This window comes from Jaculus jaculus, chromosome 10, assembly GCF_020740685.1.
Source record: "Jaculus jaculus isolate mJacJac1 chromosome 10, mJacJac1.mat.Y.cur, whole genome shotgun sequence".
NCBI classification, from domain to species: domain Eukaryota; kingdom Metazoa; phylum Chordata; class Mammalia; order Rodentia; family Dipodidae; genus Jaculus; species Jaculus jaculus.
This window is the reverse complement of record NC_059111.1, coordinates 97,085,807-97,157,895: the sequence shown is the minus strand read 5'-3', so window position 1 is coordinate 97,157,895 and position 72,089 is coordinate 97,085,807. Positions and strand designations below refer to the sequence as shown.

At 42.6% G+C, this 72,089-nt stretch overlaps 1 protein-coding gene across 1 annotated transcript; it reads left to right on the top strand.

Moving 5' to 3' along the window:
- The first annotated feature begins 19,444 nt into the window (after window positions 1-19,444).
- Window positions 19,445-55,442, top strand: Mtpn (myotrophin). Its single transcript, XM_004661185.2, has 4 exons — window positions 19,445-19,594; window positions 34,816-34,929; window positions 35,707-35,790; window positions 52,384-55,442. The coding sequence occupies exons 1-4, from the start codon at window positions 19,523-19,525 to the stop codon at window positions 52,468-52,470; spliced, it is 357 nt and encodes a 118-aa protein (XP_004661242.1). The 5' UTR covers window positions 19,445-19,522; the 3' UTR covers window positions 52,471-55,442.
- The last annotated feature ends 16,647 nt before the right edge of the window (window positions 55,443-72,089 follow it).

The following is a 72,089-nucleotide window of genomic DNA, read 5'->3' as shown; positions in this document are numbered from 1 at the left end:
TCTATTTCATCATAACAACTTACACGTTTCTTACCTTGCGGTTTCTGCGGGTCAGGAATCCTGGGTATAGCTAAGTACAGAACTCACTCCCATGTGTCTCACGGATCTACAGGCATGGTATTGGCAGGGACTGGGGTACCCCTGAAAGCTGGCCTGACAAGTTCAGTCCTTCATGGGAGGGCCCCCACTGTTTGACCGGAGCTGGCCGGGAGCTGCTCTCAGCTCCTCAACTAAGATGACAGCTCATTTCGAGGCTGCTTGCTTTATCAATATACACCAGCCAGGAAGGAAACAGTTTCTTAGCAAGACAGAAGTGAGTCTCATGTCAACTAATCATAGAATGCATCTCTTTTCTTTTTTTCTGCATTGTATTTGTGAGAAAACAAGTCACTGGGCCAGCTCAGAACTTGAATGACATTGAGTACCCAAGGACATAAACAGCTGGAGGCTGCGATCTTGAGAGGCCATTTTCAGAATGTGCCTTAGCACGGCTGTTGTGAAGGACTTGGCTGAATGTATGAATGAATGAATAAAATTCCTGCTCTACCCCGCTGAGCAGGTCTGGTCGTGCAGCATCTTTGTTCCTCACTGTAGAAGGTAAAATATCTGGTGCTCAAAATTACCAAGGAAGAAATAGAGCATCTTTCCCAATGAAATCTAGAAACACTGGGGCTGGGAGGATCGCTCAGTGGCTGAAAATGCTTACTGTGCTAGCCTGAGGACCCAAGTCTGGATCCCCAGAATGCATGCACAAGACTGGGAGCAGGGGAACACATCTGTAATTCCTATTGCATACACAGTGGGAGGCGGAGTCAAGAGAAGCCTGACTCTCACAGGCCCCCAGTGGCAAACAACATGTGAGACCATGTTTCATACAAGGTGGAAGGCCAGGACTGACATCCCAAGGTTGTCCTTTGACCTCCACACACGCTGTGTGGCATGTACACACACACACACACATCAAAGAAAAATAAACAGGGCTGGTGAGATGGCTTAGCGGTTAAGCGCTTGCCTGTGAAGCCTAAGGACACCGGTTTGAGGCTCGGTTCCCCAGGTCCCACGTTAGCCAGATGCACAAGGGGACGCATGCGTCTGGAGTTCATTTGCAGTGGCTGGAGTCCCTGGTGCGCCCGTTCTCTCTCTGTCTATCTGCCTCTTTCTCTCTCTGTCAGTCGCTCTCAAATAAATAAATAAAAGTAACAGCAAAAATTATTTTTAAATATTAAAAAAAGAAAAATAAACAAATAAATCTAAAAAAAATCCTGAAAGAAATGAAGGCAGAGGATCCCAGTAAAGAAGGCAGATCTTCACTTAATATTTGTCTGGTGCCAAGGTCCCTCAAGTCGAATTGCCCAGATGCGAAGGCCAAGCATGGCTGTCTGGCCAGCTCTGTGCTCGGGTGAGTTAATAAAGGAGACGAGGAGAGCCATGGCTGGCACAGAGCCCTGGAGCAGCGCTGTTACCCTTATTGGACTCCTACTGTAGCTGAATTCCATGTTGGAAACGGATTTGCTGCTTCCATTGCTGTTAATGTAATTCCTCCAAACTGATAATTATATCACTCCGGGCGCTTCGAACACTAACTCCAATTGACTTAGGCAGGAAATGGGATGTATTTAAAAAAAAAAATGGTGGGTGGATCTTAGAATTCTCAGGAAGACTGAGAGCTGAGAGGGCTGTGCAGCTGGTAACAGAACCTAAGGGATGAAGAGAGAACCTCCTGTCAGCCACCATCCCACGGGAGCCTCAGCCACTAGGAGCTGCACCAGCGCCCTCTCCTTAGCTGCTGTATGGGGCCAGCTGTCCTAAGGGAGCTCCAGCTTCTGCCAGCTGCCAAAATGCATTCTCATAGACGCCCCCTCTGCCAGCTCCATGAGACTGGCGGGGTTTAATGTCAGAAATCAGCTGGAAGGGTAAGTAGTTAGCATTTTATTCTTCTATACTTACAGACAAGCTTGGTTCTTTTCAAGGCTCATTAAAGGGGGGATTTCATAAACATAAAATGGCAAATATCCACTACCGTGTTCGGTAATGATCTTTCCTTCGTGAGCATAGTTTGTTTTTTTGTTTTTTTGTCAAGGTAGGGTCTCACTCTAGCCCAGGCTGACCTGGAATTCAGTATGTAGTCTCACGGTAGCCTCAAACTCACAGCAATCCTCCCACCTCTGCCTTCCAAGTGCTGGGATTAAAGGCGTGTGCCACCACACCTGGCTAATAGTTTTTTTTTAATATTTTATTTTTATTTATATGAGAGAGATAGAGAGAGAGAGGAAATGGGTGCACCAGGGCCTCTAGCCACTGAAAACAAACTCTGGGCACATGAGACACCTTGTGCATCTGGCTTACATGGCCAATGGGGAGTCAAACCTGGGTCCTTAGTAAGTTACTGCAAAGAAGTTCTCTCAAAGATTTACATTCTTCGTGTCAGAACCACACGTTGGGTCATGACACACAGAGACATTTCCTTCTACCCGAAACTAAAGGCTAACCCCACAATGCACAACCCATATACCCCAACAAGGAGGGTCCTGGTGGAGGCGGAGGACAGAGAGAGAGTAGGCTAACAATGATACTAACTTGAATGTATTCACTGACTATAAAATTTTTTTTTAATTAAATATATATATTTAAAAAAAGATTTACATTTTTCACTATGTTCCATCCTAGGACCAAAGAGTAATCTTGGAGCTAAAATAAAAGAACAGTCAACTTGGAATGACTCAGAAGGCACCATGGTGCTGAGAAGAAGTGACAGAGGAGTGCTCAGCACTGAAATATCTCTATCACACCTTCCAAGGCTCAGGGTCCATTGTGGAAGAGGTGACAGAAAGAATGTAAGAGCCAAAAGAAGGGTAGGACTCCTTACAACGTGCTCCTCCAGACACAAAATGGCCTGGATATCCCTGACCTCACAGCGCCTGACACTTCCTACTCAAGAACATCATAATAGGAGGAAAAGATCATGACACCAAAATAAAAGAGAGACTGATTGAGAGAAGGGGAGGGGATATGAAGGAGAGTGGAGTTTCAAAGGAGAAAGTGGGGGGAAGGGAGAGAATTATCATGGGATATTGTTTACAATCTTGGACGTTGTCAATAAAAATAATAATAATGACAAAAGAAAAGAACAGCACAAATACTCATTGTTTGACTGATTTATTTGGTGTTCTTATTTTTCACTAACAGAATTTCCTTCATCAGAAAAATCATTAAATGATAATATATTTCTCCACAAGCCTTGTGCCTTTTCAGCATTGATTCACAAGCTTCTTGCCTTCTTTTAAGTTTCATACAACAATTGTGCACATTTGTGGGATACAGTATGAGGGCTTAATCATCACGTATGATGATATCATGAAGGCATACTTAGCACATTCATCACCGCAGACATTTATCTTTTTATTGTGGCTAAAAAGGAAACATTCAAAGCCATTTTTTCTAGTTATTTTGAAATATATAAGTTCATTCTATTTGAACTCTCCTTGGAAAAGGTGGAAAATCTTACTGTTGTATTTCATTTTTCTAGGACATACCCCTGAGAGTTTCTGTCATCAAGCACTTTAGAAAAAGTGGCTCTGGCCTGTATGACTGGCAGTAGTGAGCTTCATATAAAATAGTAGCATGTCACACACTACAGAAGTGACTCCTGAAATGAGTCAAAGGCAAATAGTCTTCTCAAAAGATAATGCCATTTTATATGCCTGCCAAGACCTCTGTTTGTTGTAACAACTGCAGACTCAACACATTTCTACTAATATTGCTAATATTTCAAGAATCCAGAATTTTTCTTCAAAGTATTTTTTTCTTGAGACCATAATTTCTCCTTTTTTATAATGCTAAGTATCTGTAAAAGGTTGTCCAATAACTGTTAGTTAATATATTTGGCAAGTTGATCAATCACATTGCCTAAAAAATATAGTCAGCCCTTCATACCTAAGGGTCCCACAACCACAGATTCAAACAACCTATGAAGAAAAACATTTTTTTTAATTGCACTGAACATGCATAGGGTATGGTGAATACTATGTCATTTTATGTAAGGCACTTGAATATGCATGAATCTGTAGGAGGTTTTGAAATTAATTGCTCACATATACTGAAGCGTAATTGTACTTTACAACAGTGAGAGGGGGAAAAATTGAGATGAAATCTAAATATCAATAGGTAAGGTTTTTAGGCATATGATCTCAGTTACTTAATTCAGTTTGATTCACTATAAATAATGGTTCTCAACCAGGAGTGACTCAGTTCCTTGGGGAACAGTGGTGATTTGAACCAGATGTCCCCCATAAGTTCATGTATTCTAAATGCTTGGGATCCCCAACTGATGGTGATTTGGAAGATGGAGACTTGCTGGAGGAGGCGGGTTTTTGGGGACAGGCTTAGAGGTGTAATAGCCAGCTCCACCTTCCCAGAGATCAGGTCATTCTCTTGCTTCTGTTTCCCACCTGCAGTGGCAGAGGTGACGTCCAGCCTCTGTTCACACCATGCTTTCCCCCACCATCATGGAGCTTCCCTTAGAGACTGTAAGCCAAAAATCAAAACTTTCCTCCCATCACCAACTCTTGGCTGGGTGTCTTGTCCAGCAACAAGAAGGCAACCACAACAGGTGCATGTAGCAATATACGAAGCCCCTTTTGATTGACACTGCCCATTTGGCTCTTGCTTGTGACGCAGGCTGTTTTTCTTTCTGCTGGGATCTGTGAAAGGGGGTCAGTTTCATCTACCATCAATGGAACTTCCCCTGGATGTATAAACTTCAAATCAATCCCTTCCTCCCGTAAACTGTATCGGGTTTGGAGGGTCGTCCCAGCAATGGGAAGCTGACCTCAACAGTACTGAAGCCAAGATGGACATTCACCTCCACCACTTACACCTATGTGGTCTTGTGCAGGTTCTCTCATTGCTTCATTTCCATACCTGAGAAATGACAGAGCCATAAGAGTGATTTCATAAGTCAGGTTTGCTGTTCAGATAAAATTATGTAAAGCTGTTTGAAAGTCCACGAAACAAGAGAATATTTCCACCATTATTCTTTTCCTCTCTCACTTTCCTTCACATTCTACTCCCTCATTGTTAGTGTATCTGTTTGTGGCAAGAATGTCACATCACATACCTGACAAATATTTGTTTACAACTCCATATCAGCATGTTATAATATGCATATTGATCACTCTTGGTCTACCCATATGGACAGAGCATCTGTAGTCAGGTCTGAAAGAGAGGAGAAGTGGTTACAATATGGTCAGGACTTCCTCACATTTTCACATTTACCAGGAATTACCACAGCTGGTTCACAGTGCTTGCAATATAGTGCCTAGGGATAGAAAACAAAATGAATCATCATAAAATATACTGTCTCATAAGGACAATCTTATGATTTGTGGTTGAACACACTTTGACATTAAATAGATCTAAGAAAAAACAAACAAACTTCTCTACTCCTTAAAAAACACAAATATTATGTTCTCAGTTATATACAGCCAATATAAATGTGCCATGTACATTGGTGCATATTTCTGCTAGTTTTATTTCTTGATATTTATGAGACTTTTTATTGATGATTTGGGTAGTTGAGTTTATAGTAACATCAGGAATGGAAGTTTGAGTTGTGATCTTATTTCCCCTTTAATCAATTTCTCTGAAGTTCACAGAAATACCCAAACTCTTACACTGAAACTCAAACTCATTCAGAGTTCAGTGCAGAACTGAAATACTTGAAGATTTCCCAAAGAGCTTTATTTCTGGTTGTCAGTTTGACAGGATTGAGAATTACCATGAAAATAAATCTCTCAGAATGTCTAGGATTCATTTCCTAAATCCCTTTAATTGAGAAGGACGGACTACCCTGTGGGCAGCACCATTCCATGGGTTAGGGTACCGGACTTAATAAAAACAAGAAAGTGAGCTGAGAAGAAGATTTCATGCCTTCTGCTTCCTGTTTGTGGGTGACATGTGACCAGGCGATGTCACATTCTTGAAGCCATGCTATCTCTAACACGATTGAATTTATCCCCTTGTATTAGTCAGGGTTCTCTAGAGGAACAAGACCGACAGAATGAATAAGTATTATAAGGGGAATTATTGGATTAGCTTGAAGAATATGGCTGAGCATTCCAACAATAGCTGCCTACAAGCCAGACAGACAGTCAAGAGGACCTGGTAGCTGCTCAATCCATGTGGCTGGACGCCTCAGCAGTCCCAATCTGGCCCAAAAGGCTTGGAGAATTCCTGGAAAGCTTCTTGTCTTCAGTCCCTGTGGGAGGACTGATAAATCTGGGTTCCAGTATTCACGAAGGATAACAGAATCAGAACAGCTGCACATACCAGCAAGTAGCACAGGCAGCCAGACCTGAGGTGCTGTGCTCTCTTAGAGCTTATTTACACATATACTTTACCACCTGAAGGGCTGCCACTGTTAGGGAAGTACTTCCTAATTCCATCAGTCCTTCCTGGAAATGCTCTCACAGACCCACCCAAGAGGCATGATTAACAACAGGAGATAGCCATCACAGCCCTTTAAACGGAAAGCCAGAATAAAGACTTTCCATCCATAAGCTGCTTCTTTTCAGGTCTTTGGTCACAGCCATCAGCGAGGTAACTGATACAGAAAGTTTGAGTATTGAGAAGGGAGGCCATTGCTATAATAAACCTGACCATGTGGCTTAGGGCATTGGAACTGATAGCAGGAGATGTGTGGAAGAGTTTGGAACTTTGGGTTAGAAAACTCTTGACTACTATAAGCAGAGTTCAGTGGGCCATTGTGATAGCAACTTGGAAAGACATGGACAGAGGAAGCCTAGCTTATGAGATTTCAGAAGGGAACAAGAGTTCTATCAGGAAGTGGGCTAAAGGCAGTTCATTTTACATGCTGTCAAAGAAACTGGCTACATTCTGCTTATATCTTGAGAACTTGAATGATAATTGAACTCAAATGTTATCAGCTAATTTATTTGGCGGATGAAATTTTAAGACAAATAGCATGCAGGTTGGTTCTGAGAAAGGAGATGTAATTGTTAGACTTGAAGAGAATCCATGTGTGTTACATGGAGCTGGCAGGAAGGATGCCTTGGGTGCAAAATCCCACCCTCTGGAGACTCCACCTTGTAAAAACCCAAATTCATTAGAAGGAAGAAAGCCTAAACTGAAGGGGGTTCCTTGCTGGACACAACCACCTAGAGAAGTGTTTTGCCAAGGTCAGCCTGGAAGGTACACAAAGATTGCCTCAGCTGTGGTCCAAGGTGGGGGCAGCCTACATTTCAAGCTGGCAGCAGAAATTAGCAAGATGATCCATGTGGTACCGGTTTTTAAGGTGTGAAAGATGTAAGATTGAGGGGGTCGTGGAGTGCTTTACCACAGTCTCAGAGAGCCACTGAGAAGAGGCAATGCATGACAGGATTGGAGTTCCTGCAAGGAGGTCCTGAGAGGCCACTCTGTGAAGTTGTAAAGGTGAACCCTAAATTGCAGTGGAGATTCCAGGATTCCAGAGATGCCAGAACCACAGTACATCTGCCAGGGAAAGCTGCAGATTTGGAGTTAATATGCCCTGAAAGACAGTCTGTGAGTACTTCAAGCAGCAGAGCTGGAGAGGTGGACGTACCCAAGCCCTCTGGAGCCCAGATGATCCCATCATGAGTCCCAGATGCCAGGCATGGCACTGCAAGATTTGGCATTTGCTCTCCTGGCTTTCTGTCTTGCTTTGAGCTGATCATTCCTTGTTATGCCCCTATTCTTCCTCTTTCGGATTAGGAATATTTACTCTGTGCCAGTACATGTTGGAAATATGTCACTCATTATTATTATATTATTATTTTTTAAATTTTTATTTATTTATTTGACAGAAAAAAGGTGGAAAGAGAAAGAGAGAGAGAAAATGGGCTCACCGGGGCTTCTAACCATTGCAAACGAACTCCAGATGCTTGTGCTCCCTTGTGCATCTGGCTAACATGGGTCCTGGGGAATTTAACCTGGGTCCTTCAGCTTTGCAGGCAAATGCCTTAACCGCTAAGCCATCCCTCCAGCCCTATTTTTGGTTTTTCAAGGTAGGGTCTCGCTCTAGCTCAGGCTGACCTGGAATTCACTATGTAGTCTCAGGGTGGCCTCGAACTCATGGCGATCCTCCCACCACTGCCTCCCGAGTGCTGGGATTAAAGGCGTGCGCCACCACGCCTGGCCTGTCACTTATTTTTTGATGTTATAGGAGCTCACAGTTAAGAGCTTGCCTGACTCGAGGAAGAGACTCTGCGCTTAAGCTTTTGAACAGAGTAGCAGCTACGAAAGACCAGGGAGACTTCTTAAGTTAGAAGGAATGCACTGTGACAGGCATGAGCATGTGGGGAGTAGAGGTGGACGCATGGCTTCAATGTATTGGACAAGAGCTATGCTTATGATGGTTAATCTCTGGTGGCAACTTGACAGGATTGAGAATCACCACAGAAATAAATTTCCAGCGGGGCATGGTGGTGCACTTTAATCCCAGCACTTGGGAGGCAGAGGTAGGAGGATTGCCATGAGTTCAAGGCCACCCTGAGACTCCATAGTGAATTCCAGGTCAGCCTGGGCTAGAGTGAGACCCTACCTCAAAAAACAAAAAAAAAAAAAAAAAAAAGAAAGAAAGAAAGAAATTTCCAAGAATGGCTCTGAATGATTTCTGAGATTACATTAACCGAGGCAGGAGGAGGAGGAGCCACCCTGTGGGCAGCATTATTCCATGGGCTGGGGTCTCCGACTGAATAAAAATGAAGAAACTGATTTTTGGCCATGGATGCAATGTGATGAGCTGGCCTCCTGTTCCTGCTGCCATGCCTTCCTCACCATGGAGCGTGTTCCCCAAAAACTACAGGCCAAGCTCCTTTCCTTCCTTGTGCTACTTCTTCTCAGGTATCCAGTCATAACAAAAAAGTAAAGAACCTAATACAATTGTCTTTGTCCCCCAGCACTGAATGGGAAAATGAACCACGAAAGAAAGGCTGCACTCGAAGGAGCGGAATAAGGAATAACAGCAATCCTTTGCTTTGTGCATGGGAAGGCACTAATGAGCTGACCACTGGTTCAGAAGAGCTTTCATAAGGAACAGATCATGGGCATCCACCCTTCTCCCCATCTCATGTGGCTCCCCTGGGCCACTTCGCAAAGCAAGTAGCATGAAACATTGCTTCAGAGACTGTAGAATGAATTAGTCTATTTGGAGCAAAATGAATTGCAGTATTAATTACCCTGCTATAGACATTAGTGTCTATTTGTCTACATGCCTAGTAACTCACGTCGATTTTATAGAAGATGGTTTCCCTGCCACATCTGTAGTCTTTAGTAAGTAGATTAAAAAATAAAAAGCAATGGGCTGGAGAGATGGCTTAGCGGTTAAGCGCTTGCCTGTGAAGCCTAAGGACCCCGGTTCGAGGCTCAGTTCCCCAGGTCCCATGTTAGCCAGATGCACAAGGGGGCGCACGCGTCTGGAGTTCGTCTGCAGTGGCTGGAGGCCCTGGCGTGCCCATTCTCTCTCTCTCCCTCTATCTGTCTTTCTCTCTGTGTCTGTCGTTCTCAAATAAATTAATTAGTTAATTAATTAATTAATTAATTAATTAAAAAAATAAAAAGCAAGATGTTGCAGAATTATTGTGATCAAGAAAGTTATAGATACAAGCACTTTGGTGTCTATAACTTGATGGGAAAGTCTAATTCCTTCCAACTGCAGGCATGTTTTCAGGAGTCATGCCTCGTGCATCAAATGAGACTTTATACTGCCTCCATATTGCCTCTATGAGCAGCGCTGGCAAGTTGCTCACTTGGACTCCTAAAGGCAAGTTGTTGTTTAATAAAAGACCAGTGAGATTTCAGCTCTTCTCTTAAGAGATCTTAAGTTGTGCCATAGACTCTAGTCAGTGGGATCCCAGACTGCCCACTACTGTATTTGTATTTATGTAGGTTCTAAACTTGGGCCCTCACACTGACTTGGCAAGTGCTTCATTCACTGAGCTATCTCCCCAGTCCTGTCAAAAGTACATATGGGGCTAGAGTGATGGCTTAGCAGTTAAGGCACTTGCCTATGAAACCGAAGGACCCAGGTTTGATTCCCCAGTACCCATGTAAGCCAGATGCACAGGATGGTGCATGCATCTGGAGTTCACTTGCAGTGGCTAGAGGCCCTGGCGTGTTCATCCACCCATCTCTTTATCTCTCACTCTAATAAATAATAAATAAATAAATAAAAATTTTTAAAGATATATTTAAAAAAGCACATATGACAATTGGCCAATTCTGCTGAACACTGTCAATGGTTACCTGTGGGAAGGTAAGTGAGGTTGTATACATAAGGAAGAGGTCAGGAATTCCATTTATTTTTACTTTTTAGTCTGTATACAGTGATGTTCACTTACACTTTAAAACAGCAAGCATGCATTTATATATTAATTTTGTAATATGGACAAAAAGAACAGAGCTCAGTTAATGGTTATGACCAACATGTCACAATCATCTTTATGATCATTCTTGTTGTGTTTCAAAACAGATCTCAAAATTCTTTTTGTTTTAAATATTTTATTTTTATTTATTTATTTAAGAGAGGTACAGAAATAGGCAGAGAGAGAGAGAGAGAGAGAGAGAGAATGGCTGCACCAGGGCCTCCAGCCACTGCAAACGAATGCCAGATGCCTGTGTCCCCTTGTGCAGCTGGCTTACATGGGTCCTGGGGAATTGAACCTGAGTCCTTTGGCTTTGCAGGCAAGTGCCTTAACCGCTAAGCATCTCTCCAGCCCTCAAAATTCTTTCTTGTAACCGGGCGTGGTGGTACTTGGGAGGCAGAGGTAGGAGGATCACCATGGGTTCAAGGCCGCTCTGAGACTACATAGTGAGTTCCAGGTCAGCCTGGGCTAGACGGAGATCCTACCTCGAAAATCAAAAACAAAAACATCTTTCTTGTTAAAGAGAATTTAATCCTATTTCCAACTGTTGTCTTGACCCATTGTCATGCAAAGGTAAGATGACTGTCCATCTAGGCATAAATCTTATTTTTTTTAAATGTCCTTAATTATGCTAAGAAAATCTACCCATTTAGTTACTCAATAAATATTAATTGAGTGTCTACAGCAAGCCAAGTGTAATGATAAATATCTAGTATATAACTTCAAGCAACGTAGACAAAATTCTTATCGTCATTAAGCCTGCGTTATAGATAGCATATCTATATCCCTCAAAATTAAGTTGAAACCACAATCTCCAGTATGACGGCCCTCTGAGATGGGGCCTTTCAAAGGTATGGAGGCCAGAAGGGTGAGTCCTCATGATCGGATTAATCAAAACAGGATCAACTCTCTCTCTCTCTTTTTCTCTCTTTATATGAGGAAATCATGAAATGGACCTTCACCAGAACTAAACCATACTAACATCTGATCTTGGTCTTCTTAACGTTCAAAACTATTATTGATACAGTGAAATTTGTAGAAAAATGGACAGACTTGGAACAGATCATACTCTGTGAACTCACACAATTACAGAAAGACAAACACTGCATGGTCTCACTTACCTTGTGGTTTTCCACCTGGACTAGCTCCAATTGCTGACTTACCTGATAGGTAACTCAAGGCCCAGACAATAGGGATGCAATGGTTTGTGGGAAGAGGAAGGGGAGGGTGGGGGAAAAACAAACACAAAACAAAATCCAAAATGAACTGGTACTATAGAAACCTTTATCCTTGGAGATAGACTAAAACTATGCTGACTTCACTCTCCGTTGGAGAATCTGTTCTTCTTTTTCAGAAGGGAGTGAGATCCAAGGAGATCAACTACCCCTCACACTTCAGCCTAGCCACAGCTGAATCCACAGAGGAATTGGGGAGACAAACAAAAGTGCTGATAATCCGCACCAGGGTGAAGCAGACAGACCCTGAGGATACTCAACACCTACCAAAGCAGAGATCTAGATGCTCAGGGAATTTTGCAGAAGAGTGGGGCAGAAAGATTGTAAGAGCCACAGGTTGAGACATCATGCCCAGAGACATTCCCTGCCCCTCACCAAAAATATCACTGACTACTGCTCCCACAGTGCATAACCCATAACCCCTTAGGAAATACCTACAACCTCACTGAGAACAGTCCCCAGCAGAATAGGGGCAGGGATGAGGAAAAAGAGGGTACCAATACATAATGTATCCATACAAAATATGTTAATAATAATAAGAAAAGGACAAAAAAAAGTTTGTTGTTTAAACCACTAGCCTGTAGTATTTGTATAAATACCACACAGCCTGCCAAGAATACTATGTCATTCTGTTTTAATTCAAGAGGCAGGCAATAAAATAGTTATATGAAATGGGCTAGGTTATTCCACCATAGCACACAATGCCCAAAATTTTAGTATAGGTCACATAAGTCATTTATTTTTAAAAATATTTATTTAATTATTTATTTGAGAGAGAGAGAGAGAAAAAAAAGAGACAGAGGGGAAAGAGAAACAGAGAGAATGGGCATGCCATGGTCTCTAGCTGCAGAAAACAAGCTCCAGACACATGTGCCAACTTGTGCATCTGGCTTACGAGGGTCTTGGGGAATGGAACTCGGGTCCTCTGTCCTTGCAGACAAGCACCTTAACCACTAAGCCATCTCTCCAGTACCACATAAACCATTTCTTACTGGTGTTACATGTATACCATGAGTGGCAGGCACATAGTTCTTCCAGAATCCAGGCTGAGGGTTGCCATTGTATTGGGAAAAAAATACTGAAGAGGGGGCTGGAGAGATGGCTTAGCAGTTAAGATGCTCACCTGAAAAGCCAAAGGACTCAAGTTCGATTCCCCAGGACCTGCATAAGCCAGATACACAAGGGGGGCCATGCATTGGGAATTCATTTGCAGTGGTTAGAGGCCCTGGCATGCCCATTCTTTCCCCTTCTCTCTCTTCTGCCCATTTCTCTATCTCTAGGTTTCAAATAAATAAATAAAAATAAATATTTAAGATAGAATACTGTGGGAACTCACAATAACAATCTTTTTAAAAATTTTATTTATTTTCAAGCAGAAAATGAGAAAGAGAGATAGGAGACAGACAGACAGAGAGAGAATTGGTGCACTAGGGTCTCTAGCCCCTGCAAATGAACTCCAGACGCATGTGTCCCTTGTGTATCTGGCTTACGTGGGTCCTGGGGAATCAAACCTGGGTCCTTTGGCTTCACAGGTAAATGCCTTAACCACTAAGCCATTTCTCCAGCCCCTCAATCAGATATTTAATCGTTTTTCTATATGTGAAATATTCTGTTCACAACTTATGCAGCGGAACTAGCTACATGTCCTCACTCAAACACCAGTACACCAGGAAGTGTCCTCCACCGAGGAAGCATGAGCAAAAATTATTGATCGTTACAGTTTACTGTTCCGGTCTTTTTGTTGTGTGCATGTGTGTACCTTCATGCACATGCAAGCACACACTCATTTGTGAGCACACCATGGACTCTGGCTCCTGCAAATGAACACCAGATGCATATGCCACTTTTTGCACCTGGCTTTCCATGAATACTCGGGAATCAAACCAGGGCCCGCAGACTTGGAAAGCATCTTCAACCACTGAGCCATAGCTAAAGCCCTTTTGGTCCATAGATAATGGATTGATGTGTCCTCTTAGATCCAAAACTCGAAGTTTACTACTTTCTGGGGGAGATAACCCCTGAATTCTTTGTAATCAGAGTGCCCAGTGCAAAGTCCAGGATCTCCCAGTAGGGTATACCTTCTCTTAACTATGTCTTCTCTTGATCTGAAAGCCTATGTATTAAGTAAGCAAAATATCTTCCCCTTCAACCTAATAGGGAGTGATAGAGGAGGAACATGGCAACCATGGTGACCACTCCCATTCAGAATGAGGACAAGGGGGACCGAGACACAATCATTAGTCTAAAGCAATTCTGGAATCCTGCCTAGACAAGCATTGCAAGGGGCCTTCGTGCTAGGGTGAGGAATGTTCCTTGAATAGGCCCCAGTTCTAATCCACGGTATCACTCCTCCTCCAGCGCATGGCTTTTGATGGTCCTTAGCTAATTTTCTGGAAGGCTTCCTTTCCACAATCACACTTGTCTTTATCTCAAATAAGCATTAGAGAACACGTCTTTCTTGGATACTGCCTATCCATGGGGGAAGAACCTCGGGTCATTTTAAGCCTATTGACATTTTCCTATAAATATGACTGCTAGAAATTTTGGTGTCACTGTTAGAACTTTGGTCAGCTGCTTGTACAGTTAATTCTGCATGCGTCATAATCCCAGCCACTGTGCTTTCTCAGACACAACTGTCTCATTTCTTTCTTGTCACTTTTGCCTCATGAGCTGTACCATTTCTGTGTAACTGAAAGTTTTTTTGCTGAGCAGTAACCTAGAACTTGTTTTTTGTTTGTTTGTTTGTTTTGAGGCAGGGTCTCAATCTAGCCCAGCCTGACCTGGAATTCACTATGCAGTCTCAGGGTGGCCACAAACTCACAGCAATCTTCCTGCCTCTGCCTCTTGAGCGGTGGGATTAAAGACACCTGGCTGAATTTGATATTTTCTGCAAGTCTAAGTTCTAATCAGCTGTTGTTCACTTTTTAAAAAAAATTTGTTTAAGGCATGCCCAACAGACTGACATATTTTACGAAAGAGAGCAAGAGTAAGAGAGAGAGAGAGAGAGAGAGAGAGAGAGAGAGAGAGAGAGAAAGGGGGGACTCCCAGCCACTACAGTTGAACTCCAGATGCACGCACCCCCTTGTGCACGTGTGCGACCTTGTGCGCTTGTGTCACTGTGCGTCTGGCTTACATGGGACCTGGAAAGTTGAACATGAGTCCTTGGGCTTTGCAGGCAAGCGCCCTAACCATTAAGCCATCTCTCCAGCTCGATATTTTGTTCTTATTTATTTAAGAGAAAGAGGCAGATAGAGAGAATGGACATGCCAGGGTCTCTGGCCACTGCAAACTAAGTCCAGACACATGTGCCACCTTGTGCATGTGGCTTACATGCGTACTGGGGAATTGAACTTGGGTCCTTAGGCTTTGCAGGCAAGCACCTTGACCACTAAGCCATCTCTCCAGCCCCACACTTTTGTTTTTCAATCACTGAAGATGTGAATCCCTTGATCTTCCAGTTGTTCACCTTTTTAAATTTCTGGATTCCCTGTAATCATTTTCATTTTTATCTTTAAGCGGGACGATTATTTCCTAAACTGATTCCTGTTCTATTTTATTTAATAAATCCCTTACAATGCACACGACCAGCTCTGCACGTCCACCCTCCTCCACTACAACTACAAGCCGTGGAACACATTCTCTGCCCTCTGCTTCACCATGCCCGCACAGCTTTGCCAATCACTGCCCCTGTGAATGTGAGTCACCATCCTTATGACTTCTCCTACCACCCCCTTCGTTGTGTGTGCCTAGCCTCTAAGCCAGTGAATGCCATCTAGTTACGATTTTTGCTCTAGTCACACCTGCATCCCGGCAATTCTTGCTGTAGTATTTGAGATCAGCTCAGTGTTGATTCAGAAATAAACACAAAGATTCTTATTTCATTAAAACAATGAAAGTTTAATTCTCATTCATATTTCATATCCACTATAGGATGGGGACAGGGAATCTGCTTACTGCCCTCTCTCAGGACCCCAGGCTGACTGTGTAGCTAGTCTTCTGAATGTTACTGGTTGCTATACCACAAGGGAAAAAAAATTGATCTCTAAAGGGCCTTGTGTTGGCAAGCCTAGAAGTGACTCATATTACTTCTACTCATTACTAATAAGCCAAAATTAGTTACATGACGTGACTTAACCACAAAGAAACCAAGAAGAGTAACTCTTTATTGCACCCAGAATGGCAGTGGCAGACAAGGTATTTGTTGAAAACCCTGAATATCCTGCAACATTGGTAAATTTTTAAAAACATGAAAATATTTGTGATCAATGCTATGAATTGAGGAAATGGGCTATGGGATTGAAATAGGTAGTTTTGGAAGCCTCTCTGAAAAGGTCACATTTACTTGAGATCTCAAAGGCCTGAAGGAGGGGCTGGAGAGATGGTTTAGTGGTTCAGGCACTTGCCTGCAAAGTCAAAGGACCCAGATGCAATTCCCCAGGACCTACATAAGCCAGGTGCACAAGGGGCGCATGTATCTGGAGTTTGCTTGTAGTGGACGGAAGCCCTGACACGCTACTGTCTATCTGCCCCCCTCCCTCTCTCTCTCTCTCTCTCTCTCTCTCTCTCTCTCTCTCTCTCTCTCTCTCTCTCACACACACACACACACACACACACACACACACACACACACAATATTAAAGACCAGAAGAAGCCAGCAAGAATTAAAAGAACATCCTAGACAGGAACCAGCATATATAAAAGCAGTAGGTTGGAATGTACTTGGTTTTTCCTGAAATTGACAGAAGGTAAGATATATGAAAACTGCTAATGGAATAGGAATGACCTTCCAGGGTCAGATCACAGAGGCCCCTGAAGGGCTTAGCAAGCAGGACTCTGTCATAAGTACAATAGGAAGTCACTGAACAGTTGACCAGAGGCAAATATTTTGTTTATGCTTTAAAAGGGTCATTTATATGAAGATCTATCTGGAAAAGCATAAGAGTCAAAACGGGACCAGCTGTAGGCTATTATTGTAGCAGACGGAGATGATAGTGGCTTAGGAAGGTAAGGGGTTCAAGGTTGAAGTCTGGGAGAAGGCAACCAAGTTCGATGTATTTCGAAAGTCTTCTGGCTTGAGTGCTGGGAATCGCAGGAGTTGCTGCAACTCCTGTTTCTGGTTTTAATGACAGAATGGTAAGGCCACTTACAGAAACAGGAAGTATGGGGGCTCAGATTTAGAGTCTGTATGAGGCAAGATCCTACTTTAAATACATTAAGCCCAAGACAGTTAAATGCGTTGCTAAATATAAGAGTAGATGTCATAGTAGGTTAGAGAGAGAGAAACTAAAATTAGCCAATGTAACATCACACAGATCACACAGGTGATGTTGTGAGTAACCAGGATTCATCTAGCAAATTCCTCCTTGAGATTTTCCACCAAAAAAAAAAAAAAAAAAAGCATTTATTGTTGGGTATGTAGATTTGTATTCCCAAGTATCAGGAAGTAAAATTAACCAAAAAACAATGTAAGTAGCTATTAAATGTTTCTGGTTCTTTTTTTTTTTTTTGATTGCAGTCTTCATCAGTTATTGCTAAATGATAGCAAACATACACAAATTCTCTTCTCTTCCTCCCCCCCCCACTGAACATCATTGTCATCGCTAGTAAACTGAAGCGGAGAGGTTAAGAAACTTGCTGGAGATGACAGAGATTAGTCAGTATAAGGCTATATTCAAACTAGACTCACAACCCCAGGCGAGGAGAGATGGCTTAGCTGTTAAGGCACTTGCCTGCAAAGCCTAAGGACCCAGGTTCAACTCCTAAGGACCCATATAAGCCAAATGCAGGTGGTGGCACATGTCTAGAGTTTCTTTGCAGTGGTTAGAGGCTCTGGTGCACCTATCCTCTCTCAAGCTCTCTCTCTAATAAATAAATCTTTTAAAAGTTACTTAAAATTAAAAAAAAAAAAAACATACAATCTGGCTCAAATCTGTCCTTTCAACTCCTATACTATGTTGCCAAAGTAATAAAGTACCCTGCTCTGCTTGTTTAGTGAGCATTAATAATGGACTATATATAATAGTACTAATGCCATCTATGGGTGTTTGTTTCATCTTTTTTTTTCCTCCTGGGTAAAGAATTAAAAGGCAGGAAAGGGTTCAGAAAAATAAAGTTTATTTCAAAGGAAAAGGAAAAGAAAGCAGACAGCGCAGACTCTGAGGTGGAGATTCCAGAGCTAGAAAATCCGCAGTCCCGCTGGGAGCTGGACTTTGATCGAATGAAGGAAACCCACCCATCCAGAGTCCATGATTGGTCAGTTTACATGAAGATGAAGGTGCTGATTGGTCCATGATGCATCCAGTCCTGGGCAGGTCCCAGAAAGCCTGCTAAACCAGCCCTTCATTTAGGCCAGGAAGAAAATGGAGGAAGTGGGGTCACCCTCTTTACCATTTTCAGTTAGAATATAACCACCTACCAAGAGCCCCTTTTCCCTGCCTGCCTAGCCAAGGAAACCGTTTATTTCCTATTGTGTTTCAGTTCCAATAGGAATTTTGGTGGGATTGCTTAATGTTCATATGCATGTTTGCTCCGAAGTTAATACAGCCTCACTTTAGGAAGAACAGAGCAGGCTTCATGGCTATAGTCCTAAGGCTTCAGGTTATTGAACAGAAATCCTTTTCTATACTGCAACAATTTTTGAACAAATTGTCCAGGCAAGTTTGCTGGATTTCATCGGCTAGTCAGGAAGGTGGGTTTTTATTGCTGTCACACACCAAACCTTTTCCCACCGCAGAGCATAAGACCTAGGATAAACACGCTCATGTCGCACTGTTGTCTTAAGTGTGAAAGGAAATCTTTGGGTCATGAGCTGCTTTAATCCTTTTTTTAAACTACCTTTGGGTGGGTAGCTGGAGTTCAAAAATACTGCCTAGTGGAGGAAGGAAAGGAAGGAAGGCAGGAAAGGGAAAAGGAAGGAAGAAAAGATTCAATAGGATTCATCTTCTTGGCAAGCCATGGACATCTAGGAGTAAGAATTGAGTCTGACGTCTCAAATGTGAGCAAACCTGGCAGGTTGAATTTATAGTTTTAAATTAAAAATAAATATATATATTTTTTCGAGGTAGGGTCTCGCTGTAACCCAGGCTGGCCTCGAACTCACAGTAATCCTAGTACCTCTGCCTCCAGAGTGTCGGAATGAGAGAGAGGCACGTGGCACCTCGCCTGGCCAGTGGGTATTGACCCTTTGTTTTTGTGTTCTGTTTTAATGACTGGAAGCAGGAGGAAGGAGGACAATCTAAAACACTAGCGAACATTTTTATGAGGGTGGCCTACAAGGTTTTGTCAAGTTTTGCCCATTTGTCATAGGCATAAAACCGTGTTATCTGCGGGTTCCACGATCGCGAGCCTGGCCTCTCAATATCCACACCCATCTCTCAACCCCGCCCTAGCCCCGCCCCCGGCGCTCCTGGCCCCGCCCCTGGTCCTCCTGGCCCCGCCCCTGGCCCCGCCCCGCAGCTCCGGCGGCCGAGACCACACTGCGCCTGCGTACACGAGCGCTCTCCCGGAGCGAGCCGCCTGGGGCTGGCCGTGGAGGGAGGAGGGCGGGGGGGAAACCTGGGCGTTCCTCGGAGAGGAAGAGGAAGAGGAAGTGGGGGGCGGGTCCTAGCTGGGAGTGAACCGGAAGTGCAAACGTTCCTGATTCTTCTCGGCCAGGCGGAACCCGCTGTGCTGGGCCCCGGCGGTGGCCGCGCGAAGAACTTTCTCCCGCCCCAGTCGCTCGCGGCCGCCAAGCCCAGTGCCTAGCGTCGTGGGCGCCCGCCCCGGCTTCTCTCGGCTCCGCTGCGGCCCCGCGCGGTCCCGTCGCCCGCCGGCTCCCGGGGTGATCCCTGCCGCCGCCGCCGCCGCCTCCTCGACCCGGTGCCCCTGCCAGTCGGCCCCGCCGCAGTCATGTGCGACAAGGAGTTCATGTGGGCCCTGAAGAACGGGGACCTGGATGAGGTGAAGGACTACGTGGCCAAGGTACGCGGGGTCCGCGGAGGAGGAGGAGGAGGAGGGATGCAGCGAGGCCGGCCGAGCTGCCGGGGGTGGGGGTGGCGGGGATGGGGGATGCTGGGCCGCGCGCGGCACCGGACGGGGGGGGGGGGAGAGCACACACCCCTGCGTGCATGCCCGGGCACCACCGAGGACCCCCGGGGAGTGAAGGCTGCAGGATGCTCGGTGCCAGCTGCGGTGCTGGTACTCTTGTCTGGTCGCCTCCCTCCCCCCACCCCGCCCGACCCCTCCAAGGGAGGAGGAGAGGGGGCCCGTTTCTCGGGGAGTCTCTTGATCGTTTGGATGGGGCTCTTGTGCTTACAACACCGTTACTTTTAAAATTCTTCTCTGAGTGACTCAGTTTCCCCATCTTGGACTCCGACGGGCTACTGAGTGAAGTAGTTAAGTCATTAGGATGAGAGAGACGTGGGGTTTTTTTTTCTTTCTTTCTTTTTTTCTTTTAACCTCGGGCCTGTTAGGAATTTAAGGAATCCTGAAGAATTCATTAACCGTGAAAATGAGTACCCGTCCCCCCCCCCCACCAAAAAAAAAATAGCAATAGTTAAAATCCTGAAACTTACTGTCACTTCGCTGTGTGGTCTTTAACTTTGGGTGTGGCCTTTTTCCTCTCTCCCACCAAAAAAAAAAAAAAAAAAAAAAGCCAACTATTTGCTTCAAGAGGTTAAGGGTGTCATTTGGCATCTAGAGAAATCTGAGTAGGTTTTCAACATGCATATTAACTTTGGTTACTCCATCCTACCCCGCGAGTGATAAATAGGACTGCAGTTTAGTTACAGTGTGTTTCCGGGGTAAAATAACGATTATGAGGCCAAACTCAGAGTCAAGCCCAGAATACAGACCCCACTCTGTGAGAGAATAGGAAAAGTTCTAAGCTCACCTGCCACAGGGTCCTGAAACTGACCTCAGTCTGTTTTTAATATAGTGATCGTGATTTCTTTTTAACTGTCATCCAAAAGTGTAATTTAGTGGCATAACCACAAAGGGCATCTTGCTCACTTTACAAAAGTTCAGTCAAGTTTCAGTTCTTCCAAAGGTATGACCAGTGGCCCATCACTTTGCAAGTCTGTTAGGAAGCAAGCAGAAGCAGTTTCTTAAAACTTGGAGGATTGTGCAAGGGGAACCACCGGTAGTTTTCCTTCCATTTAAAGCGTGACAGCTTAGACTTCTCAGGTTTTGGTCTGCATGGTTCTTAACTTGTGATGGGTCCTAAGGCTTCCTGCTTGCCTTCTTAGCCAGTAGCAGACTGGGACCTGAATTACTATCTTTTTCTGAGAAGGGTAAAAACAGAAAAGGCAACGCTTGGAGGATTTTAGTTCATGTTCTGTTAGCCAGTAGTGATACACTGCAGTGCTCTTGGAGAAAGTGGCCTTTGGGTTTCCTGTCGTGGTGAAACTTTTCATGGTTGACGACAACCTTGGCGTGGTGAAACTTATTGGAAATACAAGAAGGGAGGAGGTCTAACTGAATTTACAAGTATAAAAGTAAACATAAATAAAACTTTCTTTGTTTCTCCATTTTAATTTATGACCTCATGACCCAACTGTTCATCCAAACTAGAAATTAGGAGGATTCTTATAGATCACTGAGGGTTGTCAAGACTACCATCTTAGCTTTTCCCATCCACACTTCACCGTCCATTAGCAGCACTGCTGCTTCAGGGTAGTTGCTGCAGGTTTCCAGGCCAGGTTACATTTTCCTTTGCTAGAGCCTGCTTCATCCCCTCCCTTTCAGAACAGCTTAACCAAGGGGATGGGCATAATGCTCATCTAAGTTTGTTATTCTCCGTCACCTCACTTCACCACCTTTGAGACATCCTTGTGATTTCACCATCACTTCAAAAGGTCCAACTCCTTCCTTTGGCATATTAGGCCATTGTGATGTGGTTCAGGCCTACCTATCTTCATCCTACTTTATTTTGTGTGTGTGTGTGTGTGTGTGTGTGTGTGTGTGTGTAGAGTATTGGGTGGTATATGTGATGTGTGGTTTGTGCATGTTTGTATGCAGATGTGTGTACCCCAAGCACGGGTATGCTGAGACCCAAGGAGAATTTCAGGTGTCCTCTTCTGATTGCTCATCCGCTTATTTTCTTGAGAAGGGTTTTCTCTCCCTCAACCCAGAGCAGTGAGCCCTAGCAAGTCCCTGGTCCCCTCCTCCTCTACAGATGTGCGTGGCCATGCCCAGCTATTTTACAGTGAGTCTGAGGAGTCAAACTTCGTGGTCTCTTGCCCAGAGGCCCTTAGCCATTGCCACAGACCTAGGCATGATTTAGTTTTAATTTTAATATTGTATTTGAGAGAGAAAGAGGCAGGTAAGAGAGAGAGAAAAAATGGGTGTGCCAGGGCCTCTAGCCACTGCAAATGAACACCAGATGCATGTGCCACCTTGTGCATTTGGCTAACATGGGTCCTAGGGAATCAAACCTGGGTCCTTTGGCTTTGCAGGTAAATGTCTTAACCGCCATCCTTCCAGCCCATGCTTGTCCTTTTAGCATAATACTACCTCTTCTAGACAGCATTTCAGAGTCCATGTTTTTTTATTTTATTTATTTATTTATTTGAGAGCGACAGACATAGAGAGAAAGACAGATAGAGGGAGAGAGAGAATGGGCGCACCAGGGCTTCCAGCCTCTGCAAACGAACTCCAGACATGTGCGCCCCCTCGTGTATCTGGCTAACATGGGACCTGGGGAACCGAGCCTCGAACCGGGGTCCTTAGGCTTCACAGGCAAGCGCTTAACCGCTAAGCCATCTCTCCAGTCCTAGACAGCATTTCAACTTCCAGTGGAGCTCTGCTTCTGACACGGTCAGGTTGCTGTGATTTGCTTCCATGTTTGTCTTTGCTGGGACCTGGGCTTCTAGAGAGAAGGTACTATACCCCTTTTCACCTTCAGTCTCCATTGCAGTGCCAAGGAGTTTCACACACTGTAAGCATGTGCGCCTAGTTAGAAAATGGTAATTCTTCACTTAGCTACAATTTCAGTAAATTTCACTACTTATGTAACAAGAACTACCAGTGACAGTTCATTTGTGTTACCAGGTAGTAGAAGGCATTCTACCTGTTTTCTTTTGCTTTTGTACCGTAGCATTTCAGTGTTCCCATTTTAAGGGTGAGGAAATTAAGGTTTAGAGGAGTTAAGTAATTTGACAGATCACAACGTGGGTAGCCCACCTGACATTTAATCCAGGGCTGGCCTACACACATATTTTTTATTTTAAAAAACTTTATTGCAGCCTGCTTTGAAATAGTTATCTGTTTTCTCAGCATATTAAGAAAATGAAAGGCTTGCAAGAAGGTACTAACAAGTTAGTTCTGACTGAAGATAGAAAACTAACTACAGCTTTTTTTTTCTTAACAATTTGGAAAGGTTGGATCAATTGGAAGTAATTAGCATAAAGCCAAATATCTTTTAAACTTTCACCAGAGGCTATTTTGGCTGAAGATGGGGCTATAAGAATGATTCTTTGATAGCCTGTGAAAACTTGGTTCTTACAGTCATAATCTTACAGTGTTATGTCCGTAGTTGTGCTCCTGCCCAGCAATCCAGAGAAGGCTAAACTTGTGCCTGCTAGCCTTTAGGAAGCAACAGTAACTACACTCCTGAGATTTCTGTTCAGAATTATTTAAACACTTTAAAATGAATGTGTTGAGCATTGTGATGCAATATGTAGGTTATTATTTCATTTTCTTAAATCAACCCATGAGCATAATTAGTATTGTTAACTCCACTGTAGAGATTTTAGAGGTGAACTAAAGCAGAGATTTAGTCACGTTCCCAAGATCCTGAAGGTCTCCAGTGATAAAGCTGAGATTTGAATTCACTTTCTTGGGCTACCTACCTATGGCTTTGGTTTCTTCACAATCCCAGATAATTCAGGGGTATGATATTATCATGTATATAAATGCTAATATTAAAAATAGGTAATGTGATGGAGAATGGAATTTCAAAGGAGAATGGAATTTCAAAAAATAGGATAAGATACATGAATGGTCCATTGAGACTAGCTAAGGCATTTGAGGGTCCAGTGTGTATGAGCTGAGAGCTGATAAGCAGCCCTTACAATCTCCAGCAGGTCTGATAGATCATGGGCTCTCTTGTTTACCTGCACTTCTGTTTCACTCGCTGTGAAATACTATACATCAGGTCTCCAACTTCCCTGTCTGTGGTTTTTCTCTAACCTCCATGCTAATTACATTTGCCTTTTGCACTGTTAATATGTTAAAAAGCAACAAATGTGAAAGGATAGGATCTCTTAAACCTGAGGAAAGAATATATCAGTCTTTAGAAATTGGAAGGCTTATTGAAATCATTTTTCACTTTCCTAATAAAATAGCAATTTCAAAGGGAGCCTGATTTGGTTATCTTGAATCTGTTGATTCTAGATCTTTTTTTTTTTTTCCCCCCTGAGGTAGGGTGTCATGCTAGCTCAGGGTGGCCTTGAACTCTTGGTGATCCTACCTCTGCCTCCAAGTGCTGGGATTAAAGGTGTGTGCCACCATGCCCAGCTGTGTTTTCATTTTCTTTAAAGGTTTTTTTTTTTTTTTTTTTTTTTTTTTTTTTGGTTATTTTTATTTGAGAGTAACAGAGAGAGAGAATGGGCACGCCAGGGCCTCCAGCCACTGCAAACAAAACTCCAGACACGTGCGCCCCCTTGTGCATCTGGCTAACATGGGTCCTGGGGAATCGAGCCTCAAACCCGGGTCCTTAGACTTCACAGGCAAGCGCTTAACTACTAAGCCATCCCTCCAGCCCTCATTTTGTTCTTTATATAGCAGGGCTGGTGACTAGATAAGAAAGCTAATAACAGCTCCTGTGAGATACAGGTGGCCTCAGTAGATCCAGAAAATGTACTCTAGTACTTTTTTCTTTGACTGTATAATAAATGAAGATCTTTCAGACAGAAAAGTATAAAGAAGTCAGAAGTTAGCCCGTAATCCTATTGTAATAATCCTATTCTTAAATAATCCTCTTCTTAAATGTAAGAAGGTCAAAAAATTCAATACAGAAAATGCAGTCATTAGATGTGAAAGGTAAAGGCTACCCGGTGTCTGAACAAAGGTAGCCCTTCTTGAAGGTTCATATCATAAACACCAGAAAAATATTGGAAATTTGTTTACTATCCACTTCCTCTGTCAAAGATTCAATAAATACTTCGCACTTTGCTTTTTTAATTCCTCAATAATTTATTTTACTTATAACAATATAAAAGCACCAGTAAGATCGAGAACTTTCTAACTGCAAACCTAAGTCCTTAGAAAATACTCTATCAAGCCAGGTGTGGTGGTGCACACTTAATCCCAGTACTCAGGAGACAAAGATAGGATTGCTATGAATTCAAGGCCAGCCTGAGAGAGTTCTCAATCAGCCTGGGCAAGAGTGAGACTACCTGGAAAACAGATTCTCTTTGTCACTTGTTATTTTAAGGTTTTCTGTAGGAAGTACTTAACCTTCCACTTTGGATTCCATTGGATCCAAATCGATTCTCACCCAACCCGCTTATTAACCTTGACCGAGTTATTTTATTTCACCGAGCCTCTGCTTTGTCATCTGTAAATTTGAACAGTTTTGAAGGAGGTAGTAAATGTAAATTAACAAGCCGGTGTCTGGACATTGCAGCATGCATTAATGCTTACTGTTTGTATTGTCTGTGGAGAGTACATCCTGAATGGAACCTTAGGAAGCCAAGGCAGAGGTTGGCAAAATTGTTTTTGTTTTATTTTCTTTGTAGTAATAGTACCTATTTTAGGACCTGTCAGTTAGTGTGTCTAGGTAGTTAGGTCTGTCCCAGCTATTATACTGAAGTAGGCATAGATAATATGTAAGTAGTTGAACATGTTTGTGGTCCTTTAAAACTTCATTGACAAAACTGGCAGGCTGGATTTGGCCCGTTGGCCGTAAATTGCTCATCCTTGCATAAGACTGAAGCTAGAAAAACTAATCTAAATATTACTCTTTCCCCACAAACTTTAGACATCTAAAATAAATAAAATATATGTTAAACTGGTGAACTTATCTTGGGAATGAACATTTCTAAGAATACATTTCAGAAACCTTTATGGTTGAATGATGTTGAACTGTAAGGAAAAACAAAGCATCGAAAGCCATATCTGGGAAGATGGAAGAGAGAGAAGTTAACAAATTATTTAAAAGAAAAAGCTTAAAATCCCTGGTAAATTTGAACCTGAAGCAAAAGGCATAAAATTATTCTGTAAATTAAGACTCATTATTACCAAACATGCAAACAGGAGCTAACTTAGATTCTTAATCTGAAAGAAATTTCTAGAGAATTTTTTCTGGTGTCAAAATGGTCACGAAAAATGTTCCAGAATTCTCTCCCCAGCCCTAGTGGCAGTCCCATGACCTGACTTGGTTTCTAACCGTATGCGGCAGTGAAAGAGAAGGCTAGTTAGCAGTTTTCACTGGCTCATTCATAATTCATTGAGCAAATATCAATTGAGCACCTACAGTGCCAGCCATTGTATGAGACAAGCATGAATACAATGAAAATAATACTTCTGAGGGTGTGTTTTCTTTGAGGTTTATGTGAGTGGAGAGGAAAAACAGCAAATAAGATACTTGTATGGGTTTTGAATAAGTTAGTTCCCTTTAACACATGAAATGTTTATAAAACTTAGGAAGTATACATCTGTTTAAGAAAACATAGCTGGATAAAAATAGAGTCCTAAAGACCTTCAGTAAATTTATATTTGGTACTAGTTTAAAAAAGAATCAACTCTACAAACTGTCAGCTCAAATCAGAAGACAATGAGAAAGAAAGCCTTTTTTTTTTTTTTCAGAACTTACTCTAGTGTAGGTATGGTCAATATAGTAATAACACAGATAGATAGTTAACAATTTCTTTTCTTTTTTTCTTTTTTTTTTTTGGTTTTTCGAGGTAGGGTCTCACTCTGGCTCAGGCTGACCTGGAATTCACTGTGTAGTCTCAGGGTGGCCTTGAACTCTTGGCGATCCTCCTACCTCTGCCTCCCGAGTGCTGGGATTAAAGGCATGCGCCACCACGCCCGGCTAACAATTTCTTTTTAAAGAACTCTTTAAATTATAAAGTATATTTGTGTGACAGATTGCTTTTAGACCTTCCAAACAAGAAAAATTAAGAGTACATCTAACAAATAATTCAGCTGTATAAAGTTAATATTTTGGGCTGCGGAGATGGCTCAGCGGTAAAGTTAATTTCTCTTGCAAACCTGAGCACCTTGAGGGGATCTGAGATTCCCTGAGTTTGAATCTCCAGAACCACTGGGTGAGGCCTGGCATATCTGTAACTGTAGTCCTGTAGGGTGTGGTGACCAGAAAATCACAGAGCTTGTGAAATTCAAGCTCTGGAATTAATAAGAGACTCAGTCACAAGAAAAAGCAGATGGTGAGTAATGGTGGAGAGGTCTGAGGCTCGCCCTCACCACCTCAGGCAAGCGCTGGACGCCACATCAGCACATGTACTTCATACACTGCACATACTAAGCACATGAAAAGAATTCAAATAATCCCATAATCAAGATTGAGGTCTTAACTTCATAAACTTTGATTTAAAAATGTTTTTTGTTAAGTGATCAGAAACATAGACACTTAATGGTTTAAATTACTTGACTACAGTTAGACATTATATTTATACTTAAACTTTTCTCTAATTCAGTTTTTGCACTGTTAACTTTGTTAATATCAAGAACATAAATTGCCAATCTGTAATATCTAATATACACTTCTAGAATCTGGATGGTCTTAGGATAAGAATCCCAGAGGTACATGTTCACCTATGTTCAAAACTTAGGGCTTGTCTTTATTTTATAGGTTTTATTCTTAAACATGGTCTATTTGTTTTGTTTGTTACAGTGAACAATTTCAGTTTTCAAAATTCTCAAGTCATCCCTGCCACTGATGTGGGCTTTGTAGTAACTTGTCAGTGAAATTACACACTCAGATGGGTGATAACTGTTAATTGGTAGACAGTGATCACTTCCGTCAGGACCAGCCCCCATGGATTTTACCTAGTAATCAGGAGCTGTCCTTTGAAGCATGCTTGAAGTCCTTTAAGAGGCTTCTTTATCGTGTATTGCGTTGATTAAGCAGATGCTTAATAAGTTAATTCTAGTTGTGGGAATTGTTAGTTATTTTGAAATGAATGTTAATAACATTGAAAGTTCACATTTGGTATGATATACCTATTAATTTTAATACCTTTTAGAAAGCAGAGTAAAAGATTGATGGTATGTTTTCAGACCTTCCCTTTTGTTGTACCATTGGTTTTTATTTCTGTATTATAAGTTGCCAGATAAAATAACAAAGATTTTTTTGCTTTGCAACTCAGTGATAGATTTGAATCCATTACTATACAGACATTTATAATTGTGGAACTGTTTTATACCCTAATGTAACCAGTCATTTGCAAACTTGCATTCTACCATAAAAGATTTTAATGAGAGAGGGGCCCCTCCAGGGGTTAATGGGTCACAGAGTGAAAGAGATAGGAAATAGTAGACCATAGTATTATTCTCACAAGAGCTGTCATTTTAACAATACTGAACACCTCAATCTTAAGGTATTATAAGTGGGGACAGGAAATGCTCTACAGTAACTGAATGACTGGAGACATTGATTCAGCTGTATAATTTGGTGAATTTAATACATTTGCTGCTATTGACTATCAGTCAGGTGTCCAGTGTTAATTTACAGAAGACTTACAAAGTTGTCATCCATATGCTAATTGAGTCTGTTTGTTAGGGGGATATTGGTCTGTTGTGGCAGTACAGTGTGAATTTATGCCTTGGAATTCAGTTGCACAAAGTGTACTGAGATCAGAGGAAAAGAATTGTTCCTTTTCACCTGAAGAAAAGCCTATAAAAAATTATCAGTAGAAGTCACATAGCCATCTCATTTAGACATGTACAAAGAATGTTTCTCCATTGAACTATTATTTACATGAATTTAATCTAGTATAGTTTGAGGTACGTATAAAAGATTTGGGAGTTGCAGAGGAAGACTGCAACTATTAAAGCTATGCTTCAAGTTTGTATGTTTGTTCTTGTCTCATATGAAAACCAGTTAGAGAGCAAGAGAGGTAAAGCTTGAAAAAAGTGTGGAAAATCTTGTGTGTTGTGATAGTCATTTAAAACACAAGTCATTTCATATTAACTGGCTGTTTCACAAAAGCTCAATTGGTTATTTTATGTATGTGGGTACAGTTGTGGTGGGGTTACACATGCATGTTCAGGCAAAAGAAAAACCTCTTTAAAAAAAAACACTTTATTATTTGTTTGCAAGCAGAGAGAGAGAGAGAGAGAGAGAGAAAGAAAGAAAATGAGAATGGGCATGCAAGGTCCGCCTCCCACTGCTAACAGAACTCCAGAGGCTATACCACTGTGCATCTGGCTTTTCATGAGTAGTGAGGAATTGAACACAGGCCATCAGGCTTTGCAAATAAGCACCTTTAACCACTGAGCAATCTCTCCAGTTCCAGAAATAATGGTCTTTCTATTAACCCCTGTGCTTACTAATGATCTATATTTACAATATATTTTAATAAATTATGGCTGTGCTTCATGTTTGGCTCATCCTGAAATTATTTTCTGTAGCAAGTCAAAGATCCAGTTTTACCTGAGTTGACAACTTTAAAAGATACTGTGCCAGGGCATCAGCGGGGTAGTGTCTCTGCTTCCACCACAACAAACCACTCGTCGGGATCTGCAACCTGCTTTATTAACTCCATGGTCATCTCAGCTTAGCAACACAGAACCTTGGATGTCTAGTTGGCCTATGGGAACTCCATTCTTTACACCATAATATATGGCCACATGCATAAGTATGCACATGCTCCAAATCAAGACACTACTGAATCACCACTGTTTCTTTAATATCACATTTTATAATATGCTGTCATAATCAGCATGCACCAAGCTGGTGCTAAGGTTTAATATATCATATGAGTCATTATAGTAGAAATGCAGTAAGTAAAAAACAGTCTGAACAACATGTGACACAAATAGCCTAAAAAGTTGTCACCCCGGGATGGAGAAGTGGCTTAGCAGTTAAAGGTGCTTGCTTGCTAAGCCTGCAGGTCCAAGTTCAGTTCCCTAGTACCCACATAAAGCCAGATACACAAAGTGACACATGCGTCTGGAGTTTGTTTGCAGCAGCAAGAGGCTCTGATACATCCATTTATACATATTGTCTCTCTCTCAAATAAATAAGTAAATTTTTTTAGTTCTAACAATCAAAGGTAAATTGCCAGTGAGGTAAAATTATAATTAAATCTGATTGTAAGTAGTGTCTTTTTCTGATACCTAGCTCATCATCTTTTTAAATCTGTGCTTGCTTTTGTCAGTAAAGCAATTCAAAATACAATACATTTAAAGAACATCTTTGGGCTAGAGAGATGCCTCAGCGGTTAAGGCCTGCAAAACCCAGGTTTGATTCCTCAGTACCCACATAAAGCTGGATGCACAAAGACAGCCATGCATCTGGAGTTCATTTGCAGTGGCTGGAGGCCCTGGCATGCCCCTTTTCTCTGTCTCTCCAGCTCTGTCTGCTTGCATTTTTTTTTAAAGAACATCTTTACTTTGAAGTATATGTGTAATTTCTCACAGCCACCAAAAAAAAAAAAAAACAACTTCCCTTGATCTAGGAGATGAGCGAGTAAGGGGAAAATTTGTAGAGATGTAATTTCCAGGTGGCTTTATCCTTTAGAAGTAGAGCACATGGGCTGGAGGGATGGCTTAGCGGTTAAGGTGTTAGCCTGCAAAGCCCAAGGACCTTGGTTCAGTTCCCCAGGACCCATGTTAGCCAGATGCATAAGGGGGTACATATGTCTGGAGTTCGTTTGCAGTGGCTGGAGGCCCTGTTGTGCCCATTCTCTCCCCTCCCCTTCCCTCTTTTTCTGTCAAATAAAATTTTTTTAAAAAAGAAAGGAAGAAAGAAATAGAGCACATGAGGAGAAGACTGTTAAGGACAGAAGAGTCACCCCTGCAGCCACTGGTAACTTGGCAAGCTCTGGCCCACCATGCCTATGAAGCACCATGTGGGTAGCAGAAGGTAATAAGTAAAGCCTGGGGCTTTTGCCCAGTAGTCTTTCCACAATTTAACACCACCTCTCTTCATAAAAATAGACAATGAGAATAACTAGCGAGGGTTTCCTAACTCTTCAGAGGGCATGGTTCTCAGAACGAGGCTGTTACTCTTCTGTTCTTTCCTTGTCTTGTTTTATAAAGAGTAAAGCTGGATGACCTCAGAATGAATTGGTATGTCCTCCCATTTCTTCTGTTTCTGGAAGACTGCAGCATAGGTTGTCTTCTTGAAGTGTTTGGTAGACCCATAACAGTAAAACCACCTGAGGCTCAGAGTTTGAGAGAAGGTCATCTACAGTCTGAAATTGGCTGTCTTTATTCTTTTTTGTTTGCTTTTATTAAAGGTTAATCATTGTGTTGATCTTGAAAAAATCCCTCTTGATTTTTCTCCATTTTGTCCCATTCTATTTCTTTGATTTCTGCTCTGATCTTTATTCTTTCACCCTGCTTACTTTGTTTTAATTTGCTGCTTTTCTAATTTACTTTGGTGATTGTACAAAGATCACTACCATGAAGCCTTTTGCTTTTTAATACATTCCGTTCTAGAAATGTCGTCTTGCATGCACTTTGCAAAGAGGCACATGGGAATCCTTTCTTTCCTCAATCTGACAGCCTTTGCAGTATCATCACTTCTGTCTGCTAAAATGAGAACTGCAATGCAAGTTTTTCATGCGATAAAGGAGAAAGTTGAAACTCAACTCTATTTCATATGTGTTTTGCGCTCTTGTATTAACACAAAGAAGGGTGTAACGTTTTGATTTGGGAAAAACTCTTACTGAGCTCTTGCTATGTAATCTAACTGGATACTTACTAAGGATATTTATTGGATTTATCTCAATACAAAGATTTATCCAGATAATCTTTTTTTTTTTTTAAAGCTAGGGCAAGCCAGGGGTGGTGGTGCATGCCTTTTACCTCAACTTTTTAGTTTATTTTTTTTTATTTTTTATTTGAGAGTGACAGCAGAGAGAAAGAGTTAGATAGAGAGAGAATGGACGCTCCAGGGCCTCCAGCCACTGCAAACAAACTCCAGATGTGTGCGCCCCCTTATGCATCTGGTCAACATGGGTCCTGGGGAACCGAGCCTCGAACCGGGGTCCTTAGGCTTCACAGGCAAGCGCTTAACCGCTAAGCCATTTCTCCAGCCCCAGATAATCTTAATTATAGAAAGGAAATATAATGGAAAGGAAACTAGTTTTATCTATGATTGATTTACCCAAATCTCTGCTGACAGCCATTCGTTTTTGCTACTGGGAATAAAGACCAAGATGTATGGTGGTTTACCAGGTTATCTTCCTAGTTAACTTTGTTTCTAAACCCTTTGTTTATTCATATATCAACCATTTTGCAAAAACTTACCTTAACTTTGGGTAGTCTTTTTAGTTACAGTACAAACCAGCCCCAGGCTGAGGGTGGGGCGGTATCTTGGGTTTTGGGTTGCTTACTTAGCATGCAGAAAACCCTGGATTCTAGCTCCAGCATGGAATGAAACTGAGTGTGGGGCATGTGCTTTTGATCCCATCTGAGGTGGAAGCTAGAGGATCAGAAGTGCAAGGTCATTTCTGATTTCATAGAAAGTTCAGACGTAGTCTTGCCTACATTAGACCCTGTCTCAGCGAAAGGAGGAAGAGGAATGGGGCGGGGGATAAACCAATAACAGTGACTCATAAAAATTGTAGTTCAGTCAGCTGTGGTGGCGCATGTCTTTAATCCCAGCACTTGGGAGGCAGAGGTAGGAGGATCGCCATGAGTTCGAGGCCACCCTGAGACTACATAGTGAATTCCAGGTCAGCCTGAGCCAGAGTGAGACTCTACCTCGAAAAACCAAAAATATAAAAAATAAAAAATGTAGTTCACCTTTGCTATGTCACTATACCAAATGCTCTGCACAAATTATCTCACGTGATACCGCTCTCCGCCCCCCTGTCGAGGTGTAGATTCATTTATTCTACTTTATATGATCGAAACTATGACTTAGAAAGTGACTAGTCTGTGGTCCCAAAACTATGGTAGAGTTGCATAACTTACCCAGACCTCCAGATCCCCTTTTTAACACAAGGACCTCAGAGTCAAGTGACACATGCTTCCATTAGGACAGATCATACATACATTGGTGGTTCCATAAGATTAAGTCACATAGTAAGGGTTATAGCGGTCTTGCTTTTTAAGTATCTTTTTAAAGTTTATTCTGTGATGTTGTATAAACTACAAAACATCTAAACACATTATCATAAGCTATTGTTGGCTATATTAAATTGAATAAATGGCTTATTAGGAGTTAATTGCTTTGATCTTAACTTAGAAAAGGTTGTTTTCTAGTAACTCTTGAGGAGGAATAGCCTGATGAAACAGGTCTTCTAAAGAGACAATATATTTGAAATACACATCTGGGATAGGATTTGGGAACGTTATAAAGTGTAGTTCCTGAGTTAGTGTTCCAGTGCCCACTGACTGTCGTAGTAGACACATGACGTCCTCCCACTCCTGGACTTCAGTATTTGAGTATAGCTATGATGTATATAGTAATACTTAGAAACAACTAATCATATTTCTGTTAAAGTACTGGAAAATACTAAGTGCTTGGCTCATCTTGTTTAATCACAACAAAGCCATGGGTTAGGTACTTGTATTTCTATCTTGAACTCTGAAAAGCAAGTGCACACAGACAATGAGACCCTTGCCCAGTATCCAGTGGTGGTGAAGTCCATGCTGTTGGAAGACAAAAAGGAGAAAATATAAGACCTCTACTCTCTTCCACTGAGAAAGAAGTCAAATATGCACCAAGAGTTGCAAAAGTGCCATATATTGAAATGATTGCTCTGAGTTCTGAGAGCTGTAAGATAAAGCTTGATTTGGGTTGGACTTGAAGAACTTACTGTCTATAAATTAATGAGAATGAAGGAAGCAGCTGCTCTAAATGAAAAGGAAGAGGCGGCTGACTTAGACTGGGTGTTTGGAAGCACAGCTACTAATGACTATGAAATACTAGAACTCTTGACATCTTTATACAGGGCTTGGCTTGATAAGCTGACCTTCCTAAGCTAACTGAATTCCAGCAGAAGTTGAAAAAATAAACTTTTAGGTATTTTGCTGCTCTGTAAGATGTGAAATCCTTACAAAGGAAGGAGCAGATTTTGAAGTAGAAGCAGCACGCTGTAGAGAGAGGGATGTCAGAGCAGGTGCAAAGCCACGTTTAGAAATTCTTTCCACCTGAGGCTTATGCATGACAAGTCCCCTATCCGAGAGAGACCGAAGATTAGAAATAGTGCATATAGCAGCAAAACTAGTAGCAGTTGGTCAGAGAAGGTAGTTGTTAGTCTCTGTTAACTTCTTTTTGGGGCCTTGACATCATTTTCTATAACCCTGCCTCTGTCTGTCACCAAGGTTAAGTTACACTTTTCTGCTCATATAAAGCCCTGAGTTCTTTTGCCTTTTTTTTTTTTATTTGAGAGCAACAGACACAGAGAGAAAGACAGATAGAGGGAGAGAGAGAGAATGGGCGCGCCAGGGCTTCCAGCCTCTGCAAACGAACTCCAGACGCGTGCACCCCCTTGTGCATCTGGCTAACGTGGGACCTGGGGAACCCAGCCTTGAACCGCGGTCCTTAGGCTTCACAGGCAAGCGCTTAACCGCTAAGCCATCTCTCCAGCCCTTGCCTTTTTTTTTTAAGAACAGTTATACTTTGACATTATGTAATTATTTTATTAATGTCTTTGCTATCTGCTAGATGGTAAGCTATGTGCAATGATAAGTCTGATTTTGCTCACTGTTATCTTCCCAATGGATAATATTATGTCTGCACTATAATATCCCTCTAGTAAATGCTGAAAGAATGAAATGGATTCTTTATAGGTAATATTGCTGTAAACAGTCTCTAGTTCCATTAAATTTAGCATTATTATACATTGTTTTCAGCTTGACCAACCATGACTTGGATACTGTATGTTTACTGTTATGCAGAATTTCACGTCAACTTTTTGTTTCATTTTGCAAAAATACATACACACACTCCCAAAACTTCAATTAAAAAGTTTTTTTTTAAAAAAAACCTCATTTTCTTTACAGGCTTCCACCTTTATATATAAACACTCATTTTGTTTGGGTTTTCTTACAAGGGAGAAGACGTCAACCGGACGCTAGAAGGTGGAAGGAAGCCTCTCCACTATGCAGCGGACTGCGGACAGCTTGAAATCCTGGAGTTTCTGCTGCTAAAAGGAGCAGATATTAATGTAGGTCGTGCTGCAAACAGTTCCCTTGTATACTTTGAGTATTTTCTGTGGATTTATGAAACATTTACTTTGGATAATGTAGACCAAAGTCATACCAAATTTCCTATAACTTAGAATATATGGTTAGGGTTTAAAGATGGATATTTTGAAGCTGATGGGCCAAGGATTCATTCTCCTTGGCTATTGTTTTCAACTTGGGAAGCTTGGAAATGTGCACTGTAGGTGGCAGATGTACAAATACTAGATCTAGGAGCCTGAAGTGATAGGCTATGTGTAAACTGGGTTGTGGAACCAACGCCTATGAGCCAGGTGGTCAGACAGGAGCAGTCATCTCCTCGCCATAACCTTTTTGTAACTTCTGTATTTCAGAGGTTAAGAAAATTGTTCTCATAGCCAAGACAGCAAGAAAGACTTTTCAACAGTTGAGCAGTCTACACATATCTTTTCATCAGCTGTTTTACCTTTATCTTTCCTTCTTGGACCATACTGGCATTACTACATACAAGAGAGGGAATTGTTAGGTTGAGAGAGACTAAATAACTAGACACATAGTACCTGGCAGATAAAAGATTTGAGCTGAGACTTCACACTGACTTCCAAGGAGAGAGATTATTTGTAGGCTAGGTGATTGAGAGACTAGAAACTTCTCACTTTGGAGTATTTTTGTGTAGAAAGAAAAATAGATATTAATTTTGAGATATTCTTAAGGATTCCCTCATTAGATATAGAAAGAAGGTAAAAAATGAAAGGTAAGATTGTCTTTTTGTCATTTCATAGGCTCCAGATAAACATCATATTACCCCCCTTCTGTCTGCTGTCTATGAGGGTCATGTTTCCTGTGTGAAATTGCTTCTGTCAAAGGTGAGGTCAATTGCTCATTTTTATTTTTTCTCCACCACCCCCATTATTTTGTAACGATTTAAGCTTAATATTTGTTAATTTATTTAAATTGTATTTGGCTGCAAGGACAGAAAATAGACCATAGACATGGAACAGAGCTAGTATAGTAGCTGCTTGCTTCAGGTTCTGACATCAGGGAAATTGGCTTAATCTCCTTCATGAAGAAAATCTTGTAATGGAAAAGAAAGCTTAACTATAAAGTAAGCATTTGTGTTGTGGGAAGTGTCCTTGTGGATGAGTGACAGTTTGCATGCAGACACCAGGTCACGCACCACACTTTGATTAATACCAGTGTGAAATTTGAATTTATTTTCTGTAGTCTATACTGAGCAAGTTTATTAAGAGATGTCTTGTTATAAGAGTTCTTCTAGTTGTCTAGTTGATGTGATTGAGGTAAAGATGAATTTGGAGTTTTCCAGTGTTTTCATCTTTGCTAATTTAAGTTTAGTGTTCAGGATCCAGGCTCAGGAATAACCAGGAGTAGCACCCATTCTAGCTGTGTTACAGGTAAGGTTAGCAGTGGCTGTCAAATGTGGTACACATGCTCCCAAGTTTGCCATTTCATTACTGTGTACTGCAAAACGCTAGTCATTATATTTTTTTGGTGTTTTATTTTGTTCTGTTTTTGTTTTTTTGAGGTAGGGTCTCACTCTAGCCCAGGCTGACCTGGAATTCACTATGGCGTCTCAGGGTGGCCTCGAACTCATGGCAATCCTCCTACCTCTGCCTCCCGAGTGTTGGGATTAAAGGCGTGCACCACCATGCCCGGCTAGTCATTATATTTTTATTTGTGATCTTAGAATAAGGCCTTTTGAAAGAAAGAAGCAAGGAAAAAATAAATGTCAAATGAGTAAATATACAGAGATTTGCAATAGTGTCTAGCACAAAATAAGCAATCAGTGAATGGTAGCTGTTACTATAATCAAGACTAAATGAGGTCTTACGTTTCATAGGCTGAGCTTCGATACAGTAAGAAGAGAATTTGGAAGGGTGTAGTACATGGATCCCTTTGACAACTTGTTCTTTTTTCCCCCGAGGTCGGGTCTCACTCTGGCCCAGGGTGACCTGGAATTCACTCTGTAGTCTCAGGGTGGCCTTGAACTCATGGTGATCCTCCTACCTCTGCCTCCTGAGTGCTGGGATTAAAGGCATGCGCCACCACGCCTGCCTACCTTTGACAACTTTTTAAAGATACCACTAAAATTCAGGTTTACTAGCTCTAGTAGTTTTGTCTACCCTGAACTTCAAGGTCAGCACAATTACTAGATTACTATTAATTTGTGGTTTTCAATCTTAACAGCAGTTTCCATGTATAACATACCGCACGCTATGAATTATGCAGTAAAGCTGATGAGAATAATATTCTGTCACTGGAGTGGATCCAGTATCTATCTGATAGCATGTGTCCACAGAGTCTACTCACTGTCATTGTCCACTTTCATCTTGGGGAAATACTTGCTGCTTGCTGTTTCAAAAGCTTACTTGTTAAAGGCTGCAAATACAGATTAGGGGTTTATGGAAGATTTATATTGTTCCAGTATTAGTTAGAGCTATCTATTGCAGATATAAAACCCACCTAAAGGGTCTCATGTAACTGCATTGACATAACTGAACCTGGGCTTCAGCTCTGTGGCCATGATTTGTTTTGTCTGTTGGTTTTCTTCCTCCGCATCTGTTCAGCTTCTAGGGCCTCAGCCTGTGCAGCTGTACATATAGTTGGGGAAGAGGGGCAGGTATTCTTTCTTTCCCCAAACTTTGCTGCTCAGCTAAGTGTTTTGTTTTCTAAAAATAAAAAATAAAACCTCCATAGGATCCTTTTAGCTTAGGATTATTTACTAAAAAGAACTGCCCCTAAGTATGTTCAATCCCTTTAACCATGTTTGAACTCTAGATCATAACAACTTTTCTTTCTGATAGTACTTTTTCCTCCTAGGGAAACAAAACAAGACATAATTATTGATTTGCTAGAAAGGGCCCAAACCACCTTTCTTCCCATATAGCTCACATGTGGCTATAAGTCTCCAGTGTTAAGGAGTCTACAACGAAGAGTACCTCAGGCCAACTTGATCTGCATGTACATTACGTTCTGTGCTGTCCTAATACATTCACTGTGCCATGCTGCTAATTTATTGAATGAGTTGTCTAACTTTTATTTAGTATGGTTTTTATTTTACTTGTATTACCATTCTTAAGTTTTTGTGTCTAAGCTTTGTTTTTGTTGTTAAATCAATAGCATTCAGAGAAGGCTATGTTGATAGCAGATCAATTACAACTATGTAGAGCTCTTGTTTTCTAAAGCAATGGGGAAATTTTTAATTACGCTTTCTCAAAGTTGTTTTGATTTTATTATCAAATGAGCTTTTTTGTAGGCAACCTTCATGTTGTTGGCACAGAGCACCTGACAAAAAGCAGCTGGTGGGAGAAAAGTTGTTTATTTTGCTAACGGTCTTGAGGAGAAGCTCCGTGATGACGGGGAACAGGAAAGGTGGTAGCACAGAGGCTGGCCGCCACCTCCGCCACAGCAGCGGGCAGCAGCAGCAGGAAAGTGAGCCAGGTTCTGAGCATGGGGCGCCCACTAAAATACCCCAGGCCTGCCCCCAACACCGCACCTTCAGCAAGACTCCATTTCTCAAATTGCTACTAGCTGGGGACCAGTCATTCAGAACACAGGAGTTAAGGGAACCCCTGATTCAAACCACCACAAGCTCTAATTGACATGTTGTTGTTTTCTTTTCTTTTTTGAAAATAAGTGGTGTTCTTTCAAAACTTCCATCATTACTAAAACAGAACTACTCCATTGTATCTTTTACTTTTATTCTTCCTTGCATCAAAACTAGAATCCTTATGCCTCCAAAATCATTGACATTTATTATTATCTAGTTGGTATATCATCAGCATAGGGAAAAAAGACAAATAGCATGCAGCAATTTAGAAACAGTGATCACAATCATGGGCCGAAAAAGAAAATTGCTAGACTATTTTTAAATCAGGTGTATGTAGTAATATCACTTATGATTTAGTCTCAAGTGTCACTGCTTCTGGTTGGGGGCTGGTATGTGGGGGTGAAGGCCAGGAGACAGCCTTGGATGTTATCTCAGGAATGTAGTTCCTCTCTTTCTGAGACAGGGTCTCTATTGGCCTGGAGCTCACCAAGCCATCAAGCTCCAGAGATTTGCCTGTCTCCGCCTCCATAGTATTGGTATTATAGGCCAGCTGTCACAGCCAGCATTTTATGTGGGCATGGGAGATTAAACTCAGGTTCTTCCTCATACTTGCAAGACAAGCACTTGACCAGTAAACTATCCATCCAGGCTCTTTATTACCTCTTTTTATGAATAAGGGAGACTTATTTACCTCGAGGAAATTTAACTGCCTAAAAAAGGCTGAGCAGAATGTAATAGAGTCAAGATCTGTCCCAAGATGTATGATTCAACAACCTATGTTCTTTTGCTACCTTTGAATGTCTTTCAGAATTAAGAGTAGTTGTGAGGCACTTACAGTACATGTCTGCAGTGAAAAAGAGATGTGGGCTGATGTTTAATTGTTAAACTGGTAAATAAGGAGATAACACATAAGAGACTCCATTTCAATTTAGAAGTCTACCCACGTATGCTAGTGGCTTCTTTGCCCCATCACAGAAAAGATGTCTTTAAAGTGAATGAATCAGTACCTTCTTTGGACCATACACCTGGTTCATTAGATAAGAAACAATACTGAATTCTTGAAACACAGAAAGCAAAAGTATTTTTGCAAAAGGTTCCTGACCCAAGGATGCTCCAAGCCCAGTGATACCCAGCATCCCTGAGCAACAAATGGAATGATAACCTGAGCATTTTTCATTAAGAAATAAGGTACAATAAAGAATCAGAAACAAGAAATGAATATGTGAGTAAATCTACACAAATGGTAAAAGAGAAAATACATATTAGCTAGCACCAAAAATTAGTAAACAATAGCATATAACATATAAGTTAGAAGAGGATGGTGAGAGCTCTTGGTGCTTTTATGACATCAAGAGTCCATGAGAAACATTAGCCAGAGGACACAAAGGAAGGCAGACCTGAGAAGCAAGTCGACTCTTGGGGGCGGAAGCAGCAGGCATCTGGGAAATACACCAGTAGCAGAGTGGGAGTATTATGAGGGAGAAGCAGAAGTGAGTGTGTGAAGCCACCACCACGAGAAAGGGCTGGCAGCTGATGACACAGTAGTCAGTGTCAAGGCCAAGACTGCAGTCACATGCTACTTACGAGTGTAATGGCTCATGCCTTTAATCTGAGCACTTGGGAGGGTGAGCTGACGTAGGATAATTGCCTTGGATTTGAGGCCATTTTGGAGCTACAGAGTTCCAGGTCAACCTGAGCTGAAGTGACACCCTACCTCGAAAAGAACACAATTAGAATTGTAATACTCTTACTTGAATAAGGTTTTCTTTTGCCTTAAAAAGTCTTAATACAAAATTTTTAAATGAGAGCAGTGCATAAAGGTAGCTTTGGTGGTTTGATTCACGTGTTACCCATAAGCTTAGGTGTTCTTAATGCTAGGTCCCCAGCTGATGGCAGTTTGGGGTTTAAAGCCTTTTGGAGGTGGTATATTGTTGGGGGGGGCAGGCTTTTATAGGTGTTATAGCCAGCTTTCTCTTGCCAGTATTTGGCACACTCTCCTGTTCATATTGTCCATCTGATATTGGCCAGGAGGTGGTGTCCACTCTCTTTCCATCGTTATCCCTGCCATTATGGAGCTTCCCCTCTAGCCTGTAAGCAAAAATAAATCCCTTCTTCCCCAAAGCAGCTTTTGGTCGGGTAATTTCTGCCAGCAGTGTGAAGCTGACTGCAACACTAGTGTAACGACGCTCTCTAGACCCTATTCCTGGTCCTTGCAGGCGGGAGGCTACCTGAGACCCTGTCTGTAAACAAACGCGAACCTTCTGTAGCTCAGAGGTTACCACGCTTTCCTGGAGAGTTGGGACGCTGTGCTTGCACTTACCACTTCACCTTAGCAGTTCCGTAGCGCCATCATTCCACTAAAATGTTTTAAAAAGCAAGCTTTGGGGCGTGGCTCATAGGATAACACTTGCTACCCAAGCGTACCAGTTTGGATCCCCAGCACCAGAAAACCAAGAGCCACGGTGGTCTTCTGTAATCCTAGCACACTGCCTGCAAGATGGGAAAAAGAAAAAAAGAGAACATCCCTGAAGCTCACAGGCTCCATAGCCTGGCAACACACAGCGGGGAAGAGCAAGCACGAGAGACACTGTCTCAGACAAGGTGGACGGGGAGAGCAGGACCTGAAAGCTGTCCTCTGACTTCCACTGTCATGCTGGGGCGTGTGTGTGCCTGCGTGCGCGCGCGCAGGCACACACACACACACACAAACATGCCAAGTTAAAAAAAAGAAAGAAAACCATTTCTAAAACCAGTACAGTGTGTAGTATTATGGGGAAACATTCTTAATATTTACCTCTGTTGTCAGTCCTTCTAAAAAGCTTTTGTTTTCAGTCATTTACCAAATGGGTACTCTTATTGTGTGGTTTATGTGGTATCTATTGCTAATAAAACTGAAAGGAGCCAAGTGTGGTAACTTTCACCTGTGACCCCAGCATTTGAGAGGCTCAGGCAGGTGCAAAGCCACCTTGTGCTACATAGTGAGTCCAGGCCAGTCTGGGCTATATAGTAAGCCCCTGTCTCTAAAAAGCCAAAATCAGGACTGGAGCGATGATAATTTAAGGCATTTGCCGGCAAAGCCAAAGGACCCTTCAGCAGAGGCTGAAGGTCCTGGTGTACCCATTCTCTCCCCCTTTCCCCACCTCTTCAAATAAAATAAAATAAAAAGGCAAAACCAGCCAGATAAGGTGGTATGTGCCTTTAATACCAGCACTTGGAAGGCAGAAGTAGGAGGATTGCCATGAGTTTAAAGCCAGCCTGGGCTAGAGAAAGACCTTACTTAGCTTTAAAAAAAAAAAAAGCCAAAATCAGTTAATTAAAATAAACAAAATTGATAGATAATAGAAAAACTATATCCCAGCATATGAAAATTAAAGTACCATGTACTGAAAATTCAATTAAAGTTTCAACACATCCTGCTATTTTTTTTTTTGTTCTTAGTTTATAAAAATAACCTGACAGCATACTTGATTTTTGTTTATAAACCGTCATTCTGATTCTAGTGACATTTAGCTTTCTAGGCTGTATCTTCAAGGAAAAGCCCAAGAGAAACCTGTTTTCCTTTTTTTTCTCTGCTTCATGTTGTGGCAAAGAATTCCTGCTAAGCAGTCTGCTCCTGAGAACAAAATACATAACTGTCCATCACTGTACAACTCCAGTTTTACTGATTCACAGCTGTTTCAGATCACTCATAAGTAGTTTCTAGTTTGCTGAAATTAAAAAAAAATATATCAGTCTGCCAATGCCCCAAACCATCTTATCCTAATATTGATCAGTTTCTTAATTTTTTTGTTTGTTTATTATTGATTGATTACTTTTGCTTGTATTGGGGTTAAGGTCTAAGTCTCAGACCTGGAACTTACTCTGTAGCCTAGACTGGCTCAAATTCATGGCAGTCCTCCTACCTCAGCCTCTCCTAGGGAGTCGCCAGTGAGCCCCCTGGGACATACCTGTCTCTACCTTTCAAATGCTGGAATTACAAGTACACACCACTCTGCCACTTGTTTTTTACATGGGTTCTGGGGATTGAATTCAGGTCCTCATACTTCTATTCTATTCAGTTGTTAAGCCCATATTTTTTTAATTATTTATTTATTTATTTGAGAGTGACAGACACAGAGAGAAAGACAGATAGAGGGAGAGAGAATGGGCGCGCCAGGGCTTCCAGCCTCTGCAAACGAACTCCAGATGCGTGCGCCCCCTTGTGCACCTGGCTAGTGTGGGACCTAGGGAACCGAGCCCCGAACCGGGGTCCTTAGGCTTCACAGGCAAGCGCTTAACCACTAACCCATCTCTCCAGCCCTAAGCCCATATTTTATGATTACTTAGAATCTACAAACTTACATAGAAATTTTGGTTTCAAATAATTTTTATTTGTATTGACCCTCAAAGAATCAGCAATGCTTTTTTGATTCTCCTATTGTAAGAAGAGAATGCACCATAAATGCACTAGAAAAATGCTTTAGCAGCAAGCTTTACCCTGTTAAAATTAAAGAACTGCTGTGCTAGGTTTCACAAATGCAGACTCAAGTATGCCCATGGAAAGCTCGTTGTACAACCACGAACCTCCTCTAAGCTGGACAGAACCATTGTGTTCGACAGCTGCCGTTAGCGCTGTGTGCTACACCGCACTGCCCCGAGGTTTTGTCAGTTCACTTCCTACTATTTCTGTAACTTTGAGTAAGTTTCCTACATCTCATCCTGAGCTTTCTCTTCAATAACATGGTTCTACTACTGACCACATATAGTTAAGAGGACAAAATAACTCACAATTAACTAACATTTCCCATATGCAGATTCTTTTCAGTGGTTTGCATAGATCAACTCAGCTAATCATGTTATTAATCCTTTGAAATAAATGTGATTGTTTTGTCCCCATATTTTATAGTTGGGGAAGCTGAGGCACAGTGGAGTTAAGAAACTTGTCCAGTCAGGAGCACACAGCTGCTAAGGGGTCTTCGTTCATGTTCTGCTGCTTTAAAGATAGTGCCACAGACTAGGTGATTTATAATGAACAGGAATTTATTTGGCTCTTACTTCTAAATGATGGAAGTCTTAAGAACATGGTGCCAGTAACTGACAATAGCCAATGTGTTACGTCTTGCCATGGCTGAAGGTAGATGAGCAAGAGAGGTGACAGAAAGAACGGCAGGGTGGGGGGTTGTACTGTGTTTATAACACATCTACTTTCACAGTAACTAACTCACTCCTTGAGAATACCCATGTACTTATTTATTTATTTTTTTTTATTTATTTGGGAGAGGGTGAGAGAGGGGCAGATAGAAAGATAGAAAGAGAGAAAATGGGCATCAGGGCCTCCAGCTGCTGCAGATAAACTCCAGATGTGCACCCCACCTTGTGCATCTGGTTTATGTGGGTCCTGGAGAATTGAACCTGGGTCTTTTGGCTTTGCATGCAAGCGCCTTAACCACTAAGCCACTTCTCCAGCCCAACATCCATTCTTGAAGGCAGTGCATTTATGACCACTTATTAGGCCTCACTTCCCAACACTCTTTCCTTGGGAACTCAGTTCCCTAACAGTTTAAGGAAGAGAATTCCTCTTTCAGCCCACAGTTGAAGGGAATGTACAGTCCATCCTGGCCAGGAGGGCACGTAGGCGCCTCAGGGACTGTCATGTTGCCAGTGTGGTCAGCAAGCACAGGAGGTGGATGCCGCTGCTTCTCTTCTCCTCTCTGCTCAGTCCAGAACCTCGGCCTGTGGAATAGTGCCACTTCCACTAAAGTGGATCTTCCCACCACAGTTATATCTTTCTGGAAACACTGTCATATAGACACCCCCAGAATTCCTGGGGATTCTAAATGCTGTCAAATTGGCAGTCAGGATTAACCATCCCCATTCAGCTTAGCAGTTTGGCTGCAGAACCTTTGGTAAATATTTCATTGGAGCAGGTAGTTAAAAGAGACAGTGTAGATTCAAACCACTTTCTGCAATGGCCTGCACATCATAAGTTCTCAGTAAGTATTAAGACCAATCAGGATGGATGCATTACTTAGAAACCAGAAGACACGAACAGCTGGATATTCGAGTGTAATTGAGAAATTCATCTATATCTTACTCCATCCTCAGTTTCATGATAGTTTTCTCTGAAACCTTGAAATGTACTATCTATTCTTGCCTTAAAAAAAAGATTGCATTAGAGATGTTAGCATCAGATTTCACAAGGGATAACATAAGAACAAATCCACAATTCCTTACTGTATCTGCAACCAAAAAGCAATTATAATCACTATGTCCCAATAAATAAATGGAGTGTAAGAGTACAGTGTGTCTCACTGCTCTTGCATATGTATGGGTTTTATTCTTTACATGCATAATTGAGGTGGCTGTTCCAGCTTATGAAGTACCTGCCTCTTGGAAGGTAATTGAGGGCAAGATGGCTCAGTGGTTAGGTGCACTTCCTGCACAAGCATGAGGGCCAGAGGAGACTTGAAGATGCCCAAGTTGGAATCTCCAGAACCCATGTAAACATCGGGTGTGGCCACCCACACCCGTAACCCCAGGCTCACAAAGGAGAGCAGAGACCCAAGGAATCACCCGTCCTCTCCAAAACCAGCGAGTGCCAGAAGCAGTAAAAGATTCCTCCTCGAGGGGTGGAAGGGCAGGGGAGTGGGACGTTTAGAGTTCTGTCTTGGCTACACGGGCGAGCACCTGGAGAGCTGCAAGGACTCATACACACATGCCACGTTACATGCACGCATACACATAAGCAAAAGAAAAGTTCATTGAGATTGTCAGTGTTGAATTTTAGAAAAGAACAGCTGAGACAACTGCGCCAAAATTAGCCCACTGGGAAGTTCTCAGTCACTACTGAAGTTAATGCACATCGTCCCCTGCATAGTGAGCACGCTGTTGAAGGCAAAGGTGCAGAGGGAGGGTCTGATCTGACCGTCAGAACACATACACTGAAGACCTGGTTTCACAACTTAATAACTAGTAAGTCACTGAGCTTATGAGCCCAGTGGGATTCATCTTTTTACCTCATGATTATTCTGAGGATCAAAGAAAACAATGACTGTTCTGCCCCTCTATTTTTAGTATGGTACTTACCACACTGATAATATTTGCATGTGCAATCCTTCCTATGTCCCAGCTAGATTGTGAAATAGAAGGAGTCTCCTCAATGCCGTACAAGAATGGCCAATGAACGGTTATGAAGGGCCAGAGAGGATATTTTTGCCTTTGTGTGCCTTATAATCTCCATCACAGACTATTCATTTCTGCTAGTAAAGCACAAAAGCAATTATAAACTACATGTAAAAGAATGAGTATGATTGGACCCAGTAAGATTTTATTTAGCAGAACTGCATCTGGCACCTAAGAAGCTCAGATCTGGGCATGGTGGTGCATGCCTTTATAATCCCAGCACTCAGAAAGCATAGATAGGAGGATCTCCGTGAGTTCAAGGCCAGCCTGAGAAAACAGTGAATTCCTGGTCAGCCTGGGCTAAAGCGAGACCCTGCCTCAAAAAAAATAAAAATAAAAATAAATGTTCAGTGGATATTTGCTGAGTTGACTTGTGATTTGATGTCTTGAATAACACTGTCTGTGGACGAGGGACACAGCGCAGTTGTAGAGCACCTGCCTAACGCGCTGCGCTTTGGGTTTGGTTTGTAGTGCCTCCTCCCAAACAGTGAAGTACAGACCCTCAAGAACTACAGTCTGTAAAACAGTTCATAGTTTCCACTGCACAAGGCTACTGTGAGAAAAAAAGCAAAGAAACATGTCTGAAGTGTTAGGTAAATGTGAGGGACACTGTAGTGTTTTGTTAAATTATATGTCTCTTGTATTAACATGCAATTTGAATGTGCTATGAAATTCTTTACCAGTAAATAAAATTTTATGACATATGTAATTGTAGATATTTCAATAGTTTTTTAATGTCACTAAATACCAAATGCATTTTTAGTAGTCTTCAAAATGGAACTGTATCTGTACGTTCTTTGGCAATGGTAATACTTAAATATATATTCGAACTGCTGAAAGTTCTCAGATGATGAATATTTTATCATAGTGCTATCAAATTACAAACAGATGCCCCAAATCATGAGATGATAGAGTTCTTAGGTGCACAGAACAATTTCTCAAAACCATTCTAAAATATATTTAAGTCGATCTAAAATGTTGTACTCTGATATAATGATAAATGGTATTACATAAGTAGATGGAATAGGAGAAAAAGTATTTTAATTTGGATGCATATATTCACTTCTTAGGAATATAAATTGAGGCACAGGCATTAAAAAGGTAATAAGGTTTACCATAAACAGCTGGGTCCACTGAGCTGCAACAGCACAGGGTGAGTCTTTACAAATAAACAGGAAAATCAGCAAAGGATACAAAAAAAAATTCACAGAGAAAAACATACACATATGGCTTCTATGCAGTGTCATGCATCCTTTAAAATTGTAAGCATTTATTACCTGATAGTTGAGGACAAAAATCCTCAAAGTATAGGCATAAAGAGAAAAAAATATTTGTTACTAACCATACATTCACTAAGGTAAGATCTGTATTGGTAATTATGCATTTATACCCTGGTGGATTTTTTTTCCCATTTAACAAGCATTTATTGCACATTTCTGAATACCAGGTGTCATTTGCGTAGGTATTAATGTTACAGAGGACCCTGCCCTCATGAAGCTTAGCCCAAGTTAGGGGAGTTAAGTCTGTTTCTCTGTTAAGTGCTATAACAGAAATACTACGCCACCATAAATGACAGAAACCCCTATGGTAGGAATCTTAAGAATCTAAAATCAAAAGAGGATGGTTTTAGGTGTGCTGAGCCACCAGCTTCTCTGTGCATAGCGTCGTCAGCCTACCCTCTGCCACACTCCAGCCCCGCAGCCTTTGAGGTTACAAGATAACTACTGACTGTGTTTTTGAAAGCAAGGAGGTGGAAAAGTCAAAGGTCTCTCCTGCTAGGACATGATTAGAATAGGAGAGGCTGAGATTGTGTCAGATAGCCACTCATAGCTGTAAGGGGATCTGGAACTCTATTTCTTTTCACCCTCTGTAGTAGAGGAAAGCAGGGACAAGGAGGTGGCCCTGGTCACTGAGTGAGCCAGGTTTCAGAACCCACCTAAGTATGCTCACCAAGCTGCCATGGGCAAACAGAAGAAGCAAAGCTCACCGTCTGGGAAATTCCAGAAAGCCTTCATAGAATGCAACAGTCGAATAAGAGTTAAATTGGGAAGAAAAAAATATTTGTTCTTTTACATTTTTAAGTCTATGGGACATTTACTGTCAAATAGAAGAAAACAAACTTCACCAAAAGCCAGGGAATGTCTGGATAAACAAGGTGAGCAAGTCTGTTCTCAGTGACCTCTTTTTTTTTTTTTTTTTTTTTTTTTTTTTGAGAAAGCAGAAAATAGTTCAGGTAGTAAAAAGTACTGCAGAAAAAAAAAAAAAACAGAAAATGCAGCCAGGCGTGGTGCGGCACGCTTTTAATCCCAGCACTTGGGAGGCAGAGGTAGGAGGATCGCCGTGAGTTCGAGGCCACCCTGAGACTCCATAGTGAATTCCAGGTCAGCCTGGGCTAGAGTGAGACCCTACCTCGAAAAAACAAAAAAAAAATAAAATGCTTTTCTTACTCATGAAAACATTTTAACTATTGTTGGATAGAAAAATGCCCTAAGAATATTATATATGATTCTCTAAAGCAGAATAAACATAGCATTTTGGCTAAATCTTTCTTTGAAGATTTATCATCAACATCAGACTACCTAGGAGCTGTCAGACTTTCTGGAGTTGTAATCACTAATTGCTGAGCTTTAGCAGTAACTCAGTCTCAGTTTCTTTTCTGCTTCCATCTATCCAGCTCTTGACAGATGTTTCTACTGCTAATGTAACCATCTTCAGTATCCTTTCTTGTCTGTTTTCTGTTTCTGATTTTATCTAAACTGAGAGGATTCATTTGGAATTAAAAGTTTCTGAGGACTCCAGCATACCTCTGTGGAACAATAAAGACTTTGGACCCTAAACACTGCTTCAGTGGTTTTTAAACTATTGAAATTTTGTGTTCATTTCCTAGTTCAAATCAATGCAAGGTTGCAAGAATCCTGACCCTGGTAGATATGTCATCAAATGTTAAACCAGAAACATTTCTTCACATAATATTAGTTGTGGCTTTAATACTCAGTTGCAGATGTCATCTTTGCAGACATTCATTTTGTGTTTGACTCTGCCTTCTCTAAAAGTGCATAGACTGCTCCAAATCAGTGCTTGATAAAAATTTCTTTCTGGGGCTGGAGAGATGGCTTAGTGGTTAAGCACTTGCCTGTGAAGCCTAAGGACCTCGGTTCAAGGCTCGACTCCCCAGGACACACGTAAGCCAGATGCACAAGGGGGCGCACACATCTGGAGTTGGTTTGTAGTGGCTGGAGCCCTGGCGTGCCCATTTTCTCTCTCTCTCCCTCTCTTTCTTCATTCTCTGTCAAAAAAAAATATTCTTTCTGAAGTAATTGGTTATATTCTTACAAGACAGCTTTATGCAGGAATGCCACTGACACTGCCAGTACATGTAGCTCCATGTACACAGAGCTGTAAATGTTGCATTGAACTTCAGATTAACAGTGGTCAGCGCAGCCATGATCAGCGTCGTCACCAGAGGCCCTTGTTAAGATGAGGTCAGGTTGTCAGAATAAGCTGAAGAGTCATCACCATGGCAGTCAGCCATGCGAACAGAAAGAGGTGAGGGTGACGCAGGTGAAGATCCTGTTGTTTCATGTGTCCTTATGTCTTTTCTTCCAGGTCAATTGCTAACTATAGAGCTGGACTTGAAATCTTTAGCATTTCTTATGTTCTGCCACATACTGTCAAGTAATAGGTAAAGGGTGACTTTTGAAGGTCAATAAATTACTTGTATCACCCTAAAACTTTTACTTTCTAGAATGACATATGGACTGTCTGTCTACATGGGCCACTTTATCTTGGTCATAGCAATGCTTCCTCTTCCATGAAAGTTTATCACTCAAATCGTTCTCTAAAAATGACCAAATGAACTTAGTTCTGATTCTGATCATAGGCAGGAACTGCAAGGTCCTCGGCATTGATTTACCTAAATAGAAGTATTTCCATGAATGTGCTAATGAGTACCCTAGTCACAGTAGGAATGTTTACAGTACTTTGTCTTTGGTGAATCACATTAGTTGTTTAATCAAGTCCCTTGTTGTGCATGTTTAGTTCCTATATACACCAGTTAATCTAATAGACATCCATTGGCTGCCTATTTGGGGCCTTGGGAATGCAAAGGCTAATGGGTTCCTGCCAGCAACATATCCAGTAAAGTAAAGGAAGACCATTATGTAAAGTAGCACGTGCATGGAAACATTGTGATCGCCGGGGCAGGAGTTGTGTCTAACCAGGAGAAGTCAGGCGTGGTCTTGCACTCAAGGGGATAGTGTGTTTTGTGAATAAAGATGTCATTCCAATTCCATGTTCCACAGATGTGTCTTTGTAAAGCAGATGACATGAGCTGAGAAGTTTGGTGAATGTGTAAGAGTTTGAAAGGGAACCAAGGTACCATTCCAAGCAGAAGCAACAATGAGGAAAAGTTGTGGAGACAAGAGAGAGAGATTGATGCAATGGGAAGTACAGTAGTGTTTCAGAAGCTGCAGTGTGGGATGGAGAGGTGGCTCAGTGGTTAAAGATACTTGCTTGCAAAGGCTGATGGCCCAGGTTCAATTCCCCAATACCCATGTAGAGCCAGATGCACAAAGTGGTGCATGCATCTGGAGTTCATTTGCAGTGGCAAGAGTCCATGGTCTGCCTGTTCTTCCTCTTGTCTTTCTCTTTCTTCCTGCCTCTGCTTATAAATAAATCAATAAAGTAAAAGGCTTCAACGTACTATAGAAAAGATTTAGCAGGAACTAGGACTGGAGAAATGGGCAGGTTGCAGATGTTACGCCTTTTTGTTCATTGTCTTCATTTCAGTTGGGAGGATACTACTAAAGGTACACCCATTCTCTCTCTACCTGCCTTTCTAGCTCTGTCGCTCTCAACTAAATAAAAATTTAACAAAAAATAAAAATTAAAAAAGGTAATGAGCTGGTTTTGTCAATGTGGAAATCAGAACAAGTGACTTTTTTGATACTGGCTGTTACTAGAGACCCTGGATATACTTGTCTCCATGCCTTCCTTGTGGAAACCATTTCATGAGTTCATTTTTAGTTCTGTTGATTATTTACGTAGCTGCAGATAATTCATTACTGCTAGCACTTTGAGATGTGTGAGAGAAAGACAAAGCCATAGTTCCACCAAAGGAAGCTGAAATACAAGGACTAGCTAGGCTCCTACCATATGTATGACTAAAACTCGATGTTCTCTTCCTACAAAGAGCAAAATGAGACACAGCAGACGATTTGCAACCTGACCAAACTGTTTTGAAAATACCTTCAGGCTGAAGAGATGGCTCAGTGGTTAAAGGTGCTTGCTTATAAAGCCTGATGACCCAGGTTTGATTCCCTTAGTACCCATGTAAAGCCAGATGCATAAAGTGGCACATGGCCTGGAGTTTGTTTGCATAGTCTGTACACCACAAATTAAATACATGAGTTGGATGAGTGAACAGATGTGTTTGCCAGAGGTAAGGAGAAAGCATTGGATACAGAGCCCTGCAGGTAAAAAGGCATGTCACATGGCATGACCCAGAACTGCTGGCAAGTTCTGTAGGATGAAAAGCATAGAAAGATTGCTCAAGGATTTGACTAAAGTCAGTCTCCAAAGGGGCACTTGGGCCACATTCACACCTTGGGAGTTAACAGAATTGTAAATGAGATTTGACCACACGAGCTGGGTGAGACACTGGGGCCATGTGTTATATAAAAACTGGCCGGGGCCAGCACAGTGAGCCATCGTGTGGTAGGAGTGTTGTCTCTGGGAGCTCAATGCACTGAGCAGGTTACAGGTGCTAGGGACACCATAAGGTAGAGACACAAGGTAAAATGAGACATCATAGATGCAGAGTTCCTGGCCAGCACTCTCCCAATTTTTCTAGTGTGGTAGAAGCCTTAGAGCTCAAGCCACATCCTAGGCGCTTGCTGTGCTTTCAGCTTATAACGTAGTTAGTGCTTGCACACAGAAAATGTTGCAAAAAAAAATATTTTGTTACAGGTGTATTTTGCAAAGGTGATTTGCTTGTCACACATGGGGGTAATTTTTAAGTTCAGTTGATTGGATAAGTGTAATAGCATCATTAAAAACTAGCTGGGCGTGGTGGTGCATACCTGTTGCAGCCAGGTTTGCGTTGCTGGTGGAAATCATCGGACCAAGAGCAGATTGTAGGAAAAATGGTTTATTTGGGCTTACGGATTTGAGGGGAAGCTCCATAATGGCAGGGGAAAACGATGGCATGAGCAAAGGATGGACATCACCCCCTGGCCAACATAAGGTGGACCACAGCAACAGGAGGGTGTGCCAAACACTGGCATGGGGAAACTGGCTATAACACCCATAAGCCTGCCCCCAACAATACACTCCCTCTGGGAGGTGTTAATTCCCAAATCTCCATCAGTGGGAACCTAGCATTCAGAACACCTAGGTTTATGGGGGACACCTGAATCAAACCACCCTAACACCTTTAATCCCAGCACTCAGGAGGCAGAGGTAGGATTGCTGTGAGTTTGAGGCTGCCCTGAGACGACATAATGAATTCCAGATCAGCCTGGGCTGACCCTACTTTGAATAAATATATATATATAACCAGTCATTGCTTATGTTGGTATTAAAAGGCATTAATAGCTTAGAATTTCTAGTTCCTACAAAGTAATACAGCATTTTTACAAAGAAATCTATGACTGTTGTCACAGTCTGTCTACTCTGATGGTCTTTTACCCATTGTGGGTTCATTTAATGAAGGCTCTCTCCTTTCTTCCAGGGTGCTGATAAGACTGTGAAAGGTCCAGATGGACTGACCGCCCTTGAAGCCACTGACAACCAGGCAATCAAAGCTCTTCTCCAGTGATGGATGGAGGGACTGATAACTTGGGAAGAATGGCTCTCCTGTGGCCTCACACTGCTGCCTGTCTGTCTGTCACTCTCTATCTGCCAGCTTCTTCAGCTAAATACTTTTAAGAGGGGTGAGGGGAGAGAAATTCATAACAAATCAGACTACTGGGGGAAAACTGATCGGGCTTTTATTGGGATTCCTGATCAAGCCAGCCTCTTTTCCATTTCTAGTAAAATACACAGCTTAACCCAAGGGAGAGCAAAGACACAGTGGACCAGGATTGCTGGACCTTCTCAGCTCCCTAGCTAATGTATTAATCCGTGTGTTAAAGGTCTGAGTACAAGAAGACCAACTCTACTTACTTGGTAGCCCTCGCTGCAAGCAGTAGTGGCTGCTGCGATGTCAACTTAGGGTGCTGAGATAAGCAATTAGCTACAGCCTTCTGCCTTAAGATTGCACTCTCCCGGGGGGTCCTGGCTAGTTAAGAGCGCCTGCCGCCTGTGGTTGGTGACCAAAATCTTTCCTCAGTGACTCTAAGCTTTATGTAAAAGCTCAGCTAAGTGGGGAGGGGTGTGCCCCCTAAATGGCTGGGTGACAAAACTTGGATTTTCTCTCCCCTTTCATATGGATTTCATGTCTCTTTAGATAAAACTGACTAGTTTTATTTATAAAATCTTAAATTCTAGAATTCTTAAAGGAGGAATCATTCCAGTGTGCTTATTTTTTTTCCTCCTCTAGATTCAGACCTTTATATAGCATTGGAACACTTGGAGACTCCTGCTGGTAGTAAAAGGGGATCTAAAATAGAATCATAGCCATAGCATGTTAGTGTCACATACAGAGAGCACAGTTGTCTTAGCTCCTTGGGTTTTCATTTACTGTTTGAATGAACTGACCTCAGTTGTATTTGGAGAATCAAAGAACATTCTTTGCAATGCCTCTCTAAGACCCATCATGGATGCTGATTCCCTAATGCACCAAAGCTATCACTGGGGTCAGATTCCCTGTTTGGACCGATCCCTTCAAAACCCCATCCCTTCAAAAATGTGCTCAATACCGGGTGTCCCTGCACTGTTGATGGGCTCCTGCTGAGCATGTGCCACCCCACCTGCAGACGGTTTGTGTGTTTACTGACCACGCATTGCATAAATGGGACAAGTCCAGAGTGCACTCCGTGTGCTTAGAACATGTGCCCTAAAGTGGTGTTCTGAAGACTTGCTGAAAATTTAGACACTCTTCCAGATGTTTATTTCATGAGCAAGAAAATTAATCAAAACATAGAATCTTAACTTTGATACCCTGCATTTAAAGTATTACGGTTACTTTGACTTGCCGTCCATACATAAGCTTTCTAAAAGTACTACAGTTTTCCTTAGCTAAGTCATGCAATAATTGAATGTACCTCAAATTTTTAGGGGTGGGTGGGTTAGGGACTTGTATTTGAATTGTGGATAATAAAGAACTAATGTTTTTTTTTAAGGCAAATTCTATAACAGGGTTAAACTACCATTAAGAGCAGTCAGCCTGGCTAATAACAAGTCTTCTTGATCAGTAGCCCTCGTGTGTGTGTGTGTGTGTGTGTGTTCGTTAGTGTGTTCTCCCATGAACCCTTTTTTATCCTGTGGTTTTTTCACTCTCAACTAGCCTAACCCTGTAGCTTTCTTACGTTCAAAAAAAACAATCACACAAGTTTAAATACGTTAATGTCTTTGGCTAACTGCTGTCTTGATGCAGCCTGCTAGGGTTGGACGTCCTGATGGGAAATGGAGCGCGCTCTGCCAGCGTATCACTATCGACTTAGTGCCGCACGCTGTTTCGTTGTCTTCGTTGTCACCTCTTGGCATAGGCTTGAGTTTTACCCTTCTGTGGTTTTCACCTTTCTTTTCAAAGTGTTCTGTTGTAGTTGGCTGTTGCAGAGAGTGCATTATCTTATCATTCCTCAGCTTGGTCTGCTTTCTACAGTCATTATGGTTTCAACACCATGTGATTGTCTTGTGTAAGTTTATCCTGATGTTCCATGATGCAGTAGAGGCTCTTTCACCTTCCCTTTTCATTCTCAGCCATTTTGAAAACCCTATAATTATGAAGCAATTGCTTGAGAAAATAACAAACATAGACTAGGATAGACTGACCAAGATGGTTTACAAGGTTTTTTTTTTTTTAGATTATTTATAATGTATTTCTGAACTATTTGGCAGAGAAATTCTTAACACTTAATGTGCTTATTTTTGAGTAAAAGATGCTAAAACTATGTCTGCTTTTTGGTACTACACGCATTAATTAGCAAAATATTACATTTTGTTCTCCATGGCAATACTATTTAACATTTCAAAAAAAACTTGCATGTTCTGTACTTTTGTATAAAATCAATCATTTCGTATGCAGTGTATCAGGTCAAAGCAGGTGACTTGCCTGTTTGTGGTAATGTACTAACAAGTTCCCCTGCAACTACAGATCCACACAGCTCCTCAGTGCTCCGCCTGCCCCCACCCTTTCCAGAGCAGAGCACACTGTGTGACAGCTGCACACAGGCAGGCCTGTGATCCGTTGATTTCTTTCCCCAGATAATGGATTTTAAATTTACATGGATCGATTTGATTTTTTTTTTAAACTTCCACTGAGCTGCTCTTTTCTTCCATGCAATAGTGCATACTCAGTTGTGTGTAGAAGAAGCTGGTAAGAGTGCCCTCCTACATAAATAAGCAATTGCAGTGTTTTGCATGCAAAATTTTAAAAAAATTGAATTGTCCTGATTCTATTTTGTAAATGGAGAAACAATCATATCTTTCTAAGCAGTATGGAGAAAGACTTGCTTTGTGCATTTTGGGTATATATGAGTTCATTTTTCCACAATGTCATTACTTTTGACACAATTGAGTTTCTCATAAGTATCCTAGCTCATGTACATCCGAATGCGAACTAATACTGTGTTTTAAGTTTTGTGTTGCAAGAACAAATGGAATAAACTTGAATTGTGCTACAGCTGACATGTCAGCAGTGAGTGTGTTTATCCCTCAGTTGCGGTCACCCTTCTCTTTCCATCCTGCCTACAACCACATCAGAACATGCATTGATTGAAACTTTTCATCTGAATTACTTTATTCCTGTTCTAGGAAAAAAAAAACCAAGGCAAGAAGAACACCAACATATTAAAGATTTTATTGAAATAAACATACTAGTCATGGAAAGATTTTTCTGCTGCCTCCCAGTACACATTGTTCCCATGTGTGTGTCCAGGGACTGTCCTGGCTGTCTGGGGACAAAGGGCAGCAGAACATCAAAACTTCAGGCCTAAGAAAACACCACCGGAGCAGTGTCTTCAAGCCTGCCCTGGAGTGGTCAGGTTACTACACATGTCCTAAAGCTGTGCATGTCACCAAATCATGACCACTGGCACTTTAGAGCGTGCTTTTCAGGATGGGTGGTTTTGAGCCTCAAAACCAAATCAGGATACGTATTTTCACAAGATTATATGAAGTTGGTTTGATTCCATTGTAATCTTGTCAACACCAGAAGCCTGGTGAGTAGCTTACTTTGGAAGGGGTCTGTAGTGGTTTGAATTAGCGCTTCCCCATAACGCTATGTGTTTTGAATACTTTGTTCCCCAACTGATGGCAGTTGGGGAGGTGGAATCTTACTGGAAGAGGCGTTACAGTCAGTTCCACCTCGCTAGTCTTGGTAAAAATGACTCCTTATTAACGGTATCCTTTGGGCTGGAGAGGTGGCATAGCAATGAAAGTGCTTGCCTGTGAAGCCTAAAGACCCAGGTTTGGGTCCCCAGAACCCCCATAATGCACAGAACCCCCCAGATGCACAAGGTGGCACATGCATTTAGAGTTTGTTTGTAGTGGCTGAAGGCCCTGGAGAGCCCATTGTCTTCGCTTCTTCCCTCTCTCCTTCCTCTCCTCCTCGCCCCTTTCGCAAGTCAGTAGGTAAATAAATACCTCACAACTTCAAAAAAAAAAAAAAAAAAATCTCAGCTGGCTGTGGTGGCGCACACCTTTAATCCCAGCACTCAGGAGGCAGTGGTAGGAGGATCACTGTGAGTTCGAGGCCACCTGAAGACTACATAGTGAATTCCAGGTCAGCCTGGGCTACAGTGAAACCTTACCTCAAAAAAAAAAAAAAAAAGAAGAAAAAAAGTGTCTCATCTCTCTGCTATAGGCAGTATTTCCATAGTTTTCCATTCCAGTTTTAGTCCCAAAAAAGAATTCTTGAGACCTGAACCTTACCCCAAGTCCTTTTCCTGAATTCCTCCCAAAGCAGGGGGGAGGCCGACTTAGAAGACCACCCAGTGGCTGAGCTGTGTCCCCGCCTGACCTGCAGTGTGCGTGAAGATGAGGCCCCTGCAGTGCATGCAGCCTTCGCACCTGTGCTGCGGGCTCGGCAGTGCAACGTCCTATCCCACACCGCAGGACAGCCCCACCGCTGCTCCCCCCATGTTGTCACCCCGAGACCTTCCCCGGGTACAAGCCTGCTCATCACGTGTCAGCCTCTCCAAGGCTTTTTACTTCATGGAAATCTGATTTCCACGACTTTTTTAGCACTTGACCATGGCAGACATTCGCCTCAAACTAAAGGATCAAACCCTTACACAGCAAGATGGGAGTCCCCACTGAAGAAGAGAGCCCTGAGGCTCCCCGAGAGCCAGTGTCCCAACCTTGGCCAAGGAGCCTCGTATACACACAGCCTCTTGTGTGGTCCCAAGTAAATGAGATGAAGACAGACACCATAGTCACAATAAGAAACGCTGACCACGAGGTCAAATGCGGGTTGCTGAGCCATTGTGGGATATAGCAAAGTGCAGTTGTAATGCCACAGCAGAACAAAAGATCCTGTGCAGCCACCCCGGCAACTTCTGGGCACTCGGCCACTGTAACAGTGTGGACAGTCCACAGCTTGGGACGGAGCAGGGGGTCGTGTGCCTGGCAGTATGCATGGCAGCAGCAACAACAGAGGCATGCGATGCATGGACAACCTCTGGTCACCGGATGCTTGTTTTGAAGCTGGACAGTTTGACCAACAAGTCTGAAGCCCTCTCCCTGGTGTCTGGTAACCGTCTGTCTGTGGGCTCATTTGATCTGAGAATAGAATGTATGCTGAGCAGGCTCTGCAGGGGAAGGGCCTGTGCCCTGCCCACAGCTGGGCAGGCAGAAAGGGAGGGGGCCAGTATGGGCTTGGTTCTAGGGCTCTCTTAACTAGATGCCCTTGTAGGACCGCACGTCAGACTGACGCCAGATTCTCCCTACGGTGGCCCTAGTCTAGACCCAAGGAGAGGACCACCAGGGTTTCATTTGCTTTCCAGAACAGGAACAGTCCCCAGGGGCTTTTTCTCATACCAAGGAGGCCGTGTTTTCCAATGTCTGCTCTTCTCCCTGGGCACAGGGGCCGTGGAGATTGGGCTTTGTCTTTTTCTCCTCCTCTCCCCTGTGACTGTATCTTTGTATAAATCCCATAGTTCATCTTGTCTCAGTGGCTATAAGTTTAAATATATCTATCAGCAGTTCTTCCCATAATGATGATAAGAAAAGCCACATTTGAAACCTGGACTATTGCCACCAGGGAGGTCTTATTTTTTGATAGTGCAGAGGGGAGCAAGCCATCCTTTATTTATTTATATATTTATTTATTTATTTATTTATTTATTTATTTATTTATTTGAGAGAGAGGGAGAATGGGTATGCCAGGGCCTCCGGGCCACTGCAAGTGAACTCCAGATGCATGCACCACCTTGTGCCTCTGGCTTGCATGGGTCCTGGGGAATCAAACTGAGGTCCTTTGGCTTTGTAGGCAAGTGCCTTAACCACTAAGCCACCTCTCCAGCCTGCAAGCCATCCTTTTAATTGTGAGTTAATTCTTCACTTCAAAGGGCTCAAGGGGGGAAAAGTTACAAATAAATACAAAGTTTAAAGTTCCAAAAGTCATGACTTTAGGAGGTCTAACTGGTTAAACGAAGGAATTTTTTAATCTAATATCTCTAATCCAAAAAAAAGTTCATTTGATGGAATTTATTTCCTCTTCCTAAGATGTTCACTGTTTTTATTATGTGAGTCAAAGACATGACTTAACCTGCCTGCTAATTGAAAGTATCTTTTGATTATTATTTTTTTTCTCTTGCCAGTTATTTATTTGGGTTAAAGACTGGTGCTTCCTGGCATTAATGTTTAGAATTTTGTCATGCTGTGAGTCCACTTGACAATCTTTACTAAAAATCACATATTTTGGCCCTACTCTTGCTCTTTTCAAACTGTTCGTGAAGGGGAAAGAAGTAAGTATTTGTATGAATGAGCCTCTGGGATAATTGTGTCAAAGGGGAAGGAGAGGAAGCAAACTCCAAAGACAGGGTGCTAGGACGCCACTGAGGAGCTGCACTTGCCATTTTCTCAGAGCTGTGTTGCTGCCTGCACATGCTCAGATAGTCCTTAGTGCGCAAACTTGCATTCTAGAAGGACTTGTGATATTCATATGTGCTCATAGACACAGTCCTTAGCACACAAACTTACATTCTAGAAGGACTTGTTATGTGCTTTCAGTTGGCTGAGTTGAAGGACTCACCAGAGACCCAAAGAAAATCCTGGCCAGTTTCCTTGGATCCCCTGAATCATATCCCCATCCAATGAAAAACTGAATGAGATCCTCATTGTCCGGCCTTTGCTTCCCTCCCCTAATGATCCTTAATGGTCTAATAAGGTACAACTGAGACCTTTCAGGCCTCCACAGAGTATACAATATCTAGAGAAGTACCAGTGACCCAAACTTCAACTAGGTTCAATAAGGAAGTAAAAATGTTTAAAGTAACTTTACTGAAACCAGAAGAAAGCTCTGGGGACCCCAATACCACACCAGTTTGGAGCAGACAGTTTGTTTTCTTTGAGAAAAAAAGTTGTGCTAGATTGTTGGAGATCTAAAAGCATTTTGCTGGGGCTAGAGAGATGGCTCAGCAGTTAAGGCACTTGCCTGCAAAGCCTAATGACCCTGGTTTGATTCCTCAGTACCTATGTAAATTCAGATGCACAAAATGGTGCATGCACCTGGAGTTCATTTGCAGTGGCTAAAAGCCCTGACATACCCATTCTCATTCATATTCCTTCTCTCTCTTTCCCTCTCCTTGAAAATAAGTAAAATATATTTCTAAAAAGTTATGACAAAAATCCAAAACAAATCAAAAATAAATAAAAGCATTTTGCTTTCAATTCTAACGGATCAAAAGTGGTGAAATGGGAATGGCAGCCCATAAACAAAGTGTTAAACCAATCTGGAAAGTCTTGCTCCCCAACTCCTGAGACCCTTCTATGTCATTCCCACAGCAACAGCGCCCACAAAGAAAGCCCACCTTGCTGTCAGCAATGAACACTAAGTGTATCCTTTTTAATCAGAGAGAAAATTAGCACACTAGGGCCCCCAGACACTGTAATTGAACTTCAGACGTGTGTATCACCTTGTGCATCTGGCTTGAGCAGGACCTTGAGAGTCGGACATGAATCCTTAGTCTTTGCAGACAAGCACCTTAACCACTAAGCCATCTCCCCAGCCCACTAAGCGAGAGTTATTGAGAAACTACACAGCTGGATGGGTTGCAAACACTGATGCTCCATAACCAAATCAGAAGCAGTCACCCAAGAGGCAGGTCAGGGGCATAGACAAGAACTCAAGGGCTCCTTTCTGGCCTTAACTTGCCCTTCAGAGAAAGTCCTCCAGATCACTCACATCTTTCCTGATGTCTTACCCACACTGTGAGCCCTTGGCTCCACCTGCCTTCCACATCCCAGCAGTCTTTATTGCCCACCCACCTACACAAAGAAAAAAATCTTGTCCTCTCAGTAGAGTGCTTATTAAAGTTAATTAGGACCTGCAGAGATGGTTCAGCAGGAAAAGTATTTGCCTTGCACACATGAAAACTTGAATTCAGATCCTTAGCACCCTTCTGGGTGACATAGTGGGAAGGCAGAGACAGGAAATCCCTGCTGTTCACAGGCTAGTGGGTGAACTCTAGATTCAGTGAGACCCTGTCTCAAAGTAGGTGGAGAGTGAGGAAAACAGCTGACGTCCTGTGGCGCACGTGCACACACACACACACACACACACACATGAATACGCACAGATGTCATAGCTCACAAGCAAAATGAATGCAAGTCTAATACTATCCTTTTAATCACATAAATTAAAGACCTATATTTCAGGCTGGAGAGATGGCTTAGCAGTTGAGCACTTGCCTGTGAAGCCTAAGGACCCCAGTTCAAGGCTCGATTCCCCAGGACCCACGTAAGCCAGATGCACAAGGTGGCACATGCATCTGGAGTTCATTTGCAGTGGCTGGAAGCTCTGGCACACCCATTCTCTCCCTCCCTCCCTCCCTCCCCCTCCCTCTCCCTCCCTCCCCCTCTCTCATATGAGTAAATAAAAATACATAAAATATTTTTTACAAAGTCCCCATGGTCAAGGCGAATGCTTATATTCATACTGCTACCCTCGGGTACAGGTCCTTATAATAGCCTAACCCCTGACAGGAAGTCCCTCCCACTGCAACCATTCTGCCATTCAGACTCACCAACATCCCACTTTTACCAGCTCACCCCCAACCACCACCAAAATAAAGATAAATTGGCATCCACATTTTCAGTACCTGCACATGAAGTTCATTAAGATGAAGTCACATTGGGCAGGCAGGCCCCCAATCAAATATGAAGACAGAGAGACATCAAGTGTGAAGAGGGAGGCGCACCCCGGAGGGTTCAGGTTCCCATCAAGGATTGGCAACACAAAGCTAGGAGGAAGCATCCACCCCGGAGTCTTGAAGACCACGGCCCTCCTGACATCTGATTTCTGGCTTCCAGCCTCCACTACGAGAAGACGATAAGTCCCCATGGAATTAATTTATTATTATTATTTATTTGCTTGAGTGCAAGAATGGGCGCGCCAGGGCCTCCAGCCTCTGCAAACGCACTCCAGACGCGTGCGCCCCCTTGTGCATCTGGCTAACGTGGGACCTGGGGAACCGAGCCTCGAACCGGGGTCCTTAGGCTTCACAGGCAAGCGCTTAACTGCTAAGCCGTCTCTCCAGCCCCTTTGAAATTTTGTTTTATTGTTACCTGTTAGTTCCTGTGGAATAAAACCATCCAGGTATGGTGGCACTTTATTCACCACCCTCAGAAACCAATCCAGCTCCCTTCCTTCTAAAACTGCCAGTGGCTTCCTGTCCGCCATCATACTAACTTCTGTTCTCTTACCAGGTGTTGCAGTCCGGTTCGCATTGCTGGTAGAAATCACCCAACCAAGAGTAGCTTCTGGGAAAAAGAGATTTATTTTGGCTTACAAGCTCGAGGGGAAGCTCCACGATGGCAGGGAAAAACGATGGCATGAGCAGAGGGTGGACATCACCCTCTGGCCAACATAAGATGGACCACAGCAACAGGAGGGTGTGCCAAACACTGGCAAGGGGAAACTGGCTATAAAGCCCATAAGCCCGCCCCCAACAATACACTCCCTCCAGGAGGCGTTAATTCCCAAATCTCCATCAGCTGGGAACCTAGCATTCAGAACACCTAAGTTTATGGGGGACACCTGACTCAAACCACCACACCAGGCCATCCTCTCCAGAAAAGCATCTCCCACTGTCCCTTCATGACCGTCTCCAAACATCCAACCACGCTCAACTCTCATTTCCTGAAAATCTTGCCTTGGATTCCACTGCGGTGCCCTGTCACTGCAGTGAGTGGGTGTGCCTGCCTGCCTGCCTGCCTGCCTGCCTGCCTGCCTGCCTGCCTGCCTGCCCTGTCAGTTGAGCCCCTTGAGAAATGGCTTGTGACTACTTTTTTTTAATTTTCAGTCTCCGCTGAGCAGACAAAATACTCTAGAAGTCCTTGTAGGAAAACGGATCTGATAGGCTTTACATTAATTTTTGCCCCTTAACCGAATGCCTGGGAAGCCTGAACTACGCTCCAGGGATCACTGTCCTAATCTTTGTGTCCCTCATGCTTTACAAAAAGTGCTTGGCTTGGTTTCACAGATACTCAAGATTTTACTTAATTCACACTGAAAGTCCAGTACAGGGCTGGAGAGATGGCTTAGCAGTTAAGCCACTTGCCTGTGAAGCCTAAGGACCCAGGTTCAATGCCCCAGAGCCCACATAAGCACGTGGTGGCTCATACGTTTGGACTTCAAGTGCAGTGGCTAGAGCTCTTGTGTGTCTATTTTCTCTCTCTCTCTCTTTCCCTCTCTAATAAATAAATAAAAGTCCAGTATGTCTTAGCGCTGAAAAGGGCTATGCAGGATGCCGGGGGAGAAAAGACAGCAATGTTACCTAGCAGAAGGCCCTGCAAAAACTATACAACAGACCAGCCAGGAAAGATAAGCCTATTGGTCCAGTACTGATATGGGATAACCAGCTGCTCTCGGATTGGATTTAAAGCCCACTCCATGGGAGGAGATCCATGCCTAGTACTGAAAACATATGGCTGGGAAGGTCATAGGCCCTGAAAGAGAAGCTACTACTGTTATTTGGCTAAATGGATATATTGTAGCTTTCAAAGCATCCTCGAAATATTTAAACCCTTAGATTAGTGTTGCTCTCACCTTTGGTCAGAGAAGCTTTTGGTTGTAATTGGTGGTGACTATTGGGGAGACTCAAAACTTGGCAAAGTAGCTGGGTGGCATGGTGGTGCATGCCCCTAATCCCAGCACTCAGGAGGCAGAGGCAGGAGGATCAGCGTGAGTTCAAGGCCACCCTGAGACTACATAGTAAATTCCAGGTCAGCCTGAACTACAGTGAGACCCTACCTCAAAAACAAACAAACAAACAAAAAAACTTGGCAAAATGCTGAGACTAAGTGACTGTTGAATGCAGAGCATTAAATGAAACATTATTATCACCTCCTCCAGGGTGGAAGAGGAAGCAGAAAGAAGGTAAGCATTGGAGAGCAGGGAGGAGTACTTGGGAATGCTGTCTTCTGATCATGAAGCGGCCTTCGCGTGCATGACCTCACAATGACTGTTGCTACCTGAACAAGCAAGACCCACACAATAATGAGCCCATTGATACTCTGTCTTGAATGGTGGAGGAGGACATGAAAAAAGACATCAGGGGCGAGAGAGATGGTTTAGCTATTAAGGCACTTGCCTGCAAAGCCTAATGACCCAGGCTCGATTCCCCAGGACCCACGTAAGCACAAGGTGGCACATGTGTCTAGAGTTCATTTACAATGGCTAGAGGCCCTGGCATGGCCATTCTCATTCTCCCTCTCCCTTCCTCCCTTTCTCTCTCTTTCTCTCTCATAAATGAATAAAATATTTTTTTATAAAAAAAAGTAAAAGAGGAACTAGTTTGAAAGACGGGGTTCAGTGGAAAGGCGAATGGAGACAAGAAGAGGTAAGAGATGGGGATTATGATCAAAATATATTCTACACATGTATAAAAATTGTCCAAAAAAATAAGTGACAAAGAAATGCCACATGCTGGTGTGTATTCTAAGTTCATCTCAGACAAACCAGTGTTAGCCTTTTTTGAAAGAACCTGTTGATGAAATACCTTCAGACAGAGGATTTTCTTTCTCCAGTAGCCTCACTAATCACTCACAGGGAAGGGCCTGGCCTGGAGCTCCAGGGAGCCCATTAGTCTCTGGTGATTGATCCTGGAGAAGATCCCTCCTTCCATGATCAGGCTTCCTGCTTATTAATGCATGACAGATCCCTTCCTCTACCCACTGTTTACCTGTGCTTCCCTGCTCCTTTGAAAGCATAAATAAATGATAGCGTTCTGGCATCCTTACCCTAGAACCAAGGATCCTAACAGCTCTCTAAGACATGGTTTGCAATTATAGGTGCCAGGTGGATGAGCCTGTTCCACTCCTACTCATAGAGGTGCTTGGTTATTCAAAGCGCCAACACCTTCCAACAGAATCAGACAGACTGTGCTTGTCTCTGGGTTTCGGGCCTGTGCTGTGTGCTTTCCACATATCCTCTACCTTAGTAGGCATCCTTTGCCCAGCAGGTCATTTAGCTCCGCGTGGCCAACACACAGAGACTGGCAGTGGCTGTAGCAAGACTGCTCAGTAAAGTCCGGCAAAGGCCCAACAGATGGTTGTTATTTCAAATCTGCACGCCGTTTCCCCTTTTCTTCCCGGCTTCACTTTCCTGGTTATTCTCTAAAGCTGGGACTGAGCCTCCCAGATCCATGGGCAGGTATTGCCTTGTCCTTGACCTTTATGCTCAAAATATAAAAGCACAGAAGGTCTGCAGGGAAGGAGTACAGTGTCAGAAGAATACATAGTCACTGGATTGCTTGAGACAGGAGAGGGAGAGAGGTAACAGCATAAGAACTGGTCAAATGTGGAACAGACTTTTCAGGGACATCTTTAAAAGTGGATATTGGGATCTATGTGAGTTCAGAATAAGTATTCTCCAGACATTTAAAACTTTTATTTATTTATTTATTTATTTATTTATTTATTCTTACAGAGAGAGAGAGAGAATGGGTGCACCAGGGCTTCTAGCCACTGCAAACAAACTCCAGATGCATGTGGCACCATGTGCATCTGGCTTACATGGGACCTGGAGAATCGAACCAGGGTCCTTAAGCTTTGCAGGCATATGCCTTAACTGCTAAGCCATCTCTCCAGCCCTCCTGCCATTTTTTTTGCCAATGTTCTGTCCTTGGCAATATACTTTGCACCTTCCCCAAACAAATGTGTTTTGGAAATGTGAAAAGGCCAGGTAAAGATGAGCCTTAGGAAGTCAGGTGAATTAGTTCGAACAGCTGCTAGCAACCACCTAGTTCCTCCTCAGACTCCATCTCCTGCCCCTGACCTCATGGCTATTCTTAGCCATGGCCACTGCTCACAGAGAACCTATTTTCACATGCTTTTACATCATATATAGTCCCATAACTCAAGGAAGACTGTATTTAACAAGGAACTGCACAACCTTCAAGACCTAATACATCTCTGAGGCAGTAGGAGTTTAGTGGAATGACTTGTTTTTCTCATAGTTTATGTAAGGTGTGTTTTAAATTTTGTCTTGACAATTTTTTGTTGTGTTTTGTTTATAGAGGTAAGGTCTCGCTCTAGCCCAGGCTAACCTGGAATTCACTGTGTAGTCTCAGGACTTGACCTCACAGTGATCCTCCTACCTCTGCCTCTCGAGTGCTGTGATTAAAGGTGTGCACCACCTCGCCTGGCAGACAGACAGAGAGACAGACAGAGAGAATGGGCATGCCAGGGCCTCCAGCCACTGCAAATGAACTCCAGACACATGGGCCACCTTGTACATCTGTCTTTACATGGGTATTGGGGAATCAAACTCAGGAGTTGTTAGGCTTTGCAGGCAAGTACCTAAACTGCTGAGCCACATCTCCAGTCTCTCTTGACTATTATATATATTGTTACTTTGATCATAGTCCCTCATCACTCCCTTGTCCACACTTTCCCAAACCCTTTCCAATGGACCCCTTCCTCCCTCCAACAGGTCCTCTAATATATGATACCTTTTTATTTTATTTTATTTTATTTTTTCCTTCTTTTATTATCATCCATAATGAAATTGGCCCACAGCTGCACAGATAACAACAGATCATCATTGCAACAGCTACCACATTTCAAAATAAGTTTCATTGCACTCATCTCCATCCTCTGGCTCTTAACAGTCTTTCCATCAGCTCTCCTGCAATATTCCTTAAGCCTAGGATGATTTATTTATTTTTTTTTTTCAAAATTTATTTATTTGAGAGCGACAGACACAGAGAGAAAGACAGATAGAGGGAGAGAGAGAGAATGGGCGCGCCAGGGCTTCCAGCCTCTGCAAACGAACTCCAGACGCGTGCGCCCCCTTGTGCATCTGGCTAATGTGGGACCTGGGGAACCGAGCCTCGAACCGGGGTCCTTAGGCTTCACAGGCAAGCGCTTAACCGCTACGCCATCTCTCCAGCCCGATTTATTTTTTATTACACAGATTTCTAGGAGTCCCAAAATTTCAAGCACTATGATAAGTGGAAGCAAAGCAAAAAAAAAAAAAAAAATTGATTCTGGAGATCAAATCTAGGGCCTTCATCATCCTAGGCAAATGCTCTACCACTGAGTCACACCCCAAACCCTAATAAATGTTTGAGGGAAAAAAATATCCCTTTATCAATGGCCCCTTCCTGTAGCAGCAAACACAGCCAACACTTAAGTATTTGTTTCAATATGCCATTCACCAACAATAGGAACCAAGGCTCCTTAAGGAAGTAACTTATTCAGATCTAGGCAAGAAAACCACAACATTGCTTGGAGCATCTTATGCCAAAAAGCAAGAAAGAGCTTTCAAAACAAGACTTCTGGGGCTGGAGAGATGGCTTAGAGGTTAAGATGCTTACCTGCAAAGCTTAAGGACCCAGGTTTGATTCCCCAGTACCTATGTAGGCCAGATGCACAAGGTGGCGCCTGTGTCTGGAGTTTGTTTGCAGTGGCTGGAGGCCCTGGTGTGCCCATTCTCTCTATTCTCTGCCTCTCTCTCTCGAGCAAATATTTTTTTGTTTTTGTTTTTGTTTTTGCTTTTCAAGGTAGGGTCTCACTCTAGTCCAGTCTGACCTAGAATTCACTATGGAGTCTCAGAGTAGCCTTGAACTCACAGCGATCCTCCTACCTCTGCCTCCCAGTGCATTTGCTGGGATTAAAGGCATGCACCACCATGCACAACACAAATAACATTTTTTTAATTTTTTTTTTTAAAAAAGACTTCCTGCTAGGGAACAAAAATAAGCCCAAAAGAGTTCACGTTGACCAAAGTTCAAGCATAGCAGCAAGATACATAATATCGAATTGTAGTCCATACGGGGGAAAATGCATGAATCTATTCTTATATAATAAATAGCTGAATATATAAATTAGTAAAAATTCCTTTTGGAAGTCTTATTGATAAATAGGTGAGGAAAAAAGGAATACAAAGTCATCATTAGAACCCCAAGGAGTGGGCTGGAGAGATGGTTCATTGTTAAGGTGCTTGCCTGAAAAGCCTAATGGCCTGTGTTCTATTCCCCAATGCCCACATAAAGCCAGATGCACAAAGTGGTGCATGTGCATGCATCTGGAGTTTGTTTTGCAGCAACTGGAGGCCCTTGCGTGTCCATTCTCTCTGCCTCTCTCCTCTTGATCACTCTCTGCTTGCAAATAAATAAAAGTATTTTTTTTTACAAAAAAAAAAAAAAACACAAAACCACAGGCTAGAGAGATAGCTTAGTCGTTAAGGTGCTTGCCTGCCGATCCTAAGAACTCATGTTCAAATCTCCAGGTCCCATATAGCCAGATGCACAGTGACACAAGCTCACAATGTCACACATGCGCACAAGAGGCGCACATACTTGGAGTTTGTTTGTAGCAGGCTGAAGATCCTAGTGGGCCCATTTTCTCTCTCTCTGTCCTTCTCTCTCTCAAAATAAAATAAGAACCCTATGGAGTAATTATTACAGACAAAATTCACCAATGAACGTAAAAGCACCTCCTTCAAAGTATTAATTAATTTAATTTTTTTTTTTTTTTTGAGGTAGAGTCTTGTTTCAGTCCAGGCTGACCTGGAATTCACTATGTAGTCTCAGGGTGGCCTTGAGTTCATGGCAATCCTCCTACACCTGACTCCCAAGTGCTGGGATTAAAGGCATGCACCACCACACCCAGCTAACAATGATAATTTTACAATGGAAAAACCCTCCAGACATACCTATCCTGGTGACCAAGGAAAAAATAAAAAACACCCGTCATGAGACCTATGGACATAGGGCTCCTAGTGTGGCACCCTAAGGAGGACACATCACTTCTAACATATTCTCACCAAAATCCACAAGCAAACCTATTCATGGAAAAACAAAACACCAGACAACACACCCAAACTGAAAAATAAATAAATAAAACGTCCATAAAGCATTTGGCCATTGCTTTCCCCAGGTGTCAAGGTCACAAAAGATAAGAAAAGACTATGGAAACTGTCAGAGAATAAACAAGGCTAGGAGACATTCCAACTAAATGCATCATGGAATCTGGAATTGAAGTCTGCAACAGGAGAAGGACATTTGTGGGGGGAAAAAAATGGGCAAATTCCAAATAAAGTCTCCTGCTCATTTCTTAGTATTGCACTGGTGCTGTGTTCCTGCTTGTGACCACCTTAGCAGGGCTGGATAGGGTGGTTGCATTAGGGTAGCTGGATGAAGGCAAGACACAAATGTTTCCTGCTAGTTTTTGCAATGCGTCTAAGTTCAAAATTATTCCAAAATAAAAAGTTCTTCTCAAGCATTCATTTATTATCACACACATCTTGCCACAGTGGTAGAGGCAGAGAAATAAATCACTGGTCACGTTTTCTTTTGGAGGGGACGAGGAAGGAAGGGGGACAAGGCTATGGTGCAGGAGGGGACAGCTGCACAATTCCTCCACTCTCAAGGTAAAAGGGGGAAACCGGAAATTGGGACTGGTCAAGGAGAGGAACAGATGTTCAAAGCTGACTTCACAGAAGGAGATTTGGAGTAACAGAGTCTGCGCCGAGAGTGGGGCGCATTGGCTCATATCTAGGCATCCAGTTCAGAGGCGGGCAAAGCACCCTTCATTTTAAGGCTGGCCCCTGTTTGTGTCCACCGAAAGGAAAGACAGATCTCAGCTTCCACACGACAGCTCAGTGGACATCCACCACCGGCTTCCCTTGCTCCCTCCTGGCTGATTCTGAGGCCCTGAGAGCTCTGAAGCCAGTTATACAAACCAGCACCCAGAGGTGTCAGCAGCACAGATAACTGATTCAGGAAGATCTGCCACAAAACGAGTGCCTGCCACCCACTGCTACCTCCACCCACCTCCATGCCTCCACCCACCACTGCAACGTGGTGCCAAAAGGCCAAAGCCACATTCATGGTTCTAGCAATAATAATCCCACCCCTCTGGTGACAACTTTACTGTTGCAGTCAGGTTCACGTTGCCAGCAGAAAACACCTGACCAAGAGCAGCTTGCGAGGAAAAAAAAAAAAAAAAAGGTTTATTTTGACTTACAGACTCAAGGGGAGGCTCCATAATGGCAGGAGAAAATGATGACATGAGCAGAGGGTGGACATCACCTCCTGGCCAACATCAGATGGAAAAACAGTAACAGACGAGTGTGCCAAACACTGGCAAAAAGAAGTGGGCTCTAACACCTATAAGCCCACCCCCAACAATACACTGCCTCCAGGAGGCGTTACTTCACAAATTGCCATCAGCTGGGAACCTAGCATGCCGAAAACACCTAAGTTTATGGAGGACACCTGATTCAAACCACCAAAGAGATTAATAGCAAGATCACATATTCAGAGACTAGCAAGATCACATATTTAGAGACTATCGTAAGATCATTTGGAGACTATAGCAAGATCACATATGTTTGGCCATCATGTAATTAAATCAGAAAACAGCTCTTAAGAGCTCTGAAGTTTGTTTTAAACTTAATGTGCTCATAAATAAGTCATGAGTTAAAGAAATTATGGCTCATTAAACAAACACTGTTTTAAAGCTACAAATCCGCTCTGATTCCAAAGCTGCATTGAGGGCAGCTGAGAAGCAGCCAGATGTCATTTGGGGTCTCCCAAGGGATCTGAACATTGTACTAATCAGGAAAGACTGATAGAGGGAGGTCTGAAAGAGCAAGAAGCAGTCAGAAATCAGTTTGGAGAGCTCTTAGGTCTCAAGGTGCCTCTTCCACCCCATGGAGGTGAATCTTCCATAGAGAGAAGGAAGAAGGGCTCCTGGTCTGGAATATCGGTCCTGAGGATAGCTGATTTGGTTGGAATTAGAAATGAATTTTGGTGATAGGAGCCTGCAGCTAGGACTCCTCACTTCTAGGAGGTCCAGGAAGCAGAGAGCGGAGAATACTGACACTCATCTGACTTTATCCTTGAAAGTCTGGTCCCATAGCCCGTGGATGGGTCTTCCCTCATCGTCAGTTAATCCTACATAGACATGCCCTTTGACAGGTGTGTCTCCTAAGTCAATTCTAAATCCAGTCAGGTTGACAATAAAGATGAATTGTCACAACATGAAATTATCTGAGTCCCCTTTTTAGTGTTTGTTATTAATATTAGCAACATATTTCGTATGGATACATCATGTGTTGGTACCCTTTTCCTTTGTCCCTGCCCCCATTCCAGTGGGGATGCTCCTCAATGGGGTTGCAGATATTCCCCATGGGGTTGTGGGTTATACATTGTGGGAACAGCAGTCACTATTTTTGAGGGGAGGGAATGCCTCTGAGCATGATATCTCAACCTATGGCTCTTAAAAATCGTTCTGTCCCTTCTTCCACAAAATTTCCCTTTGCCATGGTGGATGAGATTTTTTTCTTTAAAATTTTTTTGGTTTATTTTTATTTTTATTTATTTATTTGAGAGCTACAGGCAGAGAGAGAAAGAGGCAGTGAGAGAGAGAGAGAATGGATGCTCCAGGGCCTTCAGCCACTGCAAACGAGTTCCAGACACATGCGCCCCCTTGTGCATCTGGCTAACATGGGTCATGGGGAATCGAGCCTTGAACCAGGGTCCTTAGGCTTCACAGCAAAGTGCTTAACCGCTGAACCATCTCTCCAGCCCGGGTGAGGCTTTTTATTTGTTTGTTTATTTGTTTTTGTTTTTTGGTTGTTTTTGTTGTTGTTGTTGTTTTTGAGGTAGGGGCTCACTCTAGCCCAGGCTGACCTGGAATTTACTATGTAGTCTCAGGGTGGCCTTGAACTCATGGTGATTCTCCTACCTCTGGCTCCCAAGTGTTGGCAGGTGAGTTTTAAGTCTACTTCAATGATGAGCTCTTAGAAGCCTCCAGATCTCTGCTTTGGTAGGTGGTGTGTTCAGGGTCTGTCTCCTCCACCCTGGTGCTGATTATCAGGTTCAGCATGGAAGCAGCACTCTTGCTCATCTCCCTAATTCCTCTGTGGTTTCAGCTGTGCCTTGGCTGAAGTGCAAGGGGTGATTTATCTCCTCAGGTCTCGCAACCTCCTGAAAAGGAAGAATGGATTCTCTAATGGAGAGTGAAGTCAGCATAGCTTAAATGGAATCAGCATTTTAATTTAGGGAGAAATTGATATAATATAAATCCTCTTTTAGCCAAAGGCTAGTGAGAGCTTGACACTGGAGAACATAATCTTCATCTCCATAGGATTCTGACCTGGCTCACAATTCTAGATACAGAGTCCTGTACACTGAGCAGACCTCTTAGCCAATCAGAAAGCCACTGGTTGCCCACCAAGGCTGTGTGCCACTATTGCACTGGTGTGTACTTCTTTTCAGGCTGGTTGCTTCTGAATATCTCTGGTTCCTGCTTGCTCACACTATTGTTGGATACTTTCCCTTGGTAGCTCATGTAGCACTTTCCAGCACTACATGGGCAAACCATTTGGGACTGGTTTCCTTCCAGATTCCAGCCAGGTTTCTCTGAGCTCTGTGCGTCAGCAGCATATAGTGTCTTCAGCAATGGGCTCTTACCTATTACCTCAGGCAGGTTAACCAAGTGCTTTGAAAGAAGCCTGTCTTGGTTCAGAAACCTGGCAATACTTGGGTACTGGGAAATCAAACCTAGGCCGTCAGGCTCTGCAAACAAGCACCTTAACTGCTGAGCCATCTCTCCAGCCCAAATATTCACTCTTAAGTACCTTAAAATTTTGAAGTA

Coding starts and splice junctions, on each gene's coding strand:
- Mtpn (XM_004661185.2), top strand. CDS start 19,523: ATGTGCGACAAGGAGTTCATGTGGGCCCTGAAGAACGGGGACCTGGAT. Junction 34,930..35,706: donor TAAAAGGAGCAGATATTAAT/GTAGGTCGTGCT, acceptor GTCATTTCATAG/GCTCCAGATAAACATCATAT. Junction 35,791..52,383: donor TGAAATTGCTTCTGTCAAAG/GTGAGGTCAATT, acceptor CCTTTCTTCCAG/GGTGCTGATAAGACTGTGAA.